Here is a 72,089-nt window from a genome sequence, read left to right on the forward strand (position 1 = left end):
GAATTATTCGAGCTGTCCTTGACAGCTCGTTGTTTTGTAAATATTCCGGCAGCTAATCTGCACGAGGTGCACATCGTGCCAACACTGGTCTTTCTCGCGCGTGGGGGAGTTTTTTCTCTCCTTGTTTTTCTAGTGGGTGGCATTGGCTGTCTACGATCGTTATCCTCATGGTCCCTTCATTTGTCTGGAAAAATTTGTAGTAGCAAGAAGGAGTTCAAAGTGTACCGAGTGATAATTAAGTGCAAATTACAAGGGCAATTTTATTTTTGACGATGGCAACAAAACGATGGAGAAGTACTGGCGGATTGTATCACATCCGCAATAAAAGGATGCGTATGATGGATGCGGAATGGGAAAATGAACGGCGCGAGGAAAACCAGCTGCGCGAGGAAATCGTGCGCCCTTCTACTAGCCAGCTTGCACAGTCGAGTAAGTTTTTAAATATATTTTTGTGTATAATTAGGAGTTTGTCTAGATGTAGTGGTATTTTTTTAGCCTCGATTGCTTCGGATGAGCCGGAATCGTTTGATCACATTGTGCAAGGAAGCCCATTGCATGAATCGGACCATCGCGATGACGATGCAAGTGTGTGCACGGATTTTGACGATATCGCCAATTGCTACGATGATATGGACGATACGCTAAGTAATTTGAGCGACGACAGTGAAAGCAGTGTTCACGATGCCGAGGACAGGGATAAGCGCATCAAGGAAAAACTACGTTTTTGGGCACTGTCATCAAAGACGACGCATTTTGCACTGAGTTCTCTTTTAAAAATTTTAAAAGCAGAAACAAATTTTAATTTGCCGAAAGATGCTCGCACATTACTGAAGACACCATCGTCCACGTCTACTGTTATCAAAGACATTGGAGGAGGCCAGTTCTGGTACAATGGTGTTAGTAACTGCCTGAAAGCATACTTCACGTAAGTACATGTAGCATGTTTAAAAGAAAAGATCAATTTTTAATCGCAAACATTACTCTCTTCAGCAACTTGAACCCAAACCACTCCACCGTCTGGTTGGATTTCTCGATGGATGGCCTGCCTATCCACAACAGCGGCCCGACACAATTGTGGCCAATTTTGATGAGGGTGTGTGATCTGCCCCAGGCTCCTATCTTCGTCGTGGCCATCTTCTGCGGAAAATCCAAACCATCCAGTGCGGAAGTGTTCCTACGAGAGCTGGTCACGGAGCTAAACGAACTGCAGTCGGATGGCATAGATTTGAGTGGCAGCATGTTTAAAGTTCGCATCAATGCCATCTTGGCAGACACCCCTGCGCGAACGTTCGTTAAAGGTATATTACGGCAGAACGAAATGGCGTTATCCTGTTTGTAATCTGTTATTTTTATCCATAGGAATTATAGGACATAGCGGGCACGATTCTTGCCTCAAGTGTACAGAGCGTACCAGGTACGATCATTTGTCGCGCCGGATATATTTCGTCGGCATTGAAGCACCGAACCGCACAGATGCACTGTTCCGGGATGGAACGTACCGGGCTCATATTAGACACTCCACTTCTCTTATAGACCTCGCCAATTTCGACATGATTATGGACATACCAACAACGGATCGACTACATTTGGTTGACCTGGGCGTAATGCGGCACCTAATGAGGTCGTGGAGAAGCGGAGCATTCGGAGAACAGTATAAGTGGGACAGGGCGGATGTTGGATTCATCACCAGCGTCATGGAAAGCGTCAAACTACCATCGGAAGTGCTTCGAAAGCTGCGAGGAATTCAGCACTTGAATTTTTGGAAAGGTACTGAATTCAAAAACTTTCTGCACTATCCCAGCATCGTGGCACTTAAGGATACGCTTCCGAGAGAAGCGTGTGAGCATTTTAAGTTGCTCTTTTGTTCGATAACGATTTTTTCGTCACCAGCTCATGAGCAGTACTATGAACTGGCACACCAAATGCTTGAATAATTCGTTCAAGACTACGCTACCTTGTACGGTGAAAGTACTATAACCAGCAATGTGCATAACTTGAAGCATATGTACGATGACGTGTGCCGCTTTGGGGTGCTGGATGATTATTCCACATACCCATTTGAAGGTATGCTACAAAGCATTAAACATTTGATCCGAACTGGGAACAACATCATTCCACAACTTATTAACCGTGTAAGAGAGTTCGATAATATGAACATCACAGGAAGCAGAGCAGATCAGGATTCGCACACTTACCCAATAATAGCGATGAAGCAAAATCGAAGCACGCTGCATGTAAGAAAGAATTTTATGTTAAGACAAGGCCAGCGTGATCAATGGTACTTGTTGAAAAATAATATGATAATGAAATTTAAAAACGCAGCGGAATCGGATGGAAATGTGACAGTAGAGGGTCAATACTTTCTTCGACAAAGGTCATACTTCATGCGACCGTGTAACTCGGCCTTTTTGAATATTTATTGCGTTGGATTAGAAGACCTTTCAGAAGAAACCTATACGGTGGGGATCGATAATATAAAATGCAAGTTAGTGACAGTTTCTAGCGCAGATGACGAAAGTATGGTGGTACTTCCGCTACTGCACAAATTAGTGTAGCTATTCGGTAGAAAACACTTTTTTTTATTACAGTTGTCGGAGAACATCTTGGAGAACATCGGAACTTTACATCGAGACTTGCCCATTAAACACTTTATGTAAAACTAATATTATTGATTCACTGCCATTTAGAATTTACGCTATTACATTTCCTTACAATGTAACACACTTAGGAAAAATAAAATTGCATAAAAATTTATAAAAATAAAAATAAAAAAATAAATAAAATGTGTGGTGTTAATGATGAAGAGGAAGTTTGATAATGATGAAGACACGATGTTGTTGCTTTGAACTCTGGAACTTGACTAAATTTATTCAGGAAAAACACTTGCTTATATACTGCAGAATTCGGGAATTCGAGCTGCCGCTTGCGGGAATTCGAGCTGCACGATACCAATCTACAGCAGTTTGCACTGCGTAATAGATTTATGATTAAGTAAAATTTACACGTAGGTAAATTTCTTGAAAGCACCCTCTACCTTACGCTAGGCGTACTAAGGGTGACGCGTTACCATTACGCTTGCCGTAACATGTGGAATTCAAACAAACGGATAAAAATGTTTTTTTTTCTCATTTTTAACAAAAAAAAAAAACAGCAACAGCAAACATCCCCTTTAGAAGTTCATTAATTATTCGTCAATCATTAGACTCAAAGAAAAAAAACCTTCGGGTAAAACCTAACTATTAAGGGGAACATTAATGGACTGCCTGTATTGGCAACTAGTTTGTCGGTAGCCCTGCAGATTTACCCGATTTTTAGCGTATTTTAATTTTTTTTGGAAAAAATCTCCCACCTTCTTATCTTTACACGTACAAAATTCGGTGGTACCAACCGCTTTAAACATCCGCAAAATGTTCCTGTGTGCTATCATGGCAATTTTCTGAACACCTAGTCGACGCACACCTTTCCAAGCACACTCGGGAAGAAAGTTTCTGTCGAACACTATATTAAACGTATCGTGTAGGCGATTATCAACATCATCCCTATGGACGGAGGAGCGAATGAAATTTAAAACATTGTCAAAATAATCCTTTTTATCTAAACTCTGTTCCACGACAGCTAGCTGCTCGGCCGATGCAATTTTATCAAAAACGAAATCGTCGTCAACTTCTTGGTGGCGGCTTACGCATTGGTGGACAGAATTTTTTATGCTTGACACAATTGTGTCGATTGTGGCAAGCTTCTTTTCTTGTTTTTTTGTAAGCTCCTGGTGAATCTTTTGTTCTTGTTTTAATTCATCCACTGCTACAAACACGTCGTCGATTCTATTGTTAATTTTAGCAATGCATTTGACGTGCGCACTGAGCCACAGGATATCGAAGGTGCGAGGGGGGGGGGGTTGATCGCGATGATTGCAACGAAAGGTTGTGTGATGACGTTAATATAGCATATTATCATGTTTCACTTTATCTACATTAAAACTTACTGTTGGCAGTTGGACGAACTATATACGCTTTGTTTACACTCGTTGTTGATATGTTATACGCATTCATGTATGAGCTAGCCTGTAAGGAAAAAAAAAACGGAACTAAACATGCACGCTATCGGTCCCGAGAATGGCGCTAATGGTAAATCGATTGATTAAACCACACGACACACATGAGCTCCGATCGATTCCGGCTGATCGCTGCTCACTTAATAACATATATATGTATATAATATCATCTTCACTCGCATATTAACACACTTACAGTGAAAAAAAAACCACCCGAGGAAGGAAACAAGCAAAACACCAGACAAGCGGCTCGCGGTATCGCACACTCAATCTAGGATTGCTTGGGAGGGAGTGGTGCAGATGAAAGAAATCCAATATAAAAAAGTGTATGAACGATTGAATGGATAAAGAAGACAGACACAATTGTTATCACACCGCGCAAGCAAACCGCCGGTGCTCATACCATAGCAGACAGACAAGGAGAAGTGTACGATCATACGTAAATGCGGTAGAAGAAGACAGCAAGCAGCAGACAAGTGTTATCAATTTCCCCTCATCACATGTACAGGTGTCTCATAGCAAATCCAATAGGAAAGTTAAGGGGAATAATTTGAGGGGAAAAAGCTTTTTTTACTCTAAATTTCCAATCCATTTTTTATGGTCGTCACCAAAGACAAGAACCAAAAGCCCATAGAATTCGCCATAATTTTGCTGTTTTTCGCCGTGAAATTTATTTCAAAAAATTCGCTTCGTCGAGTAACCTCTTATAAGCGACGTAGCCCCGACGACGGGTGGACGTTCACACGACTTATGCACGACGTCGAAAATTTTATAGCATTGCCGGATTTTGCGGGTTGGGTTTGAATGCGAAATATTTTACAGCCATGGGCAGTGAAATATGTTTGCAGTTTGAGTTTGAAAAGTTTTCGATCGCTTTGCGCAACGGGTAAAAAAAAAATGGAGCAGCCAACTAGTAAAAAACTGTACTTTATCAGCTTAAGTAAATTTAGCTAACTTGCGAATCTGATCCGCAGACTGTATACCGATGCAAGCACATCCATATGAATTCTGCTCGAAAAATTTCCATCATATATGACATGGTTGTTTTCCGAACTCGTTAGCTAGTTTATCTCGGTAACATTCGAGCGATCGAAAACTCGCAAGCTAAGCCATTTATTTTGATAACAGCACCTGAAATCTAGATTTTTTTTAAAATAAAGAAAACAAAATTGTCACATGAGCGTTAACTAAAGTATTGTTTCTCTTTCAGGCATTTATCGACTGGAATACCTTTTAAGTCTTTATCATTCACATATTGTATTGCTCACAATACAATTGGCCTCATTGGCTACGAAACATGTGAGGCAATTTGGAACACGTTTAATGAAGAATTTATCCCGTTCCCTACAACGTCTGCATTTAGGAATGTGGAAAAAGAGTTTCGCCATAAATGGAATTTTCCTAATTGTATCGGCGCCATAGATGGCAAGCAGATCCGAATGAAAGCCCCGGAATTTTCAGGTACACAATATTATAACTATAAAAAATATTTTTCTCTGCATTTGCAAGCAGTAGCAGATGTGAATTGGAAATTTATCGCCATTGACGTTGGTGAATATGGGAGTCGTAGCGATAGCGGCGTCTTTAATTCGTCATCATTGTTTGAGCTCATTCGTTCAAATCGGCTGAACATCCCTCCTCCTAAACCACTGCCTGGTATTACCTAAAGAATGCCTCACGTGTTTATAGGCGATCAGGGTTATCCACTAAAACCTTTCTTACTGCGGCCTTTTCCGGATAGTGAAGATCCGGCAAAAAAATACTTCAACCATCTGCTGAGTATGGCAAGACGCTGCGTTGAATGCGCCTTTGGTTTGTTGGTGGTAAAATGGCGTTTCCTCAAACAAGAACTCCAGATAACTCCGGAACACGTCTCAATAATCGTCAAAACAGCATGCCTGTTGCATAACATGTGCATAGATTTTAGAGAAAGCACGGAATTAATGAATAACATTAACCCACAATCCAACGCCAACAGGAACAGAGCAAACAATCATCCATCTCAAGAGGCTACAGATGTTCGAAATGTCTTCAAAAATTATTTTTTTGATCGAATTTATCAATAATGTTTGATGAAGTACATATTCGATGAAGTAAAAACATACATTGCCAAGGATTATCTCTATTATAAAATTCTAGTAAAGGCTGATCAGCGTTACTTTCCAGCGGTAGCTTGGATGATTTTTGTTGAGTTTGCATCCATACAATGGCAACCACATCGACTGTAGAAAACGCAACGCCGACTTAATTTTTAGTGTTTTGAAAGGTATGGAGAAGAATGATACAAATTACAGTCAGAATTGAATAATTGAACTTTTTTCCGTGGTCTTTTTCTATGCATGGGCCTAATTTTTGGTTTAAGCAAAGCTAAAGAATGTCTTCTACTACATGTAAGTAAAATGTTCCAATCAGTGGTCCAAAGAACTGGATCCGGATGTATGAAAACGTTGCAAAAACATTTATACGAAAAAATAACTGAAACAAATAACCTTCTTTTAGGAGTAACAGGACATGCCGGTCTATACAGGTTTTCGATACTTAGTACCACTTAGCCGGATAGTTAATCCTTGATTAGGGCGACGGTCCATGGGACGGGCATGTTATTAAAATGTCCGAGTTGACGATAGTACCGCGGGACCCCTCGATGCAACAAGAGATAAAAATAGGAAAATTGGACTGGGTGGTTCGATTAGTGAATCAGGACTATTCAGGTCCCGAAATATACAAGGAAGCAGTATCTGGGCTAGGAATCAGGATCTGTTCCATGACAGACATGGAATCTTAATCATTTCAAGGATCAGTAGGGGGTTCTGTTCCAGTACCGAAATGTATATGTTGCAAGATCTGCATGGAGTCAGGATCAGTTCCAGGACCGTTATGGGTTCAGTGTAGGTTCTGGTGTGGGTTTGGGATCAATTCCAAGGCCGGTACGGTTTTTGGAGCTGTTATACCGATATATATATATACAATTTAAGTACCGGTAGGGTAAACATATCAATGTAAGGGTTACATAATTTGATCGTAAAAATGTATTAAGTGTGATTAGTGATTGAAATATTAACTAAAAAACTTTATAACTGTAGTCTTTAAAAACCAGTAAGAGTAAGCTTGACTCGATGTCGGTTTTTCACTCAGTTGAATATACGAATTTTTGACTTTTTTGGTAAATTACTTACAGGAAACTCATTTCCGTTGCTTATTTTAGTGTAAAAAATACGAAATGTTAACAATATCGCGGAAAAAATCTAAAATGTTCGGTTTTTACTAATTTTACAATTATGACCACTATAGCAACATGGCTGTTTTTTTGTACCTATAATGGCACTATGGTAAAAAAAAAACAAATAAAAATGCGAAAATATGGTCAAAAGGCAATAAATATTAGTAAATCAATAACATTTCACGAAAGTTGTGTTAAAAAAATAATAATTGCATTGTTATTTGGTCATTTAAAACGTTAGCAAAAATATGAGTTTTGAAATCCTAAGGATGTTGGAAGAATGTTGACACATTTCACAAAATATGTTGTGTTTCTATCACTGCAATGGAATGGCCCAATTTAACTTTTATAGCCTTTTTTTAAAAGAACAGAGAACATTAAACAATGAAATAAATTGTTCTTAATAATCTTATTATCACATTTTAGAGCCATACTACCACTATTGTTACTACACCACTATAGGTACGTTTACACTGTAGGGTCAAGATATTTTTCAGATCCGGTATGGGAATGGGATCAACTTCCCGACCGGAATGGATCAGGATCAGTAAAAAGGATCAGTAAGGGGTTAGGATCAGTAAGGGGTTAGGATCAGTAAGGGGTTAGGATCAGTTCCACAATCAGGTTCATGACTAATTATAATACCTATACGGGAATGGAATCAGTTCCACCACCAGAATAAGTTCTATAAAATTTCAGGATTACATGGGTTCGGGATTAATGCATCACTTGGAATTAAAAACCACATGGAATTTGCGTTGTATTTTAAGAAATCCGTTGCCTGCAGGTTATTATATACCCCAGAAATTATCTTGCATAACCCTGTAACCGGGCCAAATTAACTAGTCGTTATAAAAAAGACAAGGGCTGTTATTATTGAATCCGTTCGTAGCGGCGGTGTACGTCCTGACATTCATTTTCCTAACGTACTAGATGGTTGCTACAGTGATTTACCGAGGCGTTGTAGGACCGGGCTAAAGAAATGTGTTTCAAGAATTTCATGAGAACGCCGTACGTCCCGCTACGAACGGATTCAATGATACCAGCCAATACCATTAATCCGTTTTTAGTCAGGGTGCTCATTGCCAATTTATTATTCGAAAAATATTAAGGAAATAAAATGATAAAGGATATATTTTGAAAATTCATAACAAGTTCTTTTTATTCATATCACAAATTCAATTTCAGTCACAATAATTAAATTATTGTAACTAGTAGAGTAACACTAATATAACAACTGTCCACATGTTTATAACAATCGTCTCTTTGAATAGACAACACAGACTAACACGCTCAGCATGGTACTGTGTTGTCTATTCGCTTTGATTTAATTACTTGGTAAGCGAATTCGAATATCTCCTCACTTGCATCCAATTGATCATTTAGATCTCGTAATGAATCAAGGAGTGTAACAACACTCATCATTACGTGGTAGTTGGAGCTTTTTTGTTGTATTTGTTTTAAAAGTTCGTTGCGCTCCTTCTCCACATTAACTATGTCCTGCAGCACTCGATCATCCTGTTTCCGCTTTCTGTTGTTTTCTGTTGCTCTCTGTTTATTTGTTACCGGGTCCAAATTATCTAGAAGATCATCGCTCTCTTCCAAATATTCGATAATTTCATCTGTTTGTATGAGGATGATAAAGAGAAATAGAATATCATATAATAAAATAAAATAGTATAAAATAAAAAATATTACCTTGCCAAGATGTCTCCAGATTCCCAACTCTGGGTCGGGACGCAAGCATGTCTTTGAGGAAGCTCATCTGCTCGTAAAACTTCCATCGGACATGCTTGTATCCCGACCCAGATGGCTGATTTATTTCAGCTAGTTTGCGGGCGAATGTGTCCCGCAAGTTTCGCCATTTATTTTGGGCAACCATATCTGCAATAAATAACAATATAGTTACAAACCTTTTTTTAAATTAAAAATAAAGTACAGTGGACCCTTGAATAACAAGTTTTGTTTAGTTTAGCGAACCAATCGTAGTACAAAAGAAAAGAGATTATAAGAGTCCTCTATATTCTCATATGAGCTTTATCGAAAGTAAAGTGTCTTTCCGTTTCGCAGAAACCAGAAACTTTTTGGACATACCGGTAAAAATATGTACAAACGAAAAAAGTAGGACTGTGCTCTGACACTATTGTTCTTTGGATAAGATGCGTTGTTCGATTCCCGTCTCAGTCAATGAAATCGTAAACTGAGAAAAAAAAAATAAAGGAAATCATTCTGATAATATGTTTAAACCTTTCTTCACCATCCTTGCTACACCTCACTACAATAAAAGAGTCTTATGCCAAGACGTAACTTCGTTTTTTTTCGGCTTCTTTCCGCCTTCGCGTCTTTATATGAAAATTCTCAACTTTCTTTCGAATATGCTCTTTTTTCGGATGTGTGTTTTCAGAGTCATTGCAGTTTCTATTTGTTCCTTAGGCTTGTATTTATGTGTTTTAAAAAAAATATTCCAAAGGACCGTTCCTTTCGGCCGTATTGATTATTAATATAAAAGATTGAAAAAATGTTAAAGTATACAAAACCTTACAGATAAGTATGGATACAACAGCTGACTTTTTTAGCTTATTTAATGCAATAGACTACGTTTTTTTATATTCTTCTCTAAACAATATTAGACCGATTTCTAACTTTTACCTTATACGATGGTGTTAATATATAAAGTAATCGTATGTGCTTCTTTGGGAAACCAATAACAAGATCGAATAAGTATAGGATAGGATAGTGCACTATATTGAAACTGTTTAAATATAACAATTTTTTTGACAGATTTCCATCAAAATTAAGCAGTATCTAAAGTTTTTTTTAAAGAATTTAATGTTTTAAATAGACTAAAACACGAAGATTGTGCGTTATCAGGATAGCTTCATGACTGCATATGATTTAAAAGCACTATAATGTTCGCTTTTTGTAGGATGATGCGCGCATTGGCTATAATTATTGAATACATTCGTGGCTACTGCGTTTGGCAACACTCTTATCTATTTTTTTAAGTTTTACACGTACTAAATGATTGTTATAATTATTTACTGATGCATTGCAGGAACGAGTACATATAATGTAACCAGTAACCTAATGAGCGTTGTAGGTTCCTGCCAAGAATGTATGCAAAATTCCATTTGACTTTAAATACATACATGAACACATAAATACAATTGAAATAGAACTTTCAATTCATAATTTACAGTTAGAATTCAAAAGTTGAACGGTTTTTGTTGGCAAGCTTTTGAATTGAACGCTCGATAGTTGGCTGACAGTTTATTTAAAAAAGCATGCGTTTGTACGGAAAAAATTTTGTTTTGAAAAATTAACAAAAATGTCATGGCTTGCCGAAACAAATTCAGAGTTGTTTTGTATGGAAAAACGTGTCAACTAAAAAGCACATATTCAGGAGTTGGCAGAGAATTGAAGTTCAACCAGTGAGTTAGGACTGTATATATGGAATCAACTTAGTTGTCTGTTTGGCGGTATGCGCTTGAAATATAATCCTATGATCTTCTATAGACGCTACGCTTAGACCATACGAACGACGCATGCAAACGCTCTGGTCTTCCGGATCTCTGGTATTCCGCATCTTTGGTAGTGTGTTCGTGTATGCATCGTGGAGAAGATTGATAAACCATGAGGTTACGACAGAACTGCACCACGTTCCGAGCATCCTGGGAGCAACCAAGCCTTGAACATGTTATGGGGATCCCGGACTCATGCCCCAGCAAGAAAAGGTACGACAGCGACCCGTTGTTTGGCACGAGAGGCGGAGGAGCACAGTGAAATCAATAGCTAGATCAGGTGAAATCGGGTGCCTACATCGATGAAGTAGCAGCCAGGGACCGAGCATCCTGGTCAAAAATTATTGCCCGGGTTTTTATACGACGACGTGCTCTATCATAACCAGACCAATTAGGAAAGACAGAGCCTCCAGTGTTCAATTTCTTCAACAAGAAAATGAATTTGTCCTGGCGTTGTGTCCTTTTGTGATTAGCTATGAACTAAAAAAAATAATACTTACCGGTTGTATGGAGCTGCTGGGCTATGGAGTCCCACACATTTTTTTAAGGGTGTTGTTTTTGTACTCCGGATCCCGGAGGTCCCATAAATAACGGTGCTCTTGCGCCAACAAAATCGAATTTTCTTCGTCCACTCGCACGTTCGACATGGCTGAAAAAGTATCGCTTGTTATTTGGTTTTCGATACAAACAAAGTTCCAAACAAACAGATGTCACTTCGAGAAAAAAACAAGAATTTTGGGTTTATACTGTTAAATTCAGTTTGACAGATGTTGTTGTTAGTATGGTTTAGAGAGGCTTTGGCTCCTGCGGAGTTCTTTCGCCTCTTTCAGTTTGACAGATAAAATCGGATGCGACGATCCGACGGAATCTAATTTTTTTGATTCCGTCGTACGACGAAATCGCACGTCCGACGTTATCTGTCAAATCCCATATACAGGGTTTACCAGTCCAATAAACAACTGTCCACTTGTTTATAATAATAGTCGTTTTGAATAGACACCGCTGTCTACCACTTGCTCACACGTCAGATGGTGTAAGCTACTCTGTCCAATTCAATAACACAATTTTCGCCTTCGATTGCACAACGGTCGGATTCGGGACGGTTTCTTGTAGTTGTTGTATAATTAACAAAATTGATGTTTTGATTTATTGAAATGTATGGTTTATACTGCATATTGCTTGACTAAAAGAAACGTGTTTGAAAATGTTTTATTTTTGTAAAATTTGTCCCAACAAAACAAACTGTGCCGTATCTGACAGTTGGTAATCGAAGGCGAAAATTGTGTTATTGAAATGGACAGAGTAGCTTACACCATCTGACCAATAAAGGGGGAAATAATTAAAATCCTCTATAGAGGACAGAAAGCTACATGTCAATACTGTGACCAACCAGTACACTACGGTGTCACATGCACCCAAAACAGAAAAAAACACTTGCAACACATATAACAAAACAAGTGTCAACAGCCGGCTTTTCGCAGAGGTCGCACAACAGGGGACCAAAAACCAAAACACAAAATTAGTACCGACTACATACAAGCCCCATACTAGTGATGTACCAGAAAAGAGTAGCGTCAGTAATAACAACCAAAATCCATCAACCAGCAGAAACAATAGTACAGAAACCTTATCCATGACAAGAGTGGACTATAACAAAATTGACGATTTAGACAAAACTGTTACCGGAAAACGACTGGTTATGGATGATATAATTTCCTCCGACACCGACACAACTGATCACGAAAGACAAATTAACCGAACAAGGAAAGCCCGTAAATCGTCAAACTAGATAAATACAAATATAATCAAATACAAATGAAAATAAAATGGCCAAAAATTTTTCCATACTTCAAACAAACATAAATAGCTTACCCAAAAACAAAGAAGAACTTGAAAGAATAATGAACGCTCAAAACATCACGGCAGCATGCATAATGGAAACATGGTTGAACAAAGATACAGAAAAAAAGGCACAAATTTCAAATTACAATCTTATTACAAACCATAGAGAAGATGGATACGGTGGAACTGCGATCTATCTTAGAAATGACATCAAATACAAAACTAAACAAAGACAATACGACAATGAAATACAAATCACACAACTGACAATAATCCAAAACGAAATAAACATTATATCAATTTACGCATCCCCTACCACACACTGCAACAAACTGAAATCAATTATTGAAAACATACTAAATGATCCACATACAACAACAAAAACAGTGATAGCAGCCGACCTTAATGCCCACCATTCGGCATGGGGAAACTCATACAACGACCGAAAAGGTAAAATGTTGATCGATGAAATCGAAGAATCCAAATTCGTTCTACTACACGAAAACGAAATAACTTTCGTACCAACAGACCCCAATAAAAGAGCCACAGCAATAGACTTAACCATAATATCAGAGGATATAATGAACAAATGCGAAAGAGAAGTTTTAGAACACCACATGGGAGCAACAAACCACAAAACGATCATAACAAAAATACAAGAAAAAACAAATAACAGAAAAATTAAAGTAATCAACAAACACAAAATCATGAAAGAAATTAAAGACCTCAAAGTATTTCAAGACTCAACCTCAACAGAGATATGCAAAAAAATAAAAACAATAGTTAAAAAAAATACAAAACTAACAAGTCGTAAACCGCGCATCTGGTGGAATATTGCAACTGAAAAGGCATGGAAGTTCAAAAATGAAAAAAGAAAAATATATAATGCAAACAGAAATATTGAAAATGAAATAGAATACAAGAAGGCCTTAGCAATTTTCAGACTTCAAAAACGAACAAACAAGATCAAAAAAATAGAAGACAAATTGGACAAAATAGATAAAAACACAAAAACCACCGAATTATGGCAATTTATGAGACAAATAGAAGGAAAAGAAAATAACAAAAAAGCAGAAAACCTCATCGAAACAAACATAGAAGCTGCTAAAGAATTTCTAAAAAACAATTTCAACAAAAATTCTAGAGGCGACAAAAACATATATAAAAGCATCCCAACATCAGAAGATATACTAAACGAAGAAAATTGGAAGCATATATTAAAACATAAAAAAACACTGCACCTGGAGAAGACAATATATCTTACGAAATCCTAAAAAATTTAAATAGAGAAACGACAAATGTTTTCATACAAGAAGCCAACGAAATGTGGAAAAAAGGAAAGCTTAAAAAACAGTACAAAAAAATAAAAATTATAGCAATTCCAAAACCAGGCAGAGACCCAAATGACAGCCAAAACTATAGACCTATTGCATTACTGCCCACAAGAACAAAAATAATAAATATGGCCGTATTAAAAAAACTTCAAAAACAATGCGCAATTAAAGACATAATACCAACATCATCTCTAGGATTCAGGCCAAACCATTCAATCAATCAGTGTATAAACTACCTAATTAACGAGATATACAACAACAAGAGAAATAAAACTATAACTGGTATAATATTTGTAGATCTAACAAACGCATACAATAATGTACAAACAGAAACACTAATTAAAAAACTAAGAGAAAAAGACATTTCCCTAGATATAATAAGATGGATTGCATCTTTTTTAAATAACTGCACTGTGGAAATAACATCAGAAAACAAGACAATCAAAAAACTAGTCTCTGATGGACTACCACAAGGTGACGTACTTTCACCTACCTTATTCAACATTTACACCGAACAATTTCATCAAAAAAATGGAAAACCAACCATAATTCAATATGCGGATGACTTCGCAATAATACAACAAGCAAAAACCACACAAGAATTGCAGAACAAACTCCAAATAACATTAAACAAATTTATACAGGAAGCAAAAAAACTGAAACTCCCGATAAACACTGAAAAAACCAAATTTATGATGTTCGGAAAAAGATCACAAACCATAAGTATTAAAATAGAAAACACAAACATACAAAGAGTCACCAATTTTAAATACTTGGGAACATGGATGGACGGAAACCTAAAATTTAAGAGGCAAATTGAAGAATTAAAAAGCAAAGCCAGGAAAAGATTAAATATAATAAGATGCATATGCAATAAAAACAATAAATTGAGTCCGAAGAAAACAATCACAGTACACAGATCCATAATCCGAGGAATACTGGAACAAGGGGCATCCTACACTGGAAATGCGTCAAAAACATTAAAAAAATCATTACAAACAATAGCAAATCAGTCCTTACGAAAAATAACAGGCTACACTAAAACCACACCAATCAACTTCCTAATGGCAATAGCTGCTGAAATACCACTACATATAAGAAGCAAATACATAGCAACAAAAGAAACCTTAAAGACAATAACATATTCAAAAATCCATCAGAACCAAATAACAACCAACATAAACAGAATCACAGAAAAAAACAAAACATACGTAGAAAAAATTATTACCGAAAACAAGGAATTAATTGAAAAAATGGTAAAAATAAAAATAAATAACATAAAAGTGAAAATCCCAATTCATCTTAAACCAGACGAAGAAATTACAAAAGACACTCCTCATAGGGAAATAATATTGAGACAACAATTTGAACAACAAATCAGAAACCTAAAAAAAAAGAAACCGATCATATATACAGACGGAAGCAAAATAGAAGATAAATGTGGAATTGGCATCTATATAAAACCACACAACAAACCAAATCAATATATAGCATCCCACTTCAAGCTAAAAAACACGGTACCAATAACTTCTGTAGAGATAACAGCAATTGAAAAAGCCCTACAAATTGCAAATGAAAATAATATAAAAAACCCGACAATATATACAGATAGCCAGGCAGCATGCTATATCCTAAAAGAAGCATAAGAGAAATGCTACATAGACGAAACAACACATAACATCCTAAAAACAAGCGAAAAACTCAATGCTGAGATAAGATGGATACCAGCACACATGAACATAGCCGGAAATGAGAAAGCCGACCAATTGGCCAAAAAAGGAAGCTCATCAGAAAATATAATTGTAAACAAACTACGAATAAGTGACACAACAATCAACATAAAGAACACAATGAGAAAAGAAACTGAAGATTGGTACACAGCAGAGTGTAGAGAGAAAGGGAAGAAATTAGAAGAATTTCATAAAGAATTCCAATTTAAACCTTGGTACGACGAAATCCCACTAAGCGCAAATGAAATCAAAACAACAAATAAATTACTGGTTGGCCATGACCTGTCCAGATATTGGTTAGCTAAAATGAAGATCGAAGAAAACGGTGATTGTCCAACTTGCCATACTCCGGAAACGGGACGCCATAAAATTTTCTACTGCACAAAATACAAAAATCAAAGAGACTCAAACCTCTCATACCTTGGAATAATTTTATGTCCAATTGGAAAGGAAAAACAGGAACAACGATAAAAGAAATTATCCGTTTCATGAAAGAAAACAACATCGAAATTTAAAAGAAAAGATATTCTTAAATCTTAACACAAGAAGTATACACCAACTTATAAACAGATACATTTAAACAACTGACAGATTGAAATAGCAAACAACACAGCACAAAAAAAAAAAATAGGAAAAAGAAAATACGCTCCCGAACCAAAAGACATATGACTCTAGACAGTCGAAGTCTAAAAGATAGAGTAAGCCTCTGAATATGCTGTTTTAAACAAGAGTTTGAACAACATAGGAGGATACATTCCCGCTCGCAAGAAGAAGAAGAAGAAGAAGAACACCATCTGACGTGTGAGCAAGTGGTAGACAGCGGTGTCTATTCAAAACGACTTTTGTTATAAACAAGTGGACAGTTGTTTATTATGCTGGTAAACCCTTTGTTTGCTGGATGGAGGTCGTACTTACAGGGTTTCCCACGATTTATTGGTTGGTTCCCATCAATTTTTGGTGGGTTCCCATGTTTGTTTGGTGCGTTCCCACGGTTTTTTGGTCGTTTCCCAGAATTTGTTGGTGCAATTGTATTGATATCCAATCGGAAAATACCAATAAATTATGGGAACGAACCAAAAATCTATGGGATACGACCAAAAAATCGTGGGGACGCACCAAAAAATCATGGGAACTGACCAATAAATCGTGGGAAACCCTGTAGCAGGACGACCACATGATGTGTGTTTTTGTTAGGTTCTAAATGTGTGACGAAAGTTTACACTAAGTTTCAATAAAGTGTTTAATGTAACCAAAAATGACCGTGTTTGTGTTTGCTTTTAGAATAAGTGCGTATTTGCGATCGTGTCTATTCATGAAAGAAAACGAGAAACGAAAGAAACAACTATCTTTACATGTGTTCGTAGCATAGCTCGAAAGAACACAAACACATTGAGAACTGCAGAGCGCACCATGCGTTGCAGGTGGGGTGGGGGAGGGCTCGCGTGAGTGGGTAACTCATTGGTCGAAGGGACACTGTATTTCGACAGCGTCACTCAAATCACTCAAAAAATACACTCATTTTGCCGGACGGGACATGTTTAAGGTAGAAGAAGACAGGAAACGCGTCACTCTCAGTTCCCATTGCCACGCCGTGAGCAGCAGACCAATAAAGTGCGCTTCTTAAAACAGTAACTGCCGTAAAATCCCAACTCGAATCTGGGAAATGTATAATGGGTGTCAAGACAGCCAACATGCATTTTCCATCTTCCAGCTGCCCAGTCAGACAAATCGGACTTAATTTACCCCTATCTTACCGCTAAATTACAAGTAATTTAAGAGTAATTTAATGGTAAATTAGCAGTCGTTAATTTACCCATTCGAGCAGTTTTGACATAATTCCTGTCAAAAAATTTTAACCTTAATATTTTGTATACGAGCCCAATGTGCGACGCAGCATACATCGAAAACCGAAAGACGCCATTGTCGCCACAATTATTGCCGCTCATTGTAGAAAAAATTGCAAAAAGTATTTTCTCGCAAAATTTTATATATTTAGCATATTTATTGCTTCTGTGTTCTTCCAATTCTTCTTGTGTTGTGTATTTCGGTGATAGATGATGATAACATGTATGGATTAATGGTATTATGATTGTGTTAGTTAGATATATGATACAGTGAAAAGTTTATATTATAGAAGTGCTTTACCTGAGAATGATTTTGATACATAACCAGCATTGCGTATATTGAATACGCTGACACAACACTATCTTATTGGTTATGTATGGTTAGCGCTAAAACGGGTATATGAGCCAGTGATTTACGGTTTTTTCTCAATTTTTATTTGCAGAATGTCTGCTAAAATAAGTAGGAAGTCCGGTATGTTATATCGCAGAGGCGATAAAATATTAAAACTCATGCGGGAACAAGCGGAGTGTGATGAACCTTTTCCTGACGAACTTCATGATATCAGTAGCTTGAATGGTAAGTGTTGCTACTTTGTTGTTTATCTAATGAAAAGAAATTAATCATTTCACATTATGTTTATCATAATAGGTGAAAATGATGTGCAACAAATGGACAATACCATATTTGAAGATATGGACGCTACACATTCATCCAACATAGAAGATGGCGAAATAAACCATTTTGATGAAATCATCGAGGACGAAGAAGATTGTATTCGTTTTTGGACCCTTTTGACGAATCAATCAATAAAAACTAGACGAAGCAATGAAGGAATCATGGATATACCAGGCGGCAAGTACTGGTACAATGGCATTTGGCATGCGACCGTAACTGTATTTCCAAGTATTTCAGGTTAGAGAAATTGTTCAACTATGTGTATATCGTTGTAATGTAACGTATTGCAATTCTTGTTAATATTTTAGCAAATGTGCACCTGTGATATCCACTCTATCATTAAATGTTTCCATTGATGGGGTACCTGTTCATAACAGTGGTAAAACTCAGCTATGGCCAATATTCATCAATTTGTTTGAAATGCCTGATGTGCCGCCGATGTGTGTTGCTATATTTTGTGGCGAAAGCAATCCTACACAATTAGAGAATTATTTAAGACCTTTGGTTGAGGATTTGAAGGATGTCCTGGTTAACGGCATAGAAATACAAAATGCGCATGTTTCCATTAAATTGAGAGCAATTATAGCTGATTCCCCGGCACGCTCTTTTATAAAAGGTAAGAGATTTTCAACAAAATTTGTGTAATATTAGTCACTAATTAGTTCATTTTACAGCTGTAATTGCTTGTCACGCTAAGGAAGGATGCCTCAAATGTTGTTGCATGGGTATACACAGTGCAGAAGCACATACCATTGTGTTTCCAAATCTTCGTAGTAAACCTCGTACCCATGTTTAATTTGAAAAACAAGAAATGAAAGGCCATCACAAAGGAACTACACCACTATTAGAAATTCCTTATATAGATATCGTGCGGGACATTATTGTGAGCGATCCACTACACCTTTTGTTTTTAGGAGTGTTTCGCAGATTGCTTCGTGGTTGGAAGGAAGGCAAGTTATCACGAATTATAAAATGGTACGATGAAGAATGCGGAATAATTTCTTCATTTTTAAAGTCTATAAAGCTTCCACGTGAGATACATAGGCAAATTAGACCAATCGAATACCAGCCACATTACAAAGGGTCAGAATTAAGTTCGTTTTTTTACTATGCAAGTATAGTTGTACTAAAAAAAGTGCCTCCAGCTAATGCCTATAATAATTTTCTGATACTATTTTGCGCAATTACTTTACTATCTTCCTCTGTATATAAAAATAACTGGAAAGTTGCTGGTACAATGTTAACAAATTTTGTTGGTGGTGTAAGAGAACTTTATGGTGTTAAAGCTTTAGTGAGTAACTTTCATAACCTATTACATATCTACGAAGAAGTTAACCATTTCGGTCCTCTAATTACCCTTTCATCGTTCCCATTTGAATGTCGATTGGAATACTTAAAATATCTTTTGCGTGGTGGTTCTAAACACATAGAACAATTTGTTAATAGAATCCTAGAGCTACAAGATTTTGTGTTTTATAAAAATGAGAACGTAGAACTTTACCCTGCTTTAAAGAAACGAAAAACTTCATGTGATAAAGACTTGCATGTAAGATCGGATTTTGTATTACAAAATGACGATCACAATGGATGGTTTTTGACTAAAGATAACAAAATTGTTAGGTTCAGGGGAGCTGTGGCGAATGATGAAGATAGCTATTCAGCAACAGGGGAAGTTTTGAAAATTAAACACGATTTCTTTGAACGTCCTTTTAAATCTTCGCACATAAACATATATGTACGAAACACTAATGATTTAGAATTTGAAAACATTGTATATAGTTGCTATCGAATGAAATGTAAATTGATAGCATTAGGTACTGGTAAGAAAGGTGAATTCGTTTTTAATATGCATTACACATGTTATACACGTATCACAATGTAATATTTTATTTTTTTATTTTACTTTTAGTAAAAACGTGTGATGTGCTTTTCCTCTTTCCGGTGATCTTTGACCGCGCTTTGGCGCTTTTCAATTTGCCGTTTAAAAAGTCGTGCACATCAGGAACAGTGGATGTCGTTGTGCCAATAAACCGAAATAGTTCAATAATTTTTTCAAACTTTTAAAACTCCACTTTGCTTTCCAGAAATCCTATTCCACTCCAACTGCACTTAGGGAGGAAATTCTTATCGAAAATTTTATCCAAAGCTTCAATCATGCGATTTTTACTGCCAGTGTTAGTAATAGAGCATTGCAACCATTCTTGTATTTTTGTCTTCTCCTCGGCCATGCTAAGCTTAGCTTCAAATTGCTCTAATTGTTCCTCACTGCAAATCAAACTCATTTCGTAGTGAACTGGTTTACAATTTATAGCTACACCGTTGTTTTCTTCACGTAGATTTCTTTCAGCTATTGAAGTAGCGACCGTTCTTTCAAGAATTTCCATTCGTTTTTCTTGGCTTGCTAACATTTTGAAGATCTTGTTATGATCCTCGACCATTTTATTTTTTAAGTCTACCACACACTCAATGAGTTTCTCAATATTTTGATTAGATGTTGGAGCTGAAAATGATGTGGACTCTAAGTTTTCTCCCTCTTCGTTGGCCGCCCACTCTGAATATTTCATATCGTCTGGATGACATACAATTTCGATTTTTTCAGGATCTGTTAATTGCTGCTGAGCACTTTGTGCAGACGAAGAATCTTCATAGAATCGTTTGGTCAGTTGTTTAGTACGTTGATTTGCATCTTCGAACGTAGAAAAACCTGTCTGTATGACGGTGCAACGTTTTCTTTCAAATTGGCTGGGTGGTTCATGATGCTGTGCCCTGACTAGATATTTTTCAATCGGAGAATTTCGTATTGCTGATGGCCATAACAAATACAATCAATTTGTACTCGTTCCTTGCACCCAAGTGTCTGGTACAGCTTGGATTTTTCCTTCATCTGTTTTTACAATTGCATACGGCATCTTCAATTAATCAATATTGTGATCGTAACATAGGAAATATTAGTATCTGTAAAGAGTGCCGTGTTACGATACCTACGAAACTATACGATTTCTCATATAAATAACAGTTCTGTTGATTCAGAAGAAATGGTTCAAGAAGGCAGTATTGCTTCAAAACAAAATATCATATATCAAATTGATGAATAAAATATAGCAAAAAAAATTAAAAATGAGTGCAATGTTTCAATTGTTCAAACTTAACCATTGTTTATGATATCGAAGCATACAACCATTGTGCGATCATTGTTTTTGTTATATATTTGGTTACCTCTTTATCTTATCCTTTGACAGCTTACAGTATAATTCTAATAGAATAATATTATTAAAATATATAACAACTATTTCTACGTTTTTCTTTCAAAATATCAAAATAAACACTACAATTATGTTACGGACATTAATTTACCTTTATATTACCGCACTGTACAACTCATATGTACAAACCATTATGAGGTATTCATCGATTGAGGATTGATTAATTCTATGTTTCTTCCTATTTGCTCATAGATACTTACCATTAACAATATGCTTTGTACTGCTGCAGGTGAATTTAACGATAGAATAAAAGAAACTTGCGACCGCTAATTTGCTTCTAAATTACTGTTTTGACAGTAGCTCTTTCCTTCACCTTCATGTTCTTCTTACATATTCTTTGGACAAGCAACAAAAAACTGCTCGAATGGGTAAATTAACAGAAGGCTGTCTGACTGGGTGTTTCATATTTACAGCTGTTGATTCTCGTATCGCACAATTAGCAGAGAGTTTATTTCACGGAATCCACTCCGAACTTAACGAATGATCTTCGTGTTTCGTTAACCACGATTCAACTGAAAGGGCTTCCTTGTCTGTGCCCAAGGTGTTATAAATGACAAGGTGAAGTTGTTCAGAGCAAAATGACATTTCTCGACTTGACACATCTCTTCCGGGGCTCCGGTATAAAAATCGGGGAGGGCTGGTGCGGGGTAATGAAATTTCTATGCAGAGAGTGACAGATGTCCCCCACAATGTCGCCCAGCAAAAGCGGTAAAAATCAACCTTCTAAATACATTATCCTTGGTCTGTGCCTGAACAGATTATTAAGGCCGGGCTACATTGATCGTACTCCGAGGCGTAATTTTTATATTCACTAGCGCATCTGGCGGCGACCAGCGCAAGCTAGATGTGGGTATAATTTAAGTGCCAAAATTATTCATGCTTGGTGTCTCATCAATTTTCGACCAAGCTGTCTGTATGCCGTTTGACATGTTGATCAAAATCAATAAATTGCTACAGGTCAGGACGCCGAGTACTGCTGGGCAAATCGTCATTTGACAGATGGGTGCCTAAGCTTCATACAAAGCGCACGATAACATTCCTTCCCATCTGCCAAACTCCATCCATCATGGCTTCCACAGCCAAATCTTCCACATATAATTGTAGTCTATGTTATCACCTTGATCGCAGCAGTGTGCATTGTTTATCGTTTGAATCGTTTGCCGGCCGGTGTTTAGTAGAAGTGAAAATTTTGGTGGTTCTCGATTTTTTGGAAAAATGAGCGAGCCAGAGCTTGAAAATGACAACAACGAAGTCCGGGATCGTTCCCGATCTCGTTCCCGTAGTCCGCAGGCACGTCGTTTGTGGGTTCAGGACTTATTCCTGATCCGAAACGAAACCGGCAACCGGCTACTGACCGACATCACGACATCGGGTATATACGAGACGATGAACCGATTTTTAAGTATGAAGAAGGAATATTTCTTACATTTACTGTCCCTTGTTGGTCCAAAAATTGCGAAAATGGACACTGATTTCCGCAAAGCAATCACGGAACAGGAAAGGCTGCTGATAACAGTGCGTTATCTTGCGACTGGAGAGACATTTACCAGTCTCCAATACGTGTTCCGGGTAAGTAATATTACTTTTGCTTTTGCTAAGCACACTTTTACTAATCAACATATACTTTTAGGTGTCGAGGCATGTTAGCAAAAAAGTTAAAGAGACGTGCGCATGTCTTAGCGAGGCTTCAAGGTAAGTTGAGGCGGGTGTAACCAGCCTCGTTTCAGCGTTTATATGTTTAAAACGTTCAACCCAGTGGCAGGCCCCAGGGCCTGCCAGTAAACTTTCCCGTTTGTCGGGGTCAACCATTTCTCTGGCCTGTCATTGGTATTTTGCTAGAGAAACAACAAACATTGCGAACAACTGTATTCTAATCGCATGAATAACAGCAGTGTGAAGGTAAAAAAAAAGATTTTCTAAATGTTATTGCGATTGATAAAAATTTCAACTCACACACAACAGTATTGATCAACAGAGTAGAGTTGAAATTATAGCGAAAAACCTCATTTTTTCTACATGCATCTTTGGATCAAAATTCACTGCTTGGGTAGTAGATGCCGGCGGATAGTTCATGAAAAACAGAGCCGGAATGAACGTGTGAAATGTGCTGCACTACGTTTTCCTCTTGAACGTCCTCGTATGAAAAGAGTCAGCCGGAATCGATTCCGATCCGTGGGTGCAGCGGGTGCTCTAGGTCGGAGTTGGAATCAAATCCGACCCGCGGGTGCAACGAGTTCGGGTCGACCCGAAAGATCAGTAGGGGCCACCGTAGGTTCAATACCCGACCCGAACTCGCTGCACCAACGGGTCAGAGTCGTTTATGCTTTCTCGCACCTACTGATCTTTCGGGTCGACCCGAACTCGTTGCAACCGAACCTACCGTGGCCCGACCCGACCCGAACTCGCAGCACCAACGGGTCGGAGACGTTTATGCTTTCTCGCACCTACCGGAGTATTTGCACCCACAGAAACTACTTATACCTTTTGGGTTGACCCGAACGACTCCGGGTCGCTTTCTAATGGCTCCGACCCGATAGGTTCGGGTCGACCCGCCCATTACTAAAAGGTTCATGTAACATGAAAACGGAAACTTTTTTTTTCCTCGAACGTAGCTCTTCAATCAAGTAACTAATGTGATATACAAAACTCAAAAAGTATTCAAAGTTATGTTTTTAAAGATTTTTTTTTAATGATTCTAATAACTCCCGCTGAATACTCATAATGCGTCTCCTTTTTGGAGACGGAATAAGCCGAAGCTCATCGGCCACGTACCGGCCGAAATCGTCTGGATCTGCGGTTTCCGGTGCGCCTGTTGCGCCCGAACCCGGTTGTTGCAGCCAGTTGTTGAGGGCCCCACTCACACCGTTTCCCTCGCGGATCGTGGCAGGAGTGACGGATAAAGCAGAAGGGTAGGAAGAAGGAGTGGGAGAGAATGGCTCGGGGTCGAAGGCAACCGCGGCATCCCAATCGATGTCGTCCAACGATTGTGGAACCGCGGTGGCTGCCTCCACGAGGGAACAGGTGCAATAGGTGCAATCGATGGGAAGCACGTTGAAATTATTTGCCCTCGTAATAGCGGATCCGAAAATCACAACTATCAATTTTTTTTTAGTATTGTATTAATGGTTGTGGTCGATGCTGATTATAACTTTTTATGGGCAGATGCTGGTGGTAAGGGAGGAATATCGGACGGTGGAATATTTAAAAACACACGGCTGTATCACAAGCTAGAAAACGACCAACTAAACATTCCACCAGCAACGACATTGCAGGTTCCGTACCAAACCCCAGTCCCATACTTTATTCTCGGTGAAAAGGCATTTGCCTTTACCAATTACTGCTTAAGACCGTACAGCGGGGTGCATCCTCCTGATTCAATGGAGCGTACATTCAACAAAATGCTTTCTACTTGTCGTATGCCAGTTGAAAATTCGCTTGGAATATTAGCGAATCGATGGAGAGTGCTCAAAGGCATACAACTGCAGCCGGATGTTGCCAAAAACATTGTTTTGACAACAGTTTACTTGCACAATTTTTGCGCAAGCATGTTTCGCGGGACACATACACACCCCCGTCTGCATTTGATAAGGTTGTTCGCGGGCGACGAGTCGATGGAGATTGGAGAAGTGAAGGGGGCTTGACCAATCTCCAAAACATTGCTTCCCGACCTTCAGAAAATCATGCTAACATAAGGAACCACATTGCAAACCATTTAAAACATAATCGTTCTACGTAAATTTAATTAACCAATACCATGGATATTAAAATTAATGATACATTATGAAATCGCAAACACAACTACACCGACTATTCTGTACATTACCACCAGCATGGTTATTTATAATATACATTTAAGTACGCGAGTGCAACAACTACGGAGTTTTTAAAGCATTACTCGCCTGCTCTATTAGCGGCTGGATAAACTGCAAGCTGGCTTACTTGCTCACTCACCGAATAAACGTGGCCACATGCCGGTTTCGTTTGGTTGCTGCTGCTGGATTGAGTGGAAGAACGTGGCGATAATCGTGCGCACGTAACTTTGTACAGTAAAATCTTTCGAAATGTGATGAAGGTCAATTATTTCGTCGGAGAACATTTATCAATCATGGATACCCAAATGTATTGATGCTCAATACTAGGCATTTATGTAAAATTGATTTGAAAGCTGACATTAGCTTCCACGCCAAAGATTAAACAAACTAGTTGACCCACACCACTAGTTATTTAAAATAAGTATAAACATACTCACCGTGTCTCCATGCACCGCATCTTGGGTGGCCTCGTCTACAAAAGACATCGCACGGTAGGCGAACCACCGTGGCCGGAACACGTCGTCATTGCCTAAAATAAAACAATAATCAATTGGGATGAGAAATAATAAATTAACTGTATACATATTTTTCTACATGTACCTGCACCGGTTTGCGTCGTCTTCTTAACCTTGGCCTTGTTGGTCCGATAAATGCCAAGGAGTCGGGACCACAGATGTTTCGCATCTTGTGGCGAAACCTCCTCCTTGGCCGCTATCGCAGCAGTTTTGTAGGGCGACAAAACTACATTTTTATAGTTTTTATTTTTTTTCTCCCACAAAACACGGTGCTTTTGCACCTCGGCAATGAAACGGAGGCTTTTTTCATTATCCTGGAATGAAAAAGAAAATTCAGTTAAATACTTCCCTTTTTTAATTTAAATTAAAACAACAGAAAGGTCGATAATCGCGTGATAATTCGGTCATGCTAGCCGTCACACCGGAACCACAGTGATAATAATAACACGTGCTATTTTTATATTAAATGTATACACATAGGCCGGTAAATTTTGCTTACAATTTGATAAAAAACGTTCTACCAAGCAATACGACAAAGCCGTTCCTCATGAATAAAAAAACACGCTCTATACTAAAAACCGCTACAATACCAAAACGAACAACCAGTTTCACACACTCTGCAATGTAGTTTAAATGATGAAATAGATGAACAAACCCTACACCAAATTATTTAAGCACTTGTGAAACCTACAAACACTACATTTTTCAATAAAATGTTCAGCACAAGTCCCCGAGCCGAGCCGGCGACTCACAGACAACAGTTTATACACACACACACACACACACACACACACACACACACACACACACACACACACACACACACACACACACACACACACACACACACACACACACACACACACACACACACACACACACACACACACACACACACACACACACACACACACACACACACACACACACACACACACACACACACACACACACACACACACACACACACACACACACACACACACACACACACACACACACACACACACACACACACACACACACACACACACACACACACACACACACACACACACACACACACACACACACACACACACACACACACACACACACACACACACACACACACACACACACACACACACACACACACACACACACACACACACACACACACACACACACACACACACACACACACACACACACACACACACACACACACACACACACACACACACACACACACACACACACACACACACACACACACACACAAACACACACACACACACACACACACACACACACACACACACACACACAAACACACACACACACACACACACACACACACACACACACACACACACAATTTTCGTTAAAAACAGTTGTACTTACTATTTTTTCATTGCGTCGATTGCTTCCTGCTTGTTCCATGGCTAGAATAACAATATGTATGTTAAATTACCACATATTTTCAAAAAAACATACACAACAAAATATCGAACATACTCACCGAGCTGTTTGTTTACTGATTTGTGATCAAAATTATAGGCTCCTCGACCCAAAACGCTTTTTAACAGATAAATTATACCAGCCTTTAGCTTCGACCCGCCGCCGCTAGATGGCGTACGCGTTCACAAAAATTACACTACGGAGTACGATCAATGTAGCCCGGCCTTTATATTTTATTTTCGCAAACTACACAAACAAGTATCAAATATTTTACGATCGCTAAATCAAAATGGAGCAAAAAATAATGAACAAATTATTTCACTTCAATAATATTGAATCAGTTCAAAAAACATACTTATCAGGAGTAGTAGTAGTAGTAAAGATTATTGATTCTAAACTATAGCTATTTCAATGAAGTGTGAAGGAGTGGTATGACAACTTTGCTATCTCCTTCATCTAAATCGATTTTTACTGACTAACATTTAATATTGTTCAAGGAAACCCCGTGGCCTGCTTGGAATAGGTCATTCTTTTTGCAAAACAATTTATGCAACAGTGATGAGTCGCGCGGATCCATGAAAAACGAATGTTGTTTTAAAAGTATTGCCCTTTCACAGTAATTACACCAAAGGACTGGATTACTCCGGCAAACTTGATGATGATTATATTTTAACATAACTCATCCAACGAGTTCTCCTTTTCTGAGAATAAAGTTGCTCCATATTTGTAGGATTACTCCACTTGGCTTGTTCATTATAGCAGGATACTGGCGAAAATCCAGTCGAGTTGGGCAGCCGAGTTGAGCTCATTAACCATTTAAGGGATCTCTTTAAGGCAATTAATAACTTGCGGCATAATATTGTTGCCTGTACGTATCATATGCTTAATTAGATATAGCGCACTTTCATAAAAGTAGGTGGAGTATTCATTCAACGTCCCAAATTTACATACATGCTCATACATGTGTTTTAGGTTGTGGACATTGCTTGTAAGGAAATAATCGCCGTAGACACTTTTGAGCAGAATTTCATGTACCAGCTCATAGTGCATCAAATAGGCATGAAAAAATTGGTCACGGTGCAGAAGAACAATTTGAAATGATCATACGCTGCTTCTGGAAGCGTATACTTCAGTGCAACGATGCTGGGGCAGTGCAAGAAATTTTTAAATTCAACACCTTTCCAAAATTGTACATATTTCAAGATACGTAGCTTTTGTAGCACTTCCGAAGGCAGCTCTACCATTATATACTTGATATAAACTTTATTCATCCAACGTCTACTATGTCAAAAAGTGCTTTTTTCCACGATCTTATAAAAAATCGCTTCGCTCCTAGATCGATTAGATGAAGTCGATCGGTAGTGTGTACACCATCGATAATAACAAAATATGACAGAGCAATGAGTGGGGCAGTTCTCTTTGGAGCATCTACTCCGGAAAAGTGCAACCGATGCGTGTCACGGTCATACACAGTGTGATCTGTGAACTTAAGGCAGGAATCGTAGCCAGTATGAGCAATAGTGTATGAGAATAGAAATACATCATTTAATGAAAGAAATGATAATTTAGTTCCATCGTAATTTATCTTTGATAAGAGCACGTACGGGAGCGATGATGGCACGTACACGTATTTTCACCTTCTTTCTTCTCAGCGTCACACCCGCCGAATGCAACCGGTTCAGCTCTGCAACCACCTGCCGAGGATAGTCCTCCGCGCACGTTGTCCCACAGCACAGGGCAACCACAAAAACAGGTAAAATTGGCCATAATTGTGTAGGCCCGCTGTTGTGTAGGGGCAATCCGTCCATCGAGAATTCCAACCAAAGTGTAGTAGGGCCTGGTTGTAGGTTGCTAATAAATAACTATACTACTTATTAGACATTGATTTGCAAAATAGACACTCTACTACCCCGTTGTACCAAAATTGATCTCCTAAGATGTTTTTGATGCCGATAGACGGTAATTTAATAGAGACCTTGGCTTCTTCGGCAGCCTGAAATTAGTTTCTTCTTCAAACAATGAGAAAAGCGAACCCACGGCATAATGATAAATGTTAGACGAAAGCGCTCAATGCTTAAGCTTTTTCTGAAACTGGACATTCCTGATTCCACGCCTTCGTTGTCACTGCAGTCACTTTCTTCGTGCAGGGATCATCGTCGTAGAGCCCGCCATGCAATTGACAGCGGTTTGCGAGGGCGCGCGAGGGCGCTGGTCTAACTTCTACATTTCGGGGCGATGTTAATAACTCCGGGTTGCTTACGATTGGGTTAACCGTTACATCACTAGTGTAGGAAAATGAAACCAACGCGGAATAATTTCTTGCCGAAACGATTTATTTTAGTTTGCCAAAAAATTTGTCTAGTTTCCGCGAGTGGTTTGAAAAGGGCGCATATCTTATGCTGTGCTCTTTTTATAGCTTTTCCCTCGTCACTTCGTGTCCTAATCGGATTGCGCTTCGTGTCCGTTAACCCTCCTGGTTTAATACAGGTCGTTCAGTTCGCTAGGTGACAACAACTAGTATCAATTAAAATATTCTTCGAAAACATTTATTTCCTTCAATTCCATTATGTTTTTTATTCAAGATAAAAATTGGTATGTCATTCATGTCAGTAATGTCATTGGTATCCACTTGCTTCAAAACTGAAAAGGTATATGCAAAAAGCAATGGTTGACTAAAAGGCCTTTTATTATTCGTTTCTTCTTTCATGCACCTGGTCTTGCGCACACCTTGAATATTTACTCGAGATTTGGCGTAACGAAGCTTATTTTTTATAGTTGAACAACGCACTCTTAACTTATTGTCGTTAATCTGTTTTTGCCTACGACTATAAATAATATTACAATATTTTTAAGTCTGAAAATGCTATTTTTGGACCTGTTTGACCACCATCTTTCCAACTACATTGCCCAAATATTTTTTTGCGAAATAGAGATCTATAAGGTATCAGTATTCGGCAGTGTACCTGTTTTTGGCAGGGTAACTAAACACGAGTAATTACGCAAAACGGGTTGAAAATTAACTCAACCCATATTTTTTTAAGTAGAGAAATGCAATGTTTTTTTATTCTGAAAGGGACGGCTATATGCTAATTTATTATTCATATACGAAATTTCACATAATTTCCTTGCGTATTTTACAAAATATCAAACAAAATGAGCAGAGCTCAACATGTTTCGGTAAATTTGCTTTCAGCCATCAGTTCGGCAGGTTTCATTATTAAGTTTACCAGAGCACTGAAACAAATTGTGGTTTTGATTTAAGCCCGCTAGGAATTTTAAAATCATGAAAAACTTATAATAATTCACTTAGAATTAGAGTTGAGAGATTAAGGATTCTTAAGATTCGAATATTCGATCCCTAGTGTTGTGGACGGAATCAACGTTGCGCAACATTGTGCACTGGGCCGCTCGCTACGTGCGACGACTTTCAGATGCTAGAGCTGTCAACATCTACGTGCAGCTTAAGGGCGCAGCCATCGCCATCCTTCCGAGGACCGAGGTCGGGACGACGACAGGTTACCACAGGACAGGAGTGTTAACAGGTACGAGCGCGAGCGTTAGGGACTAGCGGGCGTATCGGTGTTTATATGTAAAGTTTTAATGCGTTGTTAATCCGTTATTGTAATTTTTGTGATATTGCGGAGGATTGGTCAAAAGATATTGTACTTATTTAAAATAATACATTAATTTATTTTATTACTCCTAAGTGCCCTTTTTGTGTGACCGTCTCGCTCGGCCGCCTGTTTCCAAGAGAGCACGATAGTCCTTTCGATTATTTATTTATTATTTATTTATGCGTTAAAGAACATAAAACCTAGAAATATTCGATCGGATCGGATCCAGTTTGTAGGATTTGAATCCCTAAAAGATACCTTTGCGATTGGGATTTGATTGCGATACGGTTGAGATTGGAATTCGTTTGCGATTCGACTTTGCTTGGGATTCGTTTGGGATTCGATTGCGATTCTGATTTGGATTCGGATTGCGATTCGAATGAGATTGGGATTCGTTAGGGATTCATTTGGGATTCTGATTAGGATTCTGATTGCGATTGGGATTGGGATTGCGATTGAAATTTGGGGCTGTCCCCTAGATACGCTATTAATGGGGGACGAGATAAACCACGTATCTCTAATTTCGGAAGTCAAATCACGCAGTTTTCAGTCTAAATTTAGCAAATGCTCGTGTAATGTAGCATTTAATGAGAAGTTATAGTCACTACATAAATTAATTGATTTGATATTGAATAAAGGTCCGCGTATCTCGGGGATCTGTACTAATCATGATGTAAGTACTGCAAAGTTAAATATATTGGAGTAAAACAGAATGATCTTTTATTCAAGCTTAACTAATTCCACCTCCCTCCCTTCTTGCACAAACTAGAATAAAATGCTATAACGCTGTTGCGTTAGCAACGTTCGGTGATATATTGGTTTACGAAATGATTATTTCGTGACGGTTAGCGTTTTCTTATCTTCACTTTATTTTAATTCAATTATGAGTACGTAACAGTGGTTTGGTAATAAGTTCGTAACGTAGTAAGTGGTTAAAAAAATTCCACTGTTTCTAATCGTGTGTTTAGAAGCTGCCTGACAGTTTCTTCTTACGAAATGTTTGCAGTTACGTTAGATACAATTATTTTGTTAACATCATAATAGATAAAATAATTGCAGTTCTTTGGTTGTATTCTTAATGTTAATATTTGTAAAAGATAATAATAGTTGAGTGCCTTCTCTTTTTACGGCCTCTCTTCACGCCATCCAACGGACTCTGATAGCACCTATCAATATCCGAAATTAAAGATGTTCGAAATCGTTCGAACATCAACAACCCGGTGTCAGTTAAGGCCATCCCAACAATAACATCCGTTCCATTTTCCACCGCGTGAACTCATCTGTCTGCACGTGGTTGCTGTTCACTCATATTTTATTAGTCTGCAGTGTTATTTTCGGTACCTTTGGGGAATCTATGTTTTCCCCATCTTTCTCTTCAACATCGATCAACGACGTTTTAACTCCTTCCCTGTAGCGGTACATACCAGTAATTGTCTTACTGTTTCATCCCTGTCCAGGTATGTTTCTTGCACGATTGCTCGCAGCCATTCCTTCCTCGCACCCTCTGTAATAAAAACCAGGTCTCCTGGTTTTAGTGGATTAATGGTTCTAACCATTTAGTGCGGCGATTTAGTGTGGGTACATATTCCTTCAGCCATCGATCCTACATGGCCTCTGCTAGGACAATCGCTCGTTGGTAGCTACTTCTTAGCGTGTTCGCTAGTTCTGGTGCTGTGTTTTTCTCGCCGAGCTGCCTAGAAGGAAATGGTTCGGGGTTAGCACTCCCCTATCCGATGATGTTTGTGGCATTTGAGTAAGTGACGTACGAGGGCTGACAATAAAGTAAGGTCTCCAATTTTTTTTTTTCATAGAAAATGACATTTATTTACAAAAAGCGATACACCGTTGGAAAGGCCAAGGTCTTGGCTACTTTTCTACATAATCGCCATTTTTTCCAACACCTTGCGCATCCGCACGATGAACTTGTCTATGCCGGCAGAATACTACTCTCCGTCCGCCTCGCGCAGCTGGGTGTTGACCTCTTTCTGAACCTCCGCGTCACTTTCAAACTTCTTCCCTCCGAGATGTTTTTTCAGGGCGGGGAACATGTGGTAGTCACTTGGGGCCACGTCGGGACTATAGGGAGGGTGACCGATGATGTCCCAGCCAAATTTCTTGAGCAGGTCAAGGGTAACGTTGACTGTGTGCGGGCGCGCGTTGTCGTGGTGAATTTCACTCCTTTGCTCAGCAATCCCGGGCGTTTGTTTTTTTTATGGCACGACGAAGCTTTTCCAGGGTCTCACAGTACCTTGCTGCATTGATAGTGGTTCCCCTTGGCATGAAATCCACCAACAACCGTGGCAATCCCAAAACACCGTAGCCATCACCTTGCCGGCTGACAGTGTCGCCTTAAACTTTTTGGGTTTCGGAGAATCGCTATGGCGCCATTGTTTGGACGACTCCTTTGTTTCGGGTGTGTAGTGATGAGCCCACGTTTCATCCCCCGTAACAAACCCTTCCAAAAAAAATCATCGCCTTCCTCTTCAAAACGGGCCACAACTTTGGTCGCACATTCCACGCGCCGCTTCATGTGGTCTTCGGTCAGCTGTTTCGGCACCCATCGGGCAGAAACTTTGTGATACTGCAAGTTGTTCACAAGGATATGACGGATTGTTTCGCTGCTACACACTCCTCCAAGCTTCTCTTCCAAGTCCCTAATTGTCGCACGGCGGTTTTTGAGCATTTTTTTTTATAAAAATATTTATTACATGTGTTTATTTACTTAACATTATTTACAACAGACAACAGGAAAGAACATCTAAATCAATCACAGGATCATTGTTTCCAATGATGTGGATGATATAGTTTGAAAATATGCGAAGTATTTCACTACAAGTTGCTGCACTTAAACCACTTAACTCAGGAACGTGTAGATCTTCGTAAGATAGTTGTCTGTTGGGACTGATATCGTTAAGACGTCTTTGTAAAAATGACCATGCTGGTTTTGATCGGTGACACACCGAGAACTTATGTTTGAGTGTTTTATCCATTGGGCAGTGTGGGCATGTTGGTGATGTAATGCGGTGATGCCGAGAAAGATCGGCACAATTTTTTATTTTATTATTCACCAGTAGATATAGGTATGATCTTTGTTCGGAATTTAGCTTTCGACTGCTTATGTTATGCCAGACCCTGCGCCAATTTCTTGTTGGTGTCTCCAAACATACTTTGGGATTTGGTAGAGACTTTGTTATCTTTTTTGTCAGATTTTTTGTCGTTATTATGGTATCCAATCCAATTGGTATAGTCACCATATGTTTTTTTACAGTTTTTAGGCATGGATAGCTGCTTGGGACATTTGCTTCATTTACGTTATTAATTATCTCGGAGCTTACGCAAAGGCTGTCTCTGTGTGTTATACATCGGTTGCATAGCAGTGCTGGAACTTTTATGGCTGGAATGTGAAGGTTTAGTCCTCCACGCAATTTTGGAAGAGCAAGTTGTTGTAGGGGAACTCTAGTACATCCACTTCCACTCCAGAGTAATAAGCCTATAAGTGACGTTATTTTTGCTATGTCCATTTCTCGTGCACCACACACCGAGGCTGTAAACCAAACCTTAGGCAATATGAATGTATTAAGTATTAAGCAGCGTGATTTTTTGACATAGATTAAGGTTTCTTCTTCTGTGGTACCACACCATCCACCTGAATTTTTCTATGACTATGTCCCAATTGTTGCTCATTGCTTCACGGATGTTATTGGTGAATAGAATGCTGAGAAGTCGTAGTCGTTCTACCGTACGAATCCATGGTGTTTCTATTGTGTTATTGGTGGTGATGTGTCCTATGTCTAGTGCTGTTGTTTTTTCCATACTTAGCATTGCACCAGAATAGTACCCAAATGTTTCTATTGTTTGTCGCACTAGCTCGATTTTGTTAAGGGAGGTGGAAATTACCGATATATCGTCAGCATAAGCATTGATCAGGTCATTCTGATTGTTACAAATGCCTTCGAGTGTGGTGAGGAGCGGGTGAAGATACAAAACAAACAACATCATTGACAAGGGATCACCCTGCCTTACGGATCGTTGGATAGGAAACGATGGGGAGAGGTGTCCATTTACTAGTAACCGTGACGAGGATTGATTTCCAATATACATTAAAAGTTCTATTAATCTTTCGTTGAATCCCAAGGAGGCCATCGTTGTCCAAAGGAACCTCCTATCTACACGATCAAATGCTTGAGTGAGATCGAAAGAGACGAGTTTGCCGCTGATTCTCTTTCTCTTGAAGTCTATTATTTTCTCTTTGATAGCAAGAACAGCTTCAAAATATTATGCGGTTTGTTACTACATTTTTGTGATGGTCAAATGATGTGACATGTTTCAATTATTCCCTGCATGCGTATTTTAAGAATTCTTGAGAGAAGTTTGTAGTCCAAATTAAGTAAAGAAATTGGACGAAAATTTGAGAGGCCCGCTGTGCTTCCTTTCTTTTGCACCAACACAATAATTCCATCCACGAAGCAGCTAGGTATATTGCCTTGAAGAGCATCATTCAGCACGTATGTTAGTTCTCGAGATATTATATCGAAAGTGCGAATATAAAACTCCTTTGGAATCCCATCGCGACCAGGAGATTTACGTGAAGCTGATTTTTTTATTGCAAAGAGGACTTCATGCATGTTAAAGTCATTCATGCAACTCCTGTTTTCAACACAATCGTCTGGTATTATTTGACTGCTGGAGAAATTGTTACTTGGTGATTCCGTGTGTTGTATTGATTGGTTATTTTGAGTGTCAGGTGTCCTCTCAGCGTATAATTCATAATATTTTCTGTACATGTAGTTATTAATCTCCTCCACTGATTCTAAGCTTATGCCTTCGCCTGTTTGGAAACTGGTTATGATATTTTGTCTCTTCCTGCGCTCCTGCAGATGAAATGTGGAGACAGTTTCTCCATCAATAAATGTTTCATTTATACGTGTAAAATGATGCGAAAAACGTCTTTGTAGAGCAAGCATTTTTCCTTTCAATAAATTTATATTCTTTAGTTCATCTGGTTGTTGTAAATATTTTTCGTAGGATAAGCTTAGCTGTTTTTGAAGAACATTTTGATGCAGGCGAAAGTCATTGTATTTTTCATTAGTTTTCCATCGAAAAAAAGATTTTATTTTGGGTTTGGCACATTCTACCCACCATTTTATCCATGTGTTGTAAAATCTCTTTTGCCTTGTCCACCTTTCCCATTGAATTTTAAATTCTTCTAGGACTTCGTTAGAAAGTATGTGAGCACGAAGTTGCCAGTATCCGTTTCTGCGCGGAGCTGGAGGAATCGGGAGGGTGAGACGGATTGTTAGTGCCTTGTGATCTGAGAAGGAGACTACTTGCATATTTGTCGTTCTAAGTTTTGTGCTAAGAGTTTTGGTTACGTAGCATCGATCGATGCGCGATCCCGATCCACGAGCTATAAAAGAGAACTCTACAGAGTTTCCTCTCAGCACCTCCCAGCTATCGCATAATCCTAGACTGTTAATGACGTTCTGGAGCGCAAGACTTACATCCCCTCCACCCGTAGCGTCCTTTGATTTTAATACGCAATTAAAATCACCCGCGAGAATTACGGGCTCTTGTGCGTTTCGCAGGTAGAACGGCAATGTGTGGCTGAAAAATGTTTCTCGCTCTGCTCTCCGTTGACTGCCTGACGGAGCGTAGATATTGCAGAGAGTACCAGTGTTCTCGAGTCGGATGGAGATTAGACGAGAATCTAAGCTGCGCTCTACGTGAGAGTATTTAAGCTGTTCACGTAACGCAATTGCAGTGCCTCTCATGGTATCGTTTACATTTGTCACGACATTATAGCCAGGGATTGTTAAATTTGTTTGATATACTTCTTGCATGAATATAATATCTAAATCAGTGGTTCGTATAAATGACTGCAAAGCGTCTATTTTTGTTTTGTTGGATATGGTATTCAAGTTCACTGAACCAATGTTATAACTACATTCATTAGCCATTTATAACTGAGATTTTTTTTTTATATATATATCAGTGGATTTACTTATAAATGGTACTTACATCGTTTTAGGATGTTTGAGTGGGCGTCCGGGTTTACGTTTGGTTTGCGAGCCCTGGGAAGAAGAGGATGCATCACTCTCCGGACTATCATCTGTGGGTCGCTTTGTACCAGTGTTATTCTCTTCTGTCGGTTCTGAGAGAGGATCGGATGGAATATCGAGCGGCGTTTTGAAGATTATTACATCTTCACTGTTCGCTGCTTGAACTATTTCCATGCCTTCGCCTGCGTTTTTTTGTATTGTTTTTGTTAGAAGAACTATCGGTTCGTGTGTGTGTTGTGCTGAAGCCGCGGTTTGTGTAGCGGCCTGTGCCACGTTTGTTGGTTTTATACTCCCTTGTGTGTTTGCTTGAGTAACCTTTTCAAGCCTTTGTTGAAGGTTAACATGAGGCACCGATGGGTTGTGTTGTTGGTGTGTGTGTTTTTTTGTTGTGCGTTTGGAAACAGGTGATTTAAGCGCATCCGCATACGAATTCTGTGCTGCTCTTTCCATCCTATTGACTGCACAACCCACACCATGATGTGCTGGCAGCTGACAATGCGCACAGGTGCGGATTTTCCCGCGATAAGTTACACCTGTCACCTCTCCTTCGATCGTGATGTATGAAGCTATCGGTAGTTTGCGTATCATGCGCACTGCCCATGTTCCCATTAGGATACCAGCAAGCCGGCTTCCTTCCGGACGCCGTAATTCGCGTATGCTAAGTATCTCCCCGTACTTAGCCATCTCTGCTCGAACTTCATCGTCGGTTATGTAGTAGGGCAGGTCCTGAAGGAAAACATCGATCGCACCATCCTCCATCTCGATGTCAAATGACTTAAACACGTTTCCGCACTTCCTCCCGTGTTTACCTTTATTCCTCTCCACTACCGCTTGCGCTTGCTCTAGTGTACCCATTTGTAGATACACCGTGCTCCGAATGAAGTGTAGGTGAGTTCGGATTAGCTTGTCCGTCGGGAGAACCATCTTGACGATTAGATCATAGATCTCTTCTTTCGATGGTTTTACTTCAATATCAGCAAAGCTAATACGAAGCGTATTCTCCCATCTTCTTTCTGCACTGTCCATCCTAGTTGTACTTGAACTTAGTTGTCTTTAAATTGTTTTGGTTTGTTTTCTCGCGTGAATACGTCTGCTCTTTACAAATGACACGAGAGAACTTGATTTATGCCTCCACTGCTTGAACAATCGCATCCGAGACCGACGGTCGGCCACTTCTCTCCTCATCGTGAACATTAGTGCGCCCGGAATTGAATTTGCGGCTCCACTTACGCACGTTTTTTATGTCCATACACTTTTCCCCGTAAACTTCAACTAGTTGACGATGGATTTCAATAGGTGTCACCAGTACAGAACGCAATTCGCACTTGGACGCTGACGCGAGGGGTACACCGGTGGACAAAAAGATAGGAAAAAATTTGTTGTGTGTTTTTTTGCGTGCAATAGGTGTGTCATCGCCAACAGTTGTTGTTGTTGTTAGTATGGTTTAGAGAGGCTTTGGCTCCTGCGGAGTTCGTTGGCCTCTTATCGCCAACAGATCGAGGCGTATGTTGTTGTTAGTATGGTTTAGAGAGGCTTTGGCTCCTGCGGAGTTCTTTCGCCTAACGTTCGAGGCGTACTGAATTTGCAATCGCTGTTTGTTTGCCTTTTATACTCGCATTTGTGGTGCGCTACTTATCTGAGTTTTGAGTAACGGCAGCGTTTTTCGGTTGTATATAAAGAGATCCAAACCGTGTTGCGCTTCATTCTTCATTCAGTGGTAAAGGTGAAAGTTTGCGATTTGAAAATTCCACAAGTTCATCATGGGTCGCGGAAAGCACTGCACTCCAGAGGAGCGGAAACATATTCAGGGTTTGTATCGTGAGAACGTGCCTATCAAAACCATCTGCAAGGCGTTCGGCCGTTCGCGGACGTTTGTGGACAACGCCATTCGTAGCGAGGCTACGGGTAAATTCACAGGTCGTCCGCGAAAAACAACGGCTGACGTTGACGCGCAGATGGTTGAGATAATCAGGGCGAACCCTTTCAAAACTTGCGCTCGTATCAAGCAGGAGCTTGGTTTGCAAGTTTCGGCGAAAACGGTGTCTCGCCGTTTACACGCCGGTGGGTTCTGTGCCCGGAAACCGCGGAAGGTTCGTAAGCTGCTGCCGCACCACGTAGAAGCGCGCATTCGGTTTGCCGAAGAACATTTAGCTGCATCCATCTTTTGGTGGAGCAAAATATTTTTTTCGGATGAGTCCAGAATCAATCTGGATGGTTCGGACTACATTAAATACGTCTGGCGCCTTCCTAATCAGGCGTATCATCCGAAAAATACGATAAAAACCCGAAGTCACGGAGGCGGCCACGTAATGGTGTGGGGTTGCTTCTCCTGGCACGGCCCGGGTCCTTTGTTCCATATCAACGGGACACTGAACTCGGAAGGGTAGAGAAACATACTACGTCGTAAGATGTTGCCATACGCCCGACAAAAATTCGGAGACGAAGAGCATTACATCTTTCAGCATGATAACGACTCTAAGCACACATCGCGAACAGTTAAATGTTTTTTGGCAAACGAGGATGTGCAAGTTCTACCGTGGCCTGCGTTGAGACCTCAACCCGATTGAGAATCTGTGGTCAACTCTCAAGCGTCAGCTTAAGAACAAGCATGCACGTTCTGCCGATTCGCTATGGAGACGCTAACCATAGACAGAAGCGAATGCCGTAACCTCATCGGCGATATGGCCCTACGCTGTGAGGAAGTGATAGCGAATAACGGTCAACACATTGATCGTTAGAATATGTTTCCGCTCTGTGGAACACCGCAACACCACCTCCCAACAACCACTTAAACAGTCCTTTTCAGGGCTACCAAATATTTCCGACAAGAACTATGTTTTTCGGTCACAGAAAAAAGTTCCTATTTTTATGTCCACCAGTGTACCTGCATCGTTGACGGCTGCTCAGCCAAGACTGAGCGGTCGGGGAAGCCTCACCCAGCAGCAAAATGGTAGTGGGGGAACCAAGGAACACGGCGGTGTTTCCAGATTTCTATAAGCGCGTGATCCGGCGAAGTTGTAGCGTTGGAAACCTTACTTTATTGTCAGCCCTCGTATAATAAGTATTTCGTCGTTCAACTTTCTACCTTCAATCAACCCGTTTAAACCTACTTTAACGCGGCGGACCAGACGTTACCAAACTCCATCCATGTGTAGCGCCGAAGAAGGCTTGAAGATCTACTTCGTGTGGGTGTCTGTAAAGGTGGCTGCGAAGGTAAGGTTCCGATCTTTCATTGCATTGTCTTTAGTTTGTTGCTCGCGCCTTCAAAATTGATTCCATTTTGAGAGTAAATCTCCGTTGGTGGCCTTCTACGGCAGACAAATCGTTTGATGACCATTATGCAGGACTCGATAGAGAAGCTGTAAGCGACCTCGACATGAACTGCAAAATCTAAACATTGGTAGACTTCGTTAAAAACCCTGCATATAGAGATTATAGGGTCTCCTGAGCCACAGTTCGTTCGACGACGAGGGACATTAAGCAGATGTCGCCGTTGGAGCATATATGTCCAGTCGTTGGAGTAGGGATGGACAGTCGATGTTCCCCGTTAGGAGACCTCCAACAAACATTTGCTGCGCTACACGACGCCTGCCACTGAGTTTTTTTTTCAACCCAAGAAGCTTTAGGCGCGTTTTTCCTGCTGTATTATTTTTGATTCTTTTTCAATGCAAGTTAGAATAACTGATTCAAATCCAACATCTGATGAACGTTATTGTCCGTTTGTGTTTTGTAAATTTTGATGATTTTCACACGATTCATCGTACATCGTACCACACGAGCCTTTTATTGCCTCTTCTGGGGTACCCCAAGGCAGCGTGCTTAGTCCCTTACTTTTCCTACTGTTTATCAACGATTGTGGTTATGTTCTTCCTCCTGATGATTGTTTGCTTTACGCTGACGACATCAAAATTTTCCTACCAGTGTCCTCGTTAACTTATTGTGCGCGTCTACAGGATTACATTCATTGTTTTAATGTTTGGTGTAACTCCAACGGTCTTTTTATGCCTCCGGATACAGGGTTTTACAAGTCAGAATCGAATGTCAGCAAAACAATTTCAGACATTCAAGATGCAGTTTAGCTGTCAAAAGTTGTTGTTTCACCGCAACGATGCTATTTTTTACAAGCACAATATGAATTTTAAATCGCTCAAGTTGTTAGATGCCTTTCGCATCGTTTTGCAAATTCAAGCACACATTTTGAAATTATATGATTGAGATCAATGCTTTTATGCGGTTAAGCATTATATTTATGAAATATTACGTATTTATGGTAAAAATGGCGATTTTCTGTGCAAAAGGCTACATAAACATTGTAAATGTTTACATACGCAAGTGCTCTTAGCTTTTTGCTCAGAATATACTATTTTTTACAGTAAATAATGTGATTTTTGGAGTACAAAATAGTGAATAATTTTTTTGTTTTTGATGCACTTGACAGACATAAACTATTTGATACATATTTTGTAATGTGAACATGCTTACTTATTTTACTCCATCGTTGAATTATTGTACACATTTGGCAGGGTGTGTATTACGGGGTCAAATATGTTTGCCTCGTTTTCACCAAGTGGAATTTCCACAAATCACTATTATAAAATTCTAGGCAAGGCTGATCAGTGCTACTTTCCAGCGGTAGCTTGGATGATTTTTGTTTAGTTTACATCCATACAATGGCAACCACATCGACTGTAGAAAACGCAACGCCGACTTAGTTTTTAGTGTTTTGAAAGGTATGGAGAAGAATGATACAAATTACAGTGGTCTTCTACGACGTGTAAGTAAAGTTTTCCAATAAGTAGTCCAACGATAGGTGGCTGCTACTGTAAATTCGAATGTATGAAAACGTTTCGAAAACATTCATACGAAAAAGTGACAGAAACAAATAACCTTCTTTTATTAATACAGTATACGCTCGGTAATCTGAACTTGATTGAGTGCAGATTATCGAATAACGTTTTGACGTGATTTCTTATTTTTGTCACGGTTCATGAGTTAATTGTTACATTACATACATTTTCAGGTTCTTCAAGGAAGTTTATAATTTAAAAAATAGAAAGATATTTATATTTTTAATCATAGTTCCATTACATCCATACAATGGCAACCACATCGACTGTAGAAAACGCAACGCCGACTTAGTGGATCGTATAAAGGCACTATAAGTTCAATCATCCGTTATTGTAGCATTTGCTTTAAAGATTTTAATTGGCGCATTAGGGGCTGGTTTTCTCCCTGATTACTTGCGGCGTTTGGCATTTTTGTTTTTCTGTTTGAACAGGTCTCGCACCTGTGTGTAGCTCAGATTTCCTAATGTTTTAAAAATGTGTAGAAAATTTCCAAATTCATTAATGCTATTTTCTTGCTTCCTTTACTGATTCCTGCCCAGCAACAATGGGCAAACAGTGTTTTGGAAAAAAAACGATGTCAATCGCGCTATGAAGTATATAGTGTATTCTTGTATATCCAGATTCCCGTAAAATGTATTGTAAAGTATTTTTTCTATATTCTTCATCCGACTCTTGACCGAATACTATTCACCTCATGAATTTGATTGTCATACATGAAGATTATCGAGTTGCGCATTATCGAGCGTGGGGATTAAAAAAGCGGATTACCGAGCGTATACTGTGACGGGTCATGCCTATACAAGCTTTTCATAGTTTAGTTGATCCTTGCCGGATAGTCAATTCTTACTTAGGGCGACGGTCCATGGGATGGTCATGTTGTTAAGATGTCCGAGCGTTTCTACATACACCGAGAAAGCAGCTGAGAAAATAACTGACAGCATTTTCGGTGAGAGAAATCTCCTCAGCACGCAAAGAACAATGGAGCTGAGAAAAAAATTAATTGGCAGTTTATGGCGAACGATCAATTATAGTTTGTATTTTTGCAGTCTAATAATCGTAGAAATATTATTAAAAAGTAAAAGAAACTTTTTTAACTTCATTTTAGTGATTCAAATGGATTTTTTCAACGTCATTTTAAAAGTCTCATCTAGGCGCTTTCCAGAGCTTCTACACACACCGGCGTCAGAAACCGGTTGTCAATTCTCTCACAGCCATCTCTCAGCTGCAGTCTCGGTGTATGTAGAAACGCTCTCCGAGTTGACGATAGTACCGCGAGATCTGCATTAGGTCAGGATCAGTTCCAGGACCATTATGGGCTCAGTATAAGTTCTGTGTGTGGGTTCGGGATCAATTCCAAGGCCGGTACGGTTTTTGGAGCCATATTTTTACAACGACTTCGTTGTACCTACTATATGATGATGGTAAGGTTCCTAAAGTCGTTTATTGTGTTACTATACTGTTGGTAAACAAAAATATCTCAAAAACTGTGTTTAATATACATGAAACTTAGTTTTCAAGCTGTTTTCTTATAAATAGTAAGAATCACATCCATAATACTGATTTCTAACATAATTTGACCGTAAAAATGTATAAATATGAGGGATAAAAATATTGACTAGAAAACTGTATTAAGACTGCCGTCTATCCAAGCCAGGAAGAGTGTGTTTGATTCAAATTTTTCACTCAGTTGGATATGCGAATTTTAGCCTTTTTGGGTAAATTACATACAGGAAACTCATTTCTGTTGCTTATTTTCGTAAAAACAGTACAAAATGTTAACAATATCCCGGAAAAAAAATCTTAAATGTTTTTTTAAATAATTTTATAATTACGGCCACTTTGGAACATCCCTGTTTTGCGTACTTGTAATGGCTCTATGGTAAAAAAAACACATAAAAATGCGAAAAAATTGTCAAAAGGCAATGAATGAATGAAAGGCAATAAATCAATAACATTTCATAAATGCCATGTTAAAACAATAATTATTTTCATTTAAAACGTTAACCAAAATGTTAGTTTATTATGAAATCCTAAGGATTTTGGAAAATGATAACACATTTCACAAAATATTGAGGTGTTTCTGTTTCTGTTTCTTTTATAGCCTTTTTAAAAAGACCAGAGAAAATTTCACAAGCGCATTTTAGAGCGCAGTTTAGATCCATACCATCACTAATGGTACTACCACCACTACAGGAACGTTTACTCTATAGGGTCTAGATATATTTCAGATCCGGTATTTGAATGGGATTAACTTCACGACCTGTATGGTATCAGGATCAGTTACAAGACCAGTAAAGGGTAAGGATCAGTTCCAGGATCTCATGACTAATCCTAAAACCTATACGGGAATGGAATCAGTTCCAGCACCAGAATAAGCTCTATAAAATTTTAGGTTCAACATGGGTTCGGGATTTGTCCTAGGAGCTGTTTGAATTACAAAACATTTTCTTTTAATCACTTGGAATGAAAACCAATTTGAATTTGCGTTCTTAGGTTATTATATACCCCAGAAACTATCTTGCATAATCCTGTAACCGGTCCAAATTAACTAGTTTACAGAAAATTCTACTCGGACTTATATTAATTTTGGTAGCTGATGTGTCTTTAACGTTACATTCCAATGTATAAGAATATTTTGAAGAAACTGGGATTTGTAATTGTAAGTTGCCTTTTTACGGCAAATAATTTTCTTTCCCGTTATTATTACAGAAGAAGCTACCTTCGCAGCCGAAAAAACTGAATAACTTTCTCTATGTTGAAAGAAACCATCCATCTCTATTAGCTTTCTTCAAAATATAATCATTCATTTGTAATGTAACGTTATCTGCGTGGCCTTCGATTTCATACAAAACTTTTATTGGTTCTGAAGCATTAAAATTATATAATTCGGACAGCTGAACAAATACTTGCTTCAGATATTTCCAACCACTTCTTAGCTTGTTCTTCATTACCTGAAGAGCATTTTCAAAAATATATGCTGACTATGTGCTGAGAGGGCCAAATTGCCTTACCTCTGCAGTAACATGTAGCAGGTTGTTTATTATGTTTATGTTTACTCACGTAACCCTCTCCATAAATCTGTGCATAGTCGGTAACAAATTCTTCAAGAAATTTATCAGCAGTCTCCCATTTTCTTTTGTAAGTGTTTGAAGAAAGAAATTTAACTTTGCATTGGGAAAGCATGAAGTGGTTAAATGCATCATTACTAATTCTGCCTTGCAAAATGATAGGGGCAGCACAATGCAAAAAGGAACAATACTCAGAGCCCTTTCAAAACTTTAAATCGTCCAACCCGCGTAGCTTGTGATAGACCTCCGATGGCAAACCTATGCATCTCAGCTCTGAAGATATTACTTCAATTACATCATCAGACCACTTCACAGTTCCCGTGCAATAATTTTCGCTCAATACCAAGATGTATTAAATGCAGTTCTTCGGCGATAATAATTTGCTTTACAGGGTTTTACAAGTCAGAATAGAATGTCAGCAAAATAATTTCAGAAGCTCAAGATTCACTTTACCTGTCAAACGTTGTTGTTTCACCGCACCGATGCTATTTTCAACAGCGCAATTTGATTTTTAAATCGCTCAAGTTGTTTTTTTAGAGGCCTTTCGCATCGTTTTGCAAATTCAAACACTGATTTTTAGATTTTATGATTGAGCTCAATGCTTTTATTCATTTAAGCATTATATTTATGAAATATTACGTATTTATGGTAAAAATGGCGATTTTCTGTGCAAAAAGCTACATAAACATGGTACATGTTTACATACGCAAGTGCTCGTAGCTTTTGCACAGAAACACTCATTTTTTACAATAAATACGTAATGTTTCATAAATATAACGCTAGAAATGCACTAAATAATTGATTTGTATACAAATAATCTCAAAATTCGTGTTTGAATTTGCAAAACGATGCGAAAGGCCTCTAAAAAAACAACTTGAGCGATTTAAAAATCAAATTGCGCTATTGAAAATAGCATCGGTGCGGTGAAACAACAACTTTTGACAGCTAAACTGCATCTTGAGCTTCTGAAATTATTTTGCTGACATTCGATTCTGACTTGTAAAACCCTGTATCATATCCATGTGTTGTACATGACGTAGTGGCGTTAGTTCCTTCTGGTGCTCTTAATATTGACCGCTACCATTCCTTATAGGATCTTTGGTATCCGGGAAGCACATAGTTCGTGGTGTGGGATGGTGGTATCCAACAAGAGTACATTTAAGACACCCATGTTTGCCATTGTGTGCTATAACGCCTTAAAAGAAAGCATAAAAATCATTAGTTATAAATTACACGAAGTTTGATTTACTAAACTCTGTTACTGATAATTAACCGATTAACGTTAATCGATTATAAACAATCTGGCTTTATGCTGACCTACTAGCTTAACTTAAATGACGAATAGATTATCTTAGTTTATATTTTGCAGCCCCTTTCCGTGTAAAGCAATCTATAAGGAAAAGATCTAAGGAGCGTTAAAAAAGTTAAAACAGGAATCATTTTTTCCCATTTTTAACAAGCCTCTACATTGGACCCTATTTCTTTATTTCTGCATTTATTTTGAGACTACTAATTACTTATATTGTTTTTTTTGTGTTTTACCTTCAATGAATTCGTGCCGGTGAATCAGCAATGATGGCACGTAGTTTTATGTTGACCGTAGTGTCATTATTGCCCACTGCAATACCTTTATCAATAAGATTATTCAAATCTTTTACTAATAGACGAAGGTATTGCTCGAGCGAATCTGGTTTTTTCGCTCTACAAAATATAACCACAGTCATCGGTTTGACGCGTGGCATCTTATTGATGCTGGCCAGTAGAGGCCAAAAAGATGTGCGGCCGCTTTTATGTAACGGTATCTTCCTGTATTATAATTATTTTTTTGTATTTTTTTTGTATTAAAACAAACAAAATTAAAGGTAGATCATATTAAGAATTATTACCACAACTCAAAACAAGCTGTAGAAAACAGGCAAATAAAGTTCGTTGTTGTGACAGTACAACGGTCCGACAAAATGTAAACAAACAAGATACCGTATAGGTTACGATACCGTCCGCGAGAGGGAGCCCCGTAGCTAAAGAGACAGGGAATGAAGGGAAACGACCTTTCTTCGGGATTAAGATGAGAAAGAAAAAGAGACAGAGAGAGAGAGAGAGAGAGAGAGAGAGAGAGAGTCTTCGGGAGAAAGTAGAAAGGTATAAAAGGGATGGCCGCGGAGAACATAAGTCTCTTTCGAACCAGTACGGATTTTTTTTTGTAACATCACGAGCAAAAAGTCGCGACGTTATAAAAAACCGCGCATTGTTTAAATCAAAACATTCGAACGAGCACTATTCCAGTTTCGGAAAGCAACAGTTCGTATATAGTTTCCCAAGTAAAATAAGCAACAAGTGATTAAATAGACAATCGCTAACAAAAATTCGAATGTCATACTATTGTACTTATCTAGTACTGTAAATTTGCGATCGTTTTTATCGCAGTGTCTAACAGTGAGGTCTAACATTATTTGGCTTATTTCTACAATCTTACCTTAATCTCTGTTGAAGGCACTTTCCCAAACCGTTGTACCAATATTGGCCCCCAGCGCCGTTCATAATATTATTTGGTGCTGTGCTTGTCTTAAACAATGACCGTGCATCTTTCGGTAGCCATATATATCCGTCCGTTCTCGCATTATGAGCTACAATAAATTTAAAGTTGAGTGAGGCGCATTGCACGTTAACGTCCAGTACCGAAAACAGTCATCCAAAGAATGAGCGTGGACATTAAACCCCGCTGTTATTGGTGGTTCGTTGTTGTCCTCCTCACTGAACTCGTCATCGGACGAAGCTGAAGATTCATTCCTCTTCAAAGAAAGATAACTTCTTCAACTAGCGGGTCAGTAACTAAAATTTATTCAATTCGTTTAATTCTCTCTGTTGGGAAATAAAACCAAGGCGGAATGAAAGTCTTGCCAAAGCGATTTATTAAAATATAACGCGCCAAAACAATTTGTTGGTGTTCCGCGGTTGGTTTTGAAAAGGAGCTCGTTCCTGTCTGCGGCCCTTTTTAACCCTTTTCTACGGTTACGCTTCGTGCTATGTTCGTCTTACGCCTACGCTCCTTTTAAATGTCCCGATTATGACAGGTAGTTGGATAACTTTGGTATGAGGTTCCACCACACACACTCTCTCTCTCTCTCTCTGTCTGATTCTCTTTCTTTGCTTTGTTTGGCCATTTAATTCGTTTAATTAATTAATTTAGCCCTAAGTCACTTAAAGTTAATCCTTCAAATGGTACAGGTATCCCTTGACCGACAACGGCTGTCAACGGAGAAAAAGAAGAAAAAGAAGAAGAAGAAGAAGAAGAAGAATAAGAAAAATTTTATTGTTAAACATTGTTTATTTGCCACCTTACATTATATGTGAAACTTTTAACTATTGTAGGTTTCTACGGCCTACTCCGTCTCGTGGACTGTATTAAGTGAGGTAGGAGTACTCCCGAGCAAAAATCTTAAAAAAGGCTGGCACCCCGATGCTAACTTCCGCCCAGCTAACTACGGAAATTGCCAAAGAGATCTTGCAAATCTTAATGAGAATCGAACTTCCCAACAAGATTACTGCTTACCAAAAACTTGGAGAAAGAACTAAGTTAATTACACTGGAATTTTAACACGATTTATTTTCTATTTCTGGGGTGTTGTTATCAGGAGCCTTACGTGCTCCGTTAGCGATGCATTCATTTTCTTCTTTAATTCTCGTTGCGTTTACACTATTCCAACTGGATTCTAGTTTCAATGGGATTTCTGTCTAATAGAAAAATTGGTCTAATGCGTTCTGCCTATGCATAGGCGTTATTAGTTCATTGCCTAACTTAAGGGTGTGTTCTTCCTATCTCAAATTCTAACAACTATTTTGTTTTGCCACTAAGTCCTAAGCTGCAGATTGAAGTATAATGACACAAAAATAAAACATACGTTTTTCAAACTTCATCTATTTCACATAACATTGCTTCTAGACGACCCAAAAAATCTTCTACGACAATTTTTGGCGCTATCGTACGGGACCGAGCACAATAGCGAATCTCGAGTTTTCGCGTATAGCGGATTCCTATGGAAAAATAGTTTACACTACCGGTTTGAGGGTTGAAAAGTATCGCCACAGAATTTTGCATTCAAGTTTTTTGTTGTAAAAAAGGTATCTTTTGCACAAATTTAATGCAAAATGCTTTAAAAACATTAAGGAAATCCAAATAGAGCATAAAATATTTCAAACAATTAAAATAATTTGCGAAAACACATGGAGCTGTCAAATTAACGGGAATCGCGTACTGTGAATTCGCGTTTATCGAGTATCGCGTACTGCGGATAATTGCTGTATTCAATTTCCTTTGGCAATAAATTATTACGCTTTTCCGTGCAAATTTCTTCTGTCTTCGAAAATATTCTTTCACATGGAACTGAGCTTGCAGGTACATTTAATACAGTTTCCATGGTTTTGTATAAATTTGGGAAAGGTAGTTTGTATTCTTTCCTCCATAGGATAGAATCCCGGGGTCTTTCTATGCAAGGCTCTTTTAAATAGCTGTCTATTTCACATACTGCTAAATTTCTTGGCGTTCGTTTGCATTTTTCTTGTTTCCTGTTCATATTCTTTTTTTTAGAATTTAATTTTTATTTCCGTCATGTTTACGTCAAACGTCAGTCGATTGGTTTTACGCGCCCTCGTATTGTTCTCGTATTATTTACGTTATTTCATATTGTTCAACTACTGGATTTTTGTTAAAAGTTATGGAAACCATCGTTAAACCTCCAGTGTCCCTTCACAGCCTGAAGTTTATGTGCTTAAAACCGTACTATAGCTGTTTTCTTGAGCCAACTCTGTAATACTTCGTAACGCGTCTTTGCAAAGACAACTACGCCATCATTCCGTCTTCGTTTTGCATTCTCACGCACACACCTTAAATCACATTACAACCACAATGGAGCGCACTTGCAACGCTTGTGCTACTGAAATTACTAACGCTTTCATCTGTTGCGCTCTATGCAATTCACCGTTTCACAATCGCTGCTCGAACTTGTCAGAAGATCTTCTCACGAGTATTGCCGAACAAAAACAGCTCCACTGGTGCTGCATTGGGTGCAACAACGTTTTTACAAACCCTAGATCAAAGTTTATCAGAGATGCGGCAGTACAAATGGGCTTGCAGACGGCATTAATGGCTGCTTCTGATTGCTTTAAAACAGCACTTGAACCACTCATAAAAGAGACGTGTATGTGTTGGTGGGCCATGCGAAGACGCGGCAAAGCAAAAAAAATTGACAAAAAAAGGCACGTGTGCGGTTCACTGCTGTTGGTGTGTGGTGGGTGGAGGAGGAGGGAGTAGTAAGTAGGAGTGGTGGTGTTGTGTTGTGTGTATTGTATTGTCACCACCACACCACACTTAGCAGATTTTTCTTGGTAATTTGCTTCTGTGCTGTCGCCGGTTCTTGCTTATTGTTTAGAGCCGGTTTTCGCACATTTGGTTTTTTCGGAGGATGGTGGGGAGGGGGAGTGGGGAATGGATTTTGGTTTGTTTTTTTTTTGGGTAAGGAGGAAAGTGTTGTGTGGATGATGTGTGTATGTGTATAGTATAGTGTATGTGAATATTCAATTGAACGGATCTCGTCGACGGGGTCAGACGTGCGCGCTGTGACTTTTTCTGAAATGGTAAGTTGGAACAAGGTTAGAAGTTAGTGTACGATGGATTAATATTTACCAGTGATGTATAACGTGTGAGCCTTCCGGATAAACCATGCCGGTGGTATGAAATTGTGCATTAAAAGACAAGTTTTGTAGTAAATGAAGTGGTATTTACGTTTTATCAGGTTATTTTTGTCAAATGATGTTTTGAAGAACTGCGTCATCAACGGTAACAGCAACGGCAGTGTAGGTAACTGTTACGCTAAAAGAAAAAGAGGAAGAACAACGCAATCTACTTTTTGTGCGCGAATAAGAAATGTGTTAAAGTGCGTACGCGATAACGTTTTTTGTCTGTTGCAAAACGTGTATTTTTTTTATTGAAGTGTACTTTACTGCGCAATAATTAAAAATTAGATTGATGGAAACAAATCGAGCAGAAGCGAAAGAAAGTACGGTAAAATTTCTTTGTGTGGTATTTAACTGCGTAGACTAGAATCTTTGTTATGTTTTGTACGACAGGTATTGTTTTAGCGCGGGTGTAAGTTTTTTATGGGTGATCTATTGTGATCGAACTAAATAGAAAAGCAACAGCACACGTATCGTTTGAGTGCCGATGCGTGGTGTAGGAGAGATATATTTTAGCGTGGAGTTTTTTTGCAATGGTAACTATTTGATATGAAAACGAATAGAGAAGCAACAGCACATGTGTACACGTGTAGGAAGTGCGTTATTGGTAAATTATAAGTAGAAAAGTGAACACATTTTAAAAAATACTATTTTAGAATGATCGGTTTAGAAATAAAGCATTTCAAATAACTTTTTTTTAATTATTTTAGCTGCCAACTTCTTCGTATACAAGCATCGACCATACGGTCAACAACAAAGAACAATACGTGTCCTCTTGCTCTTACAATGAAGCGACATTTTTACCTCGAATTCCTAATGGTACGTTTTAACTTACGCTTGAGCTTTAAAGCTTGCATTTGATATTAATAACAAATACAACATATATTTTTGTATTTACATTTCAGTACAAAATCCTAGAATTACTCCAGTGGTTCTGCAATCTGATGCAGTTCCACCGAATGTTGCTAATATTACGAATGTTGGAAGTAAGTATATTTAATAAACCTATCGTATAATATGCAAGTTTTATTACATTTTTTTATATTTTTTATTTTCAGTGCCACAAATTGCTGTAGAATCTAATTACCAGCTACGACAACAAACAACTCCGATATTCTATTGATAACTTGTTCTAGACTCTTCCATCCACTGCGAAGTAAGCGCTTCAAGAATTGCAATTTGGCCTCGAATGGGTATGTTGAAATGGCCGAAAAAGAACGAAAACGTTTCACTTCTTCATATACGTGTTGCAAATTGTGGATGTTGATGCTCATATATTGTTCGTCGTATACTATGGGAAAATCGGTAACAAATTTATCCAGTAGTTGTCCAGCTAGCGCCCATTTTTCTTCATAAACTTGCGATGAAAGCAGTGTCACCCCACAAAACAAGAGCATAAAATGTTCGTACACGTTTTCTGGAAGATGATCTTTTAACACCACTATAGCTGGATAATGCAGAAAAAATGCACATTCTGATCCCTTCCAGTACTTAATGTATTTGATCGGACGCTGCTTTCGGTGCACTTCAAATGGCTGATGGGTTTTGTCCAATGCTGCCGATATCTGCGCACACTGCCTTTCATTCCATGCTTTTAAACCCAACTTTCCGTCTCGCCATCCCAAAAGCAAACGCTTTACGATTCCCAGGTCGATCAGATGTAACCGATCTCCCACAATGATATCTAGTATTATGTCTAATTGCACCAAGTTCAAAAGTGGCGTTGAAGAAGTACGGTGTCCAGGATAATTGTCTTCTTCGAAACTTTTGTGAGTTCTTAGGTGCGTTGATGCCAGGAAACGTCATGGTCTTTGACTTCTTGTTATAAACACCTTTCGCAGTGCATTTCAAACATGAAGCGTAACCGGTATGACCTTTAACGCCTAAAAAAATTAAATGGAGAAAAAATATATTTTATGGTTTCAAAAACTATGACTAGAAAAACTTACCTTTTATAAAGGCCCTAGCAGGAGTATCAGCAACGATGGCCTTCAACTTTATGGTGATATGCGCACCGTTGATTGTGATTCCATTATCATGGAGGAGGTTCAATTCATTTACTAAAGGATTAAGATACTCCTCGACGCTCTCGGGTTTTTTTAAACCACAAAATATAGCAGCTATCATTACCGGTGCTTCCGGTAGTTCTTTTATTTTAAATAAAATTGGCCAGAATTGAGTGCTGCTACTGTTATGCAATGGCAGCCCATCTATAGATACCGTCAATGTTAAATGCGATGATGAAGGCTTTTTAAATCTGAAAAAATAAGAATGAAACAATATATTAGATTTTGTTAAAGATTCTAAAAATAGCAAAGCACACATACCGGAAATAATTAAGCAATGCATTTGCAATACCGCGATACCAATATTGTCCGCCACCAATATCTTTTATTTCAGATGAAGGATTTCGTTTTGTTCTGAGTAAAGTTTTTGCTGAAGCAGGAACTTTTATGTTGGCTTTCTTGAACAACTTTAACATCATATTCACAGACCGGTGCGTTGAGTTATTGGTCAAAGCCCAATACCGAAGGCCATCAATTATAGACATGTTGTTGAACTCATTTTCATCATCTTCCTCGCTGTTATCGGAAAAACTTTCGTCTGCGTCGATGTAATCTTCAGTTTCATCCGTTTCTTCTGTTTCCGTTTCCGTTTCTGTGTCTATGTTTTTCTCTTCGATATCGGTATGCTCAATTGTTATGTTGGCTGGTGATTCGTGTAGTTCTATAAACATGAAAATGGTTTTGTATTGCATGTTTGGCCTTCTTTATATTTTGCTTCATAGCATATCATTATTATGTTATCTTTATACTATAACTTTTAACTTACCTTCTTCACGACTCGGTCCTGCGTCCCTTTCATCATTTTCGTTTATATCTAACCGCAAACGCTTTGCAGCACGACGATAAAATCTGCCACTGTCACGATCACGTTTAAGATTAGACATGTTGAAAAAAAAATACTTTCACAAAACTTGTCTTCACTTTCTGGCATGCAGTTTGGAAATGAATATATGAAGTCAATGCAAATGCTTGAAATCGAAGCAAGCAAATCGAAATTTACAAATACATTCATATTAATGTGTAGGAATGTAAGAACGAAGATCGCGCAAATATTGACAGCTATATAAACACACATACATTCTTATTGCATCGAGCGGACGTCGTTCGTGAGTATTGAATCATACGAGAGAGCTATTCTGCTGCCGCACACAAGAGTAAAAAAGAGAGGTATAGAAGATGAAGCGAGAACATGAAATCGGGAGAGTATATTTTAACGCTCGCGAATGAGTGCAAGCAGGTGCGGTATAGAAGATAGAGCAAGACAGCCCAGTTTTTGTTCAAGCTAGGTCCAAAATGTTTCCTTGGGCTACTGACACCACAAAAGAAAAAGTCGAAAAAACAGTGAAGCACTTTTTGGGCACTGATGATGTTTTGGTCCATTGTTTGTGGCGTAAGGACACTGACCTATCTACAGTTACCTTCTAATCATTCAAAGTGCTAATACCAGCATCGCTCCGTACTAAAGCACTGAATCCAGCAACCTGGCCAAGTGGCCTTCCGATCCGGGAATTTGTCGATCGAAAAAACTCCAAAACTACAATGCCGAGCATTGTAATGCCTTCACAAACAAATTACACGCCTGTTACCGGTATTCCAATCACGGACGAACAACCTCCAGAATGCCTGAACACAACTTTGATCTACCCGGTACTATAATTAACAACCTAATGAATGTTGTGGTGTGAAATATTCCGCGACTCAGTGTTATACTCAACTACCATTTCTTTTCGTTCCACATTCAACTGTATCGACGAACGCAGAGACCACTATTGTAAACAATGGCCAAACACTAAACCGGCATAATAATGACCTTACCATATATTACCAAAACATTCATGGACTACGCACTAAACTTGAGGATGTTTACATTGCTTCTAGTGAGCTTGATCACGATGTTATTGTTCTCACTGAAACATGGCTTGATGATACAATACTATCGCAGCAGGTAATCTGTGACAAATACGCTATCTATAGAAGCGATAGAAATGCTAATAACAGTGTCAGACAGATTGGTGGTGGTGTCCTGATTGCTGTTTCCAAACGTCTCAAATGCCTTCCTGTGCACACCAATATAACGAGTATCGAACACTGCTGGGTTAAAATCCTGCTTCCTTCAAGTAAAATCTTTGTTGGTGTAAGTTACATCCCTCCTGATCTTAGTACAAATACTGCAATTATGACTGCTCTCGACGAGGCTCTTGATAGTGTGAGTGTTTCTATGAACGACAACGATACGATGTGTCTGTTGGGTGACTTCAACCAACCAATGATCTCCTGGCGTGCTATCGATAGGCACTATGAACCCGCGTCATCTGTGCCTGGTCAAAATCGCTTTTTGGATTTGATAAATTATCATTGCTTAAAACAAATTAGTGGGATAGTAAATGATCTAAGAAGACAATTGGATCTTGTGTTCGTCTCAAATGAGCTTGAAAATAGCGTGCCTATGCACTCAGTCACTGTCCCCCTTGTCGCGATTGTTCCGGTTGATAACCACCACCCACCACTGGAAATCACGCTGCAGAACTCCCACACTAGTTCAGACGATAATTCCGGCATAGTCTTGCCTGGTGCTGTATCTGCTTATAATTTTGCCAGAGCTGATTTTGTTAGCATAAAGCAAGCGTTGAGGGACACTGATTGGACTAGACTTCAAAACATGGAATTAGAAGCTGCTTCTGAATACTTAACGTCAACAGTGTCAAACATCATTCAACAATTCGTACCTAAACGAATATTTACAAATTCACAACCATGGTGCACTAGATACCTTAAAAGGTTTGAAAGAATGCGTCGTTCTGCATATCGTATATTCAGTCGTACACGCAATGAAGCCGATAGAAGCAATTTCCTGGAGGTTGCAAGGATCTTCAAGTTTCATAACCGAAAATTGTATGCTAATTACATCCGCCGTGTCCAGATATCCATTCGGGCTTGTCCAAAATCATTTTGGAACTTTATGGACCGTAAGATGAAACGTACTTCCCTCCCATCATGAATGACACTTGATGGTCGATTATTTACCGACACGCGAGAAATATGTAATGGTTTTGCAAAGCTGTTTGCGCGTAGTTGCACGAACTTTCCCGAACAAAACCTGAAGGTAGAAGAAGCGTTACGTTTTGTGGCTCAGGACTCCGTAGACATTTCATTGCCTTCTTTTACAATCGATGATGTACGTTTAATGGCTTCAAAGCTGAAACCCTCCTCAGCCTCTGGACCCGATAACATTCCGGGAATAGTGATCGTTTCATGCATTGATGAATTGGCTTCACCACTAGCAATCATTTTTAATAAATCACTTCGCACTGGATTCTTTCCTGACCAATGGAAAAAGTCATGGATATTTCCTGTTTACAAAAAAGGCGACAGAACGTCTATCTCAAATTATCGAGCTATTTCCATGCTATGTGCCCCAGTTAACACGACATCACAGCACCGAAACCAAAACACCAGCACCGAAACAATGCAACACCATTCATAGCGAAGTATGCTATGATCAACAAAGTAATCATCGGAACCAGAACCAGCATCAACATCGTATCAACATCTGGCCAAATCAAACCTCTAATAAATAACCATAGCATAAACATAATAACCATAGCATAAACAATGAAAAGTAGGGAACCCAACAATATATAACATGAAATCAGGAAATATTAGCCAGTTCTAACCAACATCTTGAACTAAGAATATGTGCGCGACGAATTGGAAAAAATAAAATTATTTTTTTATACAATTCTAACGCATGTGTTCTTAACTGGCGCCCGAATAGGGACCCGATATTGTGAAGTTTTTATAAAATTGTTTTGTGAAGTGACTACGTAAGAGTAATGTTGCAACAGAACAGTTTGTTAAAAACGAGTGTTACCTATCGCCCCGCAAAAAAGTGACATTTTTCAGTGGCAGCAGTTCGTGTGATACCGTAGTATCAACAAGTGGTTAAAAGCTCATCTTGTTGAAAAAAGGAGCAACTATCTACGAATCGAGAAGTACCGCAACATTATCGGGTCAACGCCACGACTGAATGACTTCCACCGTAAGAGGACAGGAGCAACAGTCGTCATAAGAATTTCAGAAACATCGCCGTAAGAGGATAGATACTGATTTTCTTCGCAGAGAATTCCAGACCATCACCGTAAGAGGCACGAGGCGGAATTTTCATAATCATTTTGAGGTATCCCCTAAAATGAAACTTATGTAAGTAAAAGTGAAATAAGCGTGAGTATATAAAATCAAAAGCAAAGTGAATCGAAAATATATAGTGAAAGTAATAAGAGTTTCCAAATTGATTTTCAAAAATTTCTATAAAAAAACATAAAATTAATAAATAATTAAAATCAATTTATAATAATCCTGGACGAATTAATAGAATCACTAAATAATTTTTCATTCAAAATGTCTCAACAAGAAGTAGTGGATAGAATTCTAAGCAGACTAGCTGCTTTAGAAGCACAACAACAATCGATTCCTGGAGTAATAGATTACTCGGACCCCCCATTACATTTTACGAAAACTGACGGAACAGCCGTAAGCCCTGAATCATTCGATAAAATACCTGATCTTGTAAAAGATTTGCCTGTTTTCTCTGGTGAACCAAGTGAGTTAAATAGCTGGATTGATGATGTTGATGGTATAGTAAAACTATATCAAACCAACAGTACCAATACCGTGGAACAACAAAACAGATTCCACATGGTTTGTAAATTCATTCGAAGAAAAATTAGAGGTGAGGCTAACGATTCCTTAGTGGCCTCAAATGTTGGAATAAATTGGAATTTAATCAAGAAAACCTTAATAACATATTACGGAGAGAAACGTGATCTTGAAACACTTGACTTCCAGATAATGAGCGTACAACAAAAGGGTCGGTCGTTAGAAGTGTATTATGACGAAGTCAATAGACTATTGTCATTAATAGCAAACCAAATTCATACTGATGATCGATTCTCTCATCCAGAAGCATCTAAAGCTCTCATTGAAACTTACAATAGGAAAGCCATTGATTCCTTCATTAGAGGACTTGATGGAGATGTGTACAAATTCATAAGAAATTATGAACCCACATCATTGGCCGCTGCTTACAGTTATTGTATTTCATTCCAAAACATCGAGTGTCGGAAAATGCTTACCACACCAAAATCATACATACCACCTTCCGCACCCAGGAATCTTATCCCAATAGTACCAAGAATACCAACAAAACCAAATATGTACAGACCACCAACCACTCCAAACCACCCCAATTCACCAATTTACTACAGACCTCCTACCTATCTAACTCCGCAAAATAGACCAAATCAAAACTTTTACAACCCACATTTACGCATTAGACCACCTGTAATTCCACAGAGAAATCCGTTTAAACCACCAGTCGCACAAAACCCGCCACAACCAGAACCTATGGAAGTTGATAGTTCCATCCGTTCTAAACAGGTAAATTACGGTAATCGTCCTAATTTTTCAGGAACATATAAACCACCATTAAAAAGAACAAGAGCATTTAATATAGAAACAAACACAGGAAACGAGCAAGTAGAATACGAAGAGGAAATGGCAAAAACATTAGAAGAATGTGACGATGATGTGCTCTCCGCCCATGATCGATACTTGGCATGCATTAACAGACAAGATGGATCAGAAACATCCGAAAATGGAGAAGAAGCCGAATTGAATTTTTTAGAATGAGTTCCACATTACCATATTTCCTTTACTATGGTAATGCAAAAGAGCCATTACGAATCTTAGTAGACACAGGATCTAACAAAAACTATATACATCCAAAATATGCAAAAATTTCTCACGACTTAGAAAAACCATTTTTTATCTCAACTGTAGCAGGAGACGTCAAAATATCAAAATATTCACAAGCTAGATTACTTAAACCATACTCGGACAAGATGATAAAATTTTTTCATCTTGAACAACTGAAATCGTTTGATGCTATTTTGGGTTGGGATTCTTTAAAGGAAAATGGTTCATGGATAAATACAGTACAAGATACATTAATAGTAAATGGAAAATATACTATTCCATTATTGCTATACAAGCTTCAAGAAGTTAATCAAATAAATATTCGCGATGAACATTTACAAACTCAAGAAAAAAATGATTTAAGAAATATGCTCCACGATTTTCAAGATATATTTCAGCCTCCCGATAAAAAACTACCTTTTACAACAAAGGTTAAAGCTGAAATAAGAACTACCGATCAATCACCAGTTTACAGTAAAACATACCCATATCCACAAGCACTAAAATCGGAAGTGCATTCCCAGATAAACAAACTTTTAAACGATGGAATTATACGACCATCTCGATCTCCTTACAATTCACCTGTATGGATTGTCCCTAAAAAAATTGATGCTTCTAACGAAAAAAAAATATAGACTTGTCATAGATTACAGGAAATTAAACTCAAAAACCATAAGTGATAGATACCCTATTCCAGATACTGCATCCGTTTTGGCCAATTTAGGTTCAAATAAATATTTTACTACATTAGACTTAGCTTCAGGATTTCATCAAATTCCTATGCATGAAAGAGACATAGAAAAAACTGCGTTTTCAATTAACAATGGCAAATACGAATTTGTACGTATGCCTTTTGGTTTAAAAAATGCACCATCGATTTTTCAAAGAGTAATGGATGACACATTACGTGAACATATTGGAAAAATTTGCTATGTTTACATAGATGACATAGTAGTCTTTGGAAAAACTGTTGAAGAACATTTAAAAAATTTAAAAACTGTGTTAGAAACACTTAGGGAAGCTAATTTTAAAATACAACCAGATAAATCAGAATTTCTTAAATCAGAAGTTGAATTTCTTGGCTTCATTATTTCTGCAGAAGGTCTTAAACCAAACATGAAAAAAGTAGAATGCATCCGAAAATACCCCGAACCGAAGACATTAAAAGATTTAAGAGCATTTCTAGGACTCTCCGGATATTATAGACGTTTCGTAAAGAATTACGCAGAACTTGCGAAACCCCTTACGAAACTTTTAAGAGGAGAGGATGGCCATCGCCAAATTTCCAAAAACCAGTCAAAAAATTTCACCATAACTTTAGATGAATCAGCAAAAAAATCATTCCAATACCTTAAAGAAGTGCTATGTTCAAATGATGTTTTAGCTTTTCCGGATTTTGAAAAACCCTTCATTCTTACTACAGATGCATCAAATATAGCATTGGGAGCAGTACTTTCGCAACAAACCTCAGATGGAGAGAGACCAATTACATTCATTTCCAGAACTCTTTCCAGAACGGAAGAAAATTACGCGACTAACGAAAAAGAAATGCTAGCAGTAGTATGGGCATTACAAACTCTAAGAAATTTTATCTACGGAGCAAAACTTAAAATTTTTACCGATCACCTCCCACTAACATTTACACTTTCCCCAAAAAATAATAATGCAAAACTTAAAAGATGGAAATCATTTTTAGAAGAACATGATTATGAATTATGTTATAAACCAGGTAAAGCAAACATTGTTGCAGATGCTTTATCACGTGTTCAAATTAACTCCTTAACACCTACTCAACACTCAGCAGAAGATGATGATAACGATTATATTCTTTCAACAGAGGCACCCATTAATGTTTTCCGAAATCAACTTATATTCCGATTAACCCCTAACTCCTCCTATGAACTAACAATACCATTTCAAGGGTATAAAAGACACACCTTCTGTGAATCTGAATTTTCAAGTGACTTCATTAAACAAACTTTTAAAAAATTCCTCAATCCTAAAGTACGTAATGGTATATATTGCGATCAATCCATAATGGGAAACATTCAAGAAATTTTCAAATCAATGTATAATTCAAAAGTAATAAAAATTCGTTATTCTCAATTGAAAGTAGAAGATTTGCAAACAGAGGAACAACAATTAGAAAAAATTAAAGAAATACATAACTTTGCACATAGAAATGTTAAAGAAAATTCTATACAATTCATAAAGAAATATTATTTCCCTGGAATGCGTAAATCCATTCAAAACTTCATTCAAAATTGTGAAATTTGCAAACTAGAAAAATATGATAGAAAACCACAGAAGTTCATTCCAATTAAAACCCCAATACCTACCTATCCAGGAGAAATAGTTCACATAGATATTTTTGCCTATAATGCAAATAATCTTTTTATTACATCCTTGGACAAATTTTCTAAATATTTAAAAATCAGACCTATAAAATCAAAATCAATAGCCGATATTAAAGATGTCTTGTTACAGCTTTTATATGACTGGAATCTTCCAGCAGAAATAGTAATTGATAATGAGTCTTCTTTTGTATCAAATGTTGTAGAACAATCAATATTGAATTTAGGCGTGAAAATATTTAAAACTCCGGTTAATAGGTCAGAAACAAATGGTCAAGTAGAAAGATGTCATTCAACTATACGAGAAATAGCCAGATGCATTAAATCTCTTAATCCAGATATGAGTATCACTTGCCTTGTACAACAAGCCACTTACAAATACAACAACTCTATACATAGTTTCATTAAAGATACACCGAGAAACATTTATATTGGAGAATTTTCAAATGACCATTCATTTGCAGAAAGATCAAAAATACGTGAAGAAAAAGATAGGAAAATCGCTCAACTTTTCAAAGAAAAAGAAGAGAAAATAGTCGATCAGGAATATCAGACTTATGAACCAGGAAGCATTGCATATGAAAAAAATAAAACAAAAAACAAAAGAGGGAGTAGATACTATCCCATAAAAATAAAAGAAAATCATTCAACTTATATAATCGATTCTAATAACAGAAAGGTACACAAAGTTAACCTTAGGAAAACCAACTAACAAAAAATTTACTAACATTTAAAATTTTTTCTCTTTTCAGACTCGCCATTTGCGTGTCATTTACAATTGTTTATGCTAACATAGGAATACATGATATAACTAACAACCCCTTAGCAGTAATTCCATTAGGTCGAGCACGAGTCAAGACAGGAAACATAAGAATCATACACCCAATCAAGATAGATCATTTAGAACAAGTTCTCATAAACAATGATGCAGAATTAAAACACCATGTGAACGACAATCCTCTTTACAATATTATAAAATTAAAGGTTAATAAATTGCATGAAACATTTAACAAGATTAGGCCACACACGAACAGAGAACGACGATGGGATACTATTGGCACCATATGGAAGTGGATCGCAGGAACACCTGATGCTGAAGATTTACGTGTTATAAACTCCACTATTAACTCTTTGATTGAGCAAAATAATCAACAAGTACTGATTAACGACGAAATTGATAAACGCTTGTATGATATAACTAGAATTGCAAACAGCGTACTCCAACTGGAAGAAGAAAGATTTCATCAAAGATCGAATGAAATCATCCAACTAATTATCATCTCAAATCTCGATACTCTGCAAAACTATTTAGAAACACTGGAAGATGCTATTTTACTAGCAAAACATGGAATACCCAGCAGCAAACTATTATCTCTTGACGACCTGAACCAAATGGTTATGTTTTTAGCTGAGCACAACATACATGTATCATCTACCGAAGAAATGTTGATAAGATCCACAGCTCAGGTAACAATGAACAAAACACACATCATATATATGTTGAAATACCCATTTGAATCCAAACATACTTTTGAATACAATTATATTGATTCAATTATAAAAAATGACAAAAGAATTCTCTTGCATCACAACTATATACTGAAGAACAACACTCATGTATTTGAATCGTCACAGCCCTGCGAACAAATAGATAATGGCAATTATCTTTGTGACAGCATACTCCTAGAACCATCAAGTAAGTGTATTCAAAAACTAGTACATGGATATCATTCCGATTGTACTTATGAAAAAGTATATTCCGATGGAATAATTAAACGGATTCATGATGCCGTTATACTTATTAACAATGCCACAGTCAGAATTTCATCGAGTTGCAACAATGACACACAATTTCTCACAGGCTCATATATAATACATTTTGAAAAATGCAACATCTACATCAACGGAGAAGAATTTCCAAACCTGGAAATAACAATACCAAACAAAGCATTTCAACCAACACTGGGGTTAATAGCAACCGAAACCGACGTCATCGACATACCACCATCAAAATATCTAAACAATCTAACCATTGAGCATAGAGAAATATTGAAAAAAATCAAACTAGAGAACAAATCTTTGTCATGGAAAGTTAATTTGTTTGGATCAATAAGTGGTTCAATTGTATTCATTGTGTTTATCGTAATAGCCGTATTGATAAATATTTACAGATATCAAAGCCTGAGGTTCATATTACCATCTGCATCAAGAGAAACAACATAAAGAAAACGAGAGCATCTAGAAACTTCGAGGACAAAGTCATTTAAGAGGAGAGGAGTTAACACGACATCACAGCACCGAAACCAAAACACCAGCACCGAAACAATGCAACACCATTCATAGCGAAGTATGCTATGATCAACAAAGTAATCATCGGAACCAGAACCAGCATCAACATCGTATCAACATCTGGCCAAATCAAACCTCTAATAAATAACCATAGCATAAACATAATAACCATAGCATAAACAATGAAAAGTAGGGAACCCAACAATATATAACATGAAATCAGGAAATATTAGCCAGTTCTAACCAACATCTTGAACTAAGAATATGTGCGCGACGAATTGGAAAAAATAAAATTATTTTTTTATACAATTCTAACGCATGTGTTCTTAACTGCCCCCAGTAAAGTGTTCGAATTATTGGTTCATAAACATATAATGCATGGCGCTATTAACGTATTTACACCTTTGCAACATGGCTTCCTACCTGGACGCTCCACCGTCACAAACTTAGTGCAGTTCTTGCATTTTACTTACAAGCAGCTAGACAAAGGGTTCCAAGTAGATACTGTTTATACTGATTTTCACTCTGCTTTCGATAGCGTCAATATCCATACCTTGACTAGCAAACTTTTAAAGCTTGGTTGTCATATCAGTATAGTTAAGTGGCTGAATTCCTACCTATCGTGTCGTTCAGTACGTGTTAAGATTGGGGATTGCATCTCTAGTGAATTTAGCAGGGTATCTGGTGTTCCTCAAGGCAGCATTTTAGGGCCACTATTATTTAATCTCTTTATTAACGACATTGTCTACGCTATACCTGACTGCCCGGTTTTACTATACGCAGATGACCTTAAAATGTACTTTCTTGTGCGTAGTTCTAATGACTGTCTCCGATTGCAAGGCTTTCTTTCTATTTTTAATAATTGGTGTTCCTTAAACTGTTTGTCACTCAACGTCAGTAAGTGCTCGGTTATTTCGTTTACTCGTGCGAGAGCTCCTTTATGTTTTAATTATGTTCTTTCTGACACTTCATTGCCTCGATCTGAAACTGTTAGGGACTTAGGCATTATATTAGACACGAAACTTTATTTAGACAAACAATTCGACGACGTAATTGCTAGGGCCAACAGGACTCTTGGACAAATCATTAGAAGTAGCAAAATGTTTCATGACCCTCTCTGTTTAAAATCACTTTACTGTTGCCTTGTTCGTCCTTTGATTGAGTACGCTTCAGTTGCTTGGTTTCCGGAGCAAGTTACTAGAATTGAGAGGCTTGAGAGGATCCAGCGAAAATTTACCCGGGTAGCTATTAAGCGGCTTCCGTGGAGACATAACGACGTACTACCAGCTTATCATTCGAGGTGTCAGTTATTAGGGCTTGAAACTTTGGAAAAGAGAAGAATGGTTGCCCAAGGAATTTTTATTTTTAAACTATTAACTGGAAGAATCGGTGCACCTCTATTGCTAAGTCAAGTAAATTTTTATGTCCCTACTAGACCTTTAAGAACTCGACAATTTTTAATAACTGATTTTCGTTATCGTCTTTTCTGTGCTAGGGATCCGTTGCTATTGATGTCCAAGAATTTTAATTTATTTTTAAATGTTATAGAACTGTCCTTTAGTATACCAAAATGTTCTAGTGTCATACGAGATTGCATTATGTCTAATTTTAGGAACACATAGTTTATAAGACATTAGTTTTAATTGTGTATGTAGGCCATGGAGGCTCGATACTTTATAATAATAAATAAATAAATAAATAAATTCTTCCCATAACCTTTTCGCTGATTCGTTCTCGATTGTTTCTTCATTTTATATGTCAATCTTAGTGATATTTACTTGTAGGCTGAAAGATCCTGTCCGAAACTAGCTTTTCATAAGTTTCTGAATTTAAATTCGTGTCATTCATAAATCCCTGTTCTTTCATAAATCCCTGATTTTGCAGCCAAATCAATTATCAAGATAGGTGTATTTTGCTTTAATATTTTGTTGGAAATTAAATTGAATTGAATTACATTTAGGGTAGCTGTACCAGTTTTCTGCAGTGTGCCTATTTTCAGCAGAGTAGCTAAAACCGTGAAATTCTGTACAAATGCGATAAATAATATCTTCTTCTATTTGGCGTAATATGCTACGCGGACATGCCGGCCTATACAGGTTTCGAGACTTAATTCAATGCCACGTAGCCGGATAGTCAATCCTTGCTACGGGGGGAATGGTCCATTCTGGGCTTGAACCCATAACGGGCATGTTATTGAGTCGTTCGAGTTGACAACTGTGCCACGGGACCACCCAAAAAAATTTTTTTTTAAAAAATCACAAAACACAATTTTGTAGTGAAAGTGTATTTATTAGTTTTTCACATACGAAGTTTAATACCATTACATTACGTATCCTATAACAAATTTTACAAAAAGGTTCTCATTTTCAATCTCTCTCTGTAGAGCGTTACTTTTTCACTCCTATAGTGAGACGAAGTTGGTTAGTGAGTTGATGGTGGGCGCGGATAGCTTGGATGATTTTTGTACCGTGTTGGTTTTCTTGCACACTTTACACCGATATAGCGATACATCGATGTAGGCGTTGCACGAAAAACGACATCGATGTTTTCGTTAAACGAACAGACGAATATCGCCCTCACGTATGTGAAATTGTGTAATATTTATGAAGTGATCTAAACAGCATAAAGATTCAAAAAGTACAGTTAAGCTTAAAATTAATTGCAGCAGCTTCCGTGGTATGTTGGTACGGGTAACCAGTGGATCGCGGGCCACCGCCAGACTGATTGGTTGATCGTTATTGGCCGCATAGTGTACTGCTGATGTCTGGATTGCTGCAGGACGACACCAAAATATCCAGGACTCTACAGGCAGCAATCTCATTTCAAATGTTCAATCATCTGCGTCACCTATTTGCCCTTATATTGGTGGAGGAAATGTCGCATTATCCTCTCTTATTGTAGAACGCAAAATCAAGATCAGTACACCATCGAAGACTCCGTACAGAATCAGATACTGCGAGCTTTCGAGAACCTCAAAGCGCTGCGAATCATTGATTAGTATCTGTGAGAAATGACGCCGCGGAAGGCGCTGACGATGTTTCCTGTATTCTGCAGTTATCCGACTTTATGCAGATAGGACCAGACCTGCTACAACAAGCCTTATCTGCAGCCGAAATATTTTCCCTGGTGGATGCGGAATACTCTTATGCTATCGATGAGTTGTACAACATATTAGTAAACGTGAACCGATTGAACAACGAACAATGAACGGTGTGTGATGATATTGCCGCAGCAGTGGACAGCTACGATTTGACAGAACAATCCGGCGGAGAGGAGACACACAATGGACAGATTTTTTCCTTGATTGACCTGGTGGCATCGGAAATCCGTTTATGCTCGAAACTTTCTTGCATACAATCGAAAATTGCAATCGCAGTGGCTTCGAGTGGAATTGCTACTCTGCTGCTGACCATGGAAAGCACGCTACACTCTACATTCAAGCTATCGCTCATCCTGGACGCTCAAAGTTCCTATAATATCCGTGTACAGTAAAGGTCTGAAGCAGGGTTTTCGGCGGAGCATGATTTGGGGCAAATTTAGGGTATTGCATTTGCGGGAAAATATGCGTGTGCAGACAGCCCAGGCCTTGGTGAAGAACGGAAAGAGTTCGTAGAATTTCTGCTCTGCATCGGCGAGAGTCATACGACATACGGCATGAGACATTCCCGGGGTTCGGTAAGGCATATGTCAAGATACCACGGGACTTTATAATACCTGGAACATCTGATCCGAAAGGTTACGTAAATTTATCGCAAACAATGTGAATTTTGATACATAAATTATGTATTTCAAGGGGTACACGATCCACAATATAGTTAATAAAATATTAAGTAAAAGAAAATTAAGAAATCATAAATCAATATACTGCAATATATGTTATAATTAATATCTTCTTCTTCTTCTTTGGCTCAACAACCGATGTCGGTCAAGGCCTGCCTGTACCCACTTGCGGGCTTGGCTTTCAGTGACTAATTGATTCCCCCCCATAGCAGGATAGTCAGTCCTACGTATGGCGGCGCGGTCTATTTGGGGATTGAACCCGTGACGGGCATGATGTTAAGTCGTACTAGTTGACGACTGTACTACGAGACCGGCTATATAAATAATATGAGCACACAAAAAAAATCTTTCACAAAGGATCCAAACACAAAATGGTTAATTGAAGTGTAATTCTTATATGCCCTCCGATGAACGTTGCGTAGCCCTGTAACCGGGCCATTTTTACTAGTTTTTTTCAAAATATCAAATAATTTGTGCTTTTTTTCGGCAGCTTTGCTGTCAGCCAATGGTTCGGCAGGTTTTGTGATTAAGAGAATCAGAACAGTAAAACTATGAAAAAGTGGAGTATATTAAAGATTTTATACTTTTTTAATTTATTCTAAGTTCGGAATTTTAAAATCACGATAAACAAGCTATTTTTCACTTTAAATGCTGCCGAAAATGGGTACACAGTAAATGTTCATTTTGACAGCTCAATGTTGTGGGCTCCTGCCGAAACTCGGAACAATAACACACCTTGGATTTGGCTGAATATTTCTTTTAAAATTGATCAGAACACTACAATGCATACGTCGACACATCATATGACCTTTCTTGTACCAAACATCACCAATTTTACGACAAATAATGCACTAACTTAAGAGAAAAATAAATAATTGTAAGCCAGTTCGCACTGTACGCTATAACCATCAAACTGTCAATTTTCTTCAATGACTGCTCTGTTTAAACGTCGCATCAAAATGGCTGTCAAAACGTGCCAAAATAAGCAACATAAAACTAATAATTAAAGTGCTCTCTAACACCAATCTTAGGAAAGGAAGAGTGTTAAATTGCTTTAAACATTTTTTTTGTACATATTTACATTGCTACATTGATACATATATTGATAAAAAACATTTTCTGACCCGTATTCGCGCTGCCGAAAATAGGAACACAGCCTGTCGAAAATAGGAGCAACATAAATGTTTGCCTTTTCACGAATATTTATGAAAAAGGGCTTTGAACCGGCAAATAAAAAATAGTGTAACATACTATGATAGTTTATCAACTACAATAACATCACTTTCATGAAAAATAATAAAAAAAAATTTATGTGTGAGCAGTTTTGTGAAACTGCTGCACTAGCGTCGCGAAAACTGGTCCAGTTACCCTAGTTTAGAAATTTTGATTAATTAAAACTGCATGTTTTCGTGGATTGTTTCAAATCGTTAAATATTTCAACTGAACTAGAGCAATTATGGATTGGTACTGGAAAATGAAGTCTTAGGATTAGAAATGAAATTAATTACTAACAAATGAACTATTTGTAATGAAATGACAAGTGAATTAACAGTAGCAAATTGATTGGTGCAAAGGACACAACGGTTTTATTTATACTTTTTGGCTTTCGGAAATCCGTATATTACAGCCAGCTATTTAGTGATAATTTTTCACATTTATTTGGTCCTTCGAACCGGATCGTGATTACGGAATACGCTCTGCATCAAGAGCAGCAAGTGAGCTGATTCATCGTCGTCGTTTACCGCCATCGCAAATCGCCCTGCATCAGGGGCAACGACCAACGATCGGTCGCCATCGCAATTTCAAATTTCGCGCCAAGTTAATTTGTTTCGGTTCGGTTTTTCGTAACGTGAGTGTTTGTGGAAATGGATAAAAAAATAAAAGTCTTCAAACTCAAGAAAAGGATCGCAGTGGAAAACATCAACTCTCGAACGGTTCCGTGAAAGCTTTTCTAGCGATAACGCCAAGCAAATCCCGGAGGCGTCAGATTTGGACAGGCATAAGGACGAGTTCTTCATCGCGATAGCCAAGCTCGAAGAGCTAGACGACAGTAATGAGGCTATCGAATTGTGCATCAAGGAAAGAATCGAGATAGAAGGACGGAGCAGGAAGCTTAAATCTTTCTTTCAGTAAAATGTACGCAAGGAAAAATGTCGCTAAATGAAACGACAGGTTTGACTTCGTCTACGCTCGCATTTGGTCGGCTAAACACACCACACTTGCGCCTTCCAAAGATCGAGCTGCCAATCTTCGATGGGGATCATACGAAATGGCTTTCGTTCCGCGATCGCTTCATCGCGATGATCGACGCATCCTCTGAGCTTCCATCGATATTAAAGCTCGAATACTTGCTATCATCATTGAAGGGAGAAGCGGCACTTCCCTTCGAACACATTGCATTAGCGGAAGATAACTATTCAGTTGCGTGGGCACAGCTTCTAAAACGCTGTGACAATTCTCGGTTACTCGTGCGTGAATATTATCGCAAGTTGCATCATCTTCCCGCAGTACATGTAGAGTGTGTGGACAAGCTGACAAATCTAGGGGACGTATTTTTCCGAAATGTGAACGGTTTTGTGATATTGAAAGAGCCAGTGGATTCGTGGGACAAGCCACTCTCAAATATGCTTCTTATGAAGCTAGACCGTGCGACACTTTTGGCGTGGGAAAAACATTCAATGTATTTTCAAAGGGACAAATATAGTGATGTGATACAATTTGTGCAAGACCGTATACAAATCCTTAAATCTACAAACAATTTCGCGAGTGAATCTAGTGATCGTTCGAGTAAGGTAGCCGGCTTCAATCGTCCTCCACAAGCACGTAGATCGATCGCAAATGTAGCATCTTCGCGGTTGACACCACCGGTTACATTAAGTTACAAGTGTCTCCTGCAGTGTGTTGATGGCCATCTTCTACGTTACTGTCCGGTATTCAACGGCAAGGATGTGCACCAACGTCGTGAGCTTGTTTTCTCAAAGCATCTGTGCTGGAATTGTCTGGGTGATTCTCATCAGGTGAAGGCATGCAAATCGGACTATACATGTCGTATATGTCATCAGCGTCAACATACACTTTTTCATGCACCCGTTCATACGCCTTACTCAACGGTCGCGATGGCTATTCAAAACAACGATGGTATTGTGTTTTTGGAAACGGTGCTGCTATACATCGTTGACGGAAAAAGACATGAAGCACGAGCACTTCTCGAATTTTGTTATGTCATCTTATGTCGAATTTTGTTTCTAGCTCGGAAGCATTTCGCGACGATTCGGAACAAGGTCAACGTGTTCGTCGCAGGTATCGGAAATGCGTCACAACTGATGAAAGGTTCGATCGTTGCAACCGTCGAATCAAGGAGCAACACTCATGCATCTCATCTGGAGTTGCTCATCTTGGACTCTCCCTTTATGCAAATACCAACGGCTCCAATTAATCCATCATCATGGGAAATGCCGAGGTTGCCGTTTGCTGACCCTTCGTTCTATTTGCATTGAAAAATCGACATCATCAATGGTGGATATACATACTGGGAGCTTCATTCCGGTAAAAAACTTTCCCTCGGCAAAGGAAAACCATGGCTGGTGGAGACTGCTTTCGGCTGGTTTGTCGCAGGCAATGCATCATTAGATGGTGCTCATGGTTCGCAGCTATGCCACCTATCTACTTATGTCACGTCTTCACTGGAAGCGATCATGGAACGCTTTTTGGAGACCTAAACAGTCACTGAGGATCCTATACTATCAGCGGAAAAGGATGCCTGCGAGAAGCATTTCGTAACCACTACAACTAGAGATGTATCTGGCAGGTATGTTGTATGTTTGCCACAAAGCTCTAATCCTTGTTTCGTTTTAGGATCGTCAAAGTCAATTGCTGATCGCCGACTCTTAGCTGTTGAGCGACGTTTAAAGGTTGATCCTAAAATGAAAGAAGAATACGGTAAATTCATGAAGGAGTACTAGAGTCTGGATCATATGAAAAGGCTTATTGAACCGGTCGACGATTTATGTGAGCACTACTTCCTGCCACATCATGCAGTGACCAAAGAGACGAGCACAACTACTGAGGTGCGAGTTGTATTTGATGCAACTTGCAAAACCTCATCAGGGTACTCATTGAACGATAAGCTATTGGTGGGACCGGTAATCCAAGACGACCTCTTCTCAATCATCGTTCGTTTTCGATCACATGCAATTGCGCTGTCTGCCGACGTGGAAAAGATGTACTGCCAGATTTTCCACGATGAGCGAGACCATCAGTACTTACGTATACGTTACAGGGAAGATCCGTCAGAACCAATCCAAACTTTCCAATTACTAACAGTAACATACGGCATCGCATCCGCACAGTGGCGGATCTAACGGTAGGCGGACTAGGCGGTCGCCCGTCAGCAAAAATTTTAGAGCCTTTGACTGATGATCGTAGGGCCCCCGACGGCATTTAGAGTTTACTGCACCCAACCTCCAGTTTAGTGCCGCTACCACCCCCCGAACACCATATACCATTTACAGGGGGGCCTCAACTAGTGTTACCGCCTAGGGCCCCCGATAGCCTTAATCCGCCACTGCGTTCAAGATCCCGATGGATATCCCACGATTGATCAATAATCAATGACACAATAGACGAATTTTCCACGTAAAAGGTTAAGCGAAGATATATTTAACTATGGACTAAGAATAAAGTTAGTACAATCTGGGATTATTATAATATATTTTTTTACGGATTACAACATATATTGATAAAGAAATATTTTAGAAAGTATTGTTGGAAGTATTTTATCGCATCGCTTGAATAAACATATCATTCTGACATTACAGTGGCTGATGGGGGTCCCATTCCTATACATGTAAGATACAGACGACGAAGACGGGAGCGGAATGGATGGAAGGAAGGCGACCAATACTCCAACACTAGAGAACAATGCTCGACACAACCGTATCACGACAACCGCAAAACCAACCGAGGGGTGGAGGAGGTGGACCGAATGAGGGAGAACGTTGACACAGACTTCTTTATGTTCTGACGGTGTTGCTTTATTGAGTTCTGATCAACGACTGACTGCTCAGCCCAAGTTCTCTTCTTTATAACATTATCCCGATTGCATCAGGCAATACTAGCTATCAACTTTACATACAATTCTACACTCGGCCCTTCCTGATTGACTTCGATCCTCGATGTCCTACACCTAGTTTACTTATCCTTATTCATTCAATTCCTGATCTTCATCTAATTCGTTTTCGTCAGACGATTCAATCGTAGCATATGACCATAGTTTGA

At 38.5% G+C, this 72,089-nt stretch overlaps 2 protein-coding genes across 4 annotated transcripts; both read left to right on the plus strand.

Annotated features, from left to right (window-relative positions):
- The first annotated feature begins 17,623 nt into the window (after positions 1-17,623).
- LOC120897751 lies at positions 17,624-21,239 on the plus strand. 3 transcript variants are annotated; one of them, XM_040302817.1, is made up of 5 exons: positions 17,624-17,917; positions 17,986-18,119; positions 18,192-18,455; positions 18,527-18,834; positions 18,893-21,239. In XM_040302817.1, exon 5 carries the CDS (start codon positions 19,030-19,032, stop codon positions 20,098-20,100), a length of 1,071 nt encoding a protein of 356 aa, XP_040158751.1. In that variant the 5' UTR covers positions 17,624-17,917; positions 17,986-18,119; positions 18,192-18,455; positions 18,527-18,834; positions 18,893-19,029; the 3' UTR covers positions 20,101-21,239. The 3 variants fall into 3 exon arrangements, with proteins under 3 accessions (XP_040158751.1, XP_040158752.1, XP_040158753.1); XM_040302818.1 differs by having other exon boundaries at positions 17,624-17,765; XM_040302819.1 differs by having other exon boundaries at positions 17,624-17,765; positions 18,893-19,213.
- A 1,318-nt stretch (positions 21,240-22,557) lies between these two features.
- Positions 22,558-52,465, plus strand: LOC120897720. The gene is made up of 5 exons (XM_040302785.1): positions 22,558-23,050; positions 23,112-23,173; positions 51,280-51,388; positions 51,475-51,555; positions 51,628-52,465. The coding sequence occupies exons 1-5, from the start codon at positions 22,697-22,699 to the stop codon at positions 51,643-51,645; spliced, it is 624 nt and encodes a 207-aa protein (XP_040158719.1). The 5' UTR covers positions 22,558-22,696; the 3' UTR covers positions 51,646-52,465.
- The last annotated feature ends 19,624 nt before the right edge of the window (positions 52,466-72,089 follow it).

The sequence above is a fragment of the Anopheles arabiensis genome, chromosome 2 (genome assembly GCF_016920715.1).
Source record: "Anopheles arabiensis isolate DONGOLA chromosome 2, AaraD3, whole genome shotgun sequence".
In the NCBI taxonomy this organism is placed as follows: domain Eukaryota; kingdom Metazoa; phylum Arthropoda; class Insecta; order Diptera; family Culicidae; genus Anopheles; species Anopheles arabiensis.

What these genes read in the sequence shown, in the direction of transcription:
- LOC120897751 (XM_040302817.1), top strand. Translation starts at nt 19,030, where the DNA reads ATGAAAGGCCATCACAAAGGAACTACACCACTATTAGAAATTCCTTAT.
- LOC120897720 (XM_040302785.1), top strand. Translation starts at nt 22,697, where the DNA reads ATGAGCGAGCCAGAGCTTGAAAATGACAACAACGAAGTCCGGGATCGT. An exon ending in GTCTCCAATACGTGTTCCGG is followed by an intron (nt 23,051 to 23,111) that starts GTAAGTAATATT and finishes ATATACTTTTAG; the next exon opens with GTGTCGAGGCATGTTAGCAA. An exon ending in TTTACCTCGAATTCCTAATG is followed by an intron (nt 51,389 to 51,474) that starts GTACGTTTTAAC and finishes TTTACATTTCAG; the next exon opens with TACAAAATCCTAGAATTACT.